Below are 72,089 nucleotides of genomic sequence, written 5' to 3'. Positions count from 1 at the left end.
ACAAGTACAATGTTTATCATTCTCTAATATTGGTATTTTTTATATATTTTCTCTGCATACATTACTGGTTGTCTGTTCGTAAAAAAATTAGCCCAGTTACAGCAAGTTCAGGGTTAATATCGAGACATATTTTTTCTCTAGTGCTTCTCAGTACTGAACAAGTTTATTTTTTTACTCAAATCACCCCCTCTATTTTTTTTCACTACAATTACACATTATTCTTTTTAGTGAGCCAACACGCAGAAAACAGAATGTGTGTTGAAGTGATATATTTTATCCGTTTTGGATTAAATCAACTAATACCTGAAATAAGAACATCCAGTACATTTTTAATCAAATTGAACTTTTCAGACACCATTTTGGATTTTTATCAAGGAAAATTTGCATACTTTATACAATACCACATTTTTAGGTCTTTGCACATCAATTCAGAACGTGTTTTATCAATCGCGCAGTACATTGACCTTATTTTCGTAAAAACAAAATAGATATGATAGTAAAATTCGAATCGAATCAAAGAACATTGATTCTTTTCTTCATAAAAATAACCAAGGAAAATTGACAATGTAATTGTACTTCAAAGATGTATGTGGATACTTCTTCATATTATGTTCATAACCTTTGTGGGTTCAGTAATTTCATGTTTAACACTTAATAAATCAATGTGAAAAACAATTTGAGTATATTGTAAAAATGATTGTAAATGGGTGTAATATCAGCTATGTGTGTCCCTCCCTCCCTCCTCCTCCCCTCCTTCGCCCCTGTGCGTGCCTCCCTCCCTCCCTCCCCTCTCTCCCCCCTCCCCCCCTCTCTCTCTCTCTCTCTCCTCTCTCTCTCTCTCTCTCTCTCTCTCTCTCTCTCTCTCTCTCTCTCTCTCTCTCTCTCTCTCTCTCTCTCTCTCCTCTCTCTCTCTCTCTCTCTCTCTCTCTCTCTCTCTCTCTCTCTCTCTCTCTCTCTCTCTCTCTCTCTCTCTCTCTCTCTCTCTCTCTCTCTCTCTCTCTCTTCTCTCTCTCTCTCTCTCTCTCTCTCTCTCTCTCTCTCTCTCTCTCTCTCTCTCTCTCTCTCTCTCTCTCTCTCTCTCTCTCTCTCTCTCTCTCTCTCTCTCTCTCTCTCTCTCTCTCTCTCTCTCTCTCTCTCTCTCTCTCTCTCTCTCTCTCTCTCTCTCTCTCTCTCTCTCTCTCTCTCTCTCTCTCTCTCTCTCTCTCTTGGCCATCGCCCCAAAATACAAGTCTAGCTATTTGGATCCTTACGTTGTAGGGTGACTGTGAAAAAAACCGACATATATTAAAGCGTCCGATGTCCCAGCAGCCCGGCGGTGGCAGTCCTGTATGGGCGAGTACCTACGCTTGTTAGCGAAATTTCAAATGTACCCCTTTTCATATTTCAATGAAAAGAAAAATATTTAGTGAATCTGGGAGAAAAGCCCAGCAAGAAAATCCCCATATTTCCGAAATCAAGAAGCTTTTCGGGACGTTCATCCCCGGGCCATCGTCAGGGAGTTTCTTCGGGGAAGAGGAAAGAGAGAGAGAGAGAGAGAGAGAGAGAGAGAGAGAGAGAGAGAGAGAGAGAGAGAGAGAGAGAGAGAGAGAGAGAGAGAGAGAGAGAGAGAGAGAGAGAGAGAGAGGGGGGGGAGGGGGGAGGGGAGAGAGATTGGAGGGATCGGAGGGATGAGAGGGTGGGTGGGAGGGAGGAAGGGACAGAGAGAGATGGGACGGAGGGAGGGAGGGCGGATTGGAGGGCGGGAGGGAGGGAGAGATGGGAGGGAGGGGAGAGAGAGAGAGAGAGAGAGGGGGGAGAGGTTGGAAAAATGGCATCCTACCCCTATTCTCGGAGGATGATTTGAAAAGGTACCCCCTTTTACGATTCCACGCGTACTGACCTTGATGGCCGGCGAAAAACACCCCATTGAAAGTTTCCGTGAAATTCCTAACAGCATGCGTACCACTTTGTCAGAGATTGCCACCACCGGGCTCAGCCGTGCCTCTTTTATATGGCCTCAGTTTGCAACCGTCCAAACTCTTTTCTCCGTCTTGCAGCCATTGTACGCGCTGCACCATTTCTACCACGCCGAGCCTTTTTAGGTCATTTAGCATTACTGTAACGCGTGCCTACAGATAATACAATAGTCCGAATTATTCCTTATCACTGTACACTCAAGGTTAAATCGAACGACTTTCGCTTTGTCAATGATGACGTATTCGTAGATTAACCAAATTTCAAATTTGCCTAACTTTGCACTACTTTTGATTCAGTTGTCTAATTATTATGCACTGACATCGATTTGAAGGTAACTTGAATGAAAACAACTCGTGATATACATGTATGCTGGTGTAACAGAAGGGCTATTTTGTGTCATTCAGGGATATACAACATGTACGGCTTTTTCTGCCGTGAATAGCTAATTGTGTATTAACAATATACTGAGACGAATCTGCCAATGAGCTGATTCCACGATCCCGAAATAGGGGTGACATCATGAGTTTGATCATGACGTGCAAGTAGTTGAATAAACTCTGAAGAGGAGTGTAAGGTCGTGACCAAGGCGACGCAGCAGTTGAGTGGACGTCTTAAGCTTGAACATAAGGTGAGTCTCTCCCTCAGTTATAATGTCAGAGTAGATCCGAAATACTCGAAGCGATACGGTAATTGAAATGCAGTGCTCACCCTTGACATGTCTCAAAAACTTGTCATAAGTCTGACATTCTTTTTGAAGAACAGTGCCTTGCGCACAGGTACAGGTATGGCCAGTGCAACGCTTCGGTCAAAGCTTTATTTTTTTTAAACGATTCACAGTTGTTAGAAGACTGAATAAAACGTTATTTGAAAATTGTCAACAGTTAGACCGTTTGAGAGTTTTGAGACTCATTTCAACTCGTTGACGTCTGAAAAAAAACAAAGCGGCTTAACCTTGCAATATCAAGAACAATGTCATTGTATCTATGCTACCGACCAGGTTTCCCTTTTTTTCCAAACTGACCCTGACCCTTGATCTACATTATATATACGTATACTATGGCAGAACCCCACGTCCGCACAATGGATGGTAGGGCATACAGAAGTTATTTTCACAAGTGATTCGGTTTATTCTACCGTCGTACAATTCAGATTCTTAGTTGTCTAGACCTAATAGTCTCATTGTCATATTTTGAACCATCTTGCGACAAAGATCGATTATGTTTACAAATGGAAAGTAGTTGAAGTGTTGTTTACTTGTTTGCAGTGAAATACCTAACTAATTTGCATAGTTATATGATCGACTAATTTGCATAGTTATGGCATTTGCGATGGTCAAGAAAAATAGTGAAATGAACCAACAATATTTTTTCAAAATGCATGTAACAACCTGAAAGACGCGTATGTGCTCAAAACAAGTGAATTTATTTGCTTATTTTCATCAGGGATTGGTTTTGTTTTATAATTAGGATCTATTTTATCTCAATTTATCTCATTTGCATAGCCAACTGTGAAAATACCGATATTATTATTTCTGACTGCAATTCAATGTACACAGTGGTACATATGTAACAATGTCATATCCAAAACAACTGACCTCAAAATACTTATATTGTTTGCAGAAATCTGTAGTCGATAGGTCGATGGTGGCACATTCTTTTAACGGTTAAGATCTGTGTAATGTTACCTATCCAGGTTACGGAGACACACGCTCAGATATAATCTAGTTCCTATACAGTATCGTTACGATTTATACCTTTACTCATAGTCTAGGTCCAATACTGTATCGTTATGATTTATACCTTCACTTGCAGTCTAGTTCCTATACAGTATCGTTACATATTGCACTCTACTTACTGAAGCACAGTCATTCGTTACTTGATACTGGTAATAACTCAATCCTGGCATTTAGATATAATATTTGATGACATCATTGTTGGTACACATCAACAAATCTGTGGAAATCCCTGTCATTACATGAACAACGTATGAGTTAGATGGTTGGCAAAAAGTGACACGTCACGGCTACATAAATCATTGTAAACACTATACTTGACTAGTTTAGCCATGGTTTTATGTAAAGTATTTTGTATTACTTAAACAATGAACTGTAGAGCAATGAACTGTAAGCAAACATTGGCTGGACATGTATGTAGGGACAAATACCAGTATTGGCCGGGCATGTATATGTACACCCATACAGCCAGAAAGAGAAATGAATTTGGTTCATTGACAATGATTCCTCAAAAGAACAAGAACAACAGCAGCAACAACAGAACATTTTGCATGCCTGAAGTGACCTTTACCGTCCCATATTCGCAACATTAACCGCCAAGTTTAACAACGTCACATTTATATGTCTCTAAGATAGTTACAACTGTAGTTAGTGAGTTAGCGGAGGCTACATATATATGTCCATCCATTAAATATTGCTGGGTGCAGCCCTCCAACAATTTCCATTCTCGTCTGTCTCTTGACCATTTTGGCCCCCAGATTCCCATAGTCATGTACACTCAGAAAACACACTAACGTTCGCCTCTGCCAAACCCATGTTGTGCAGAGGCTACGCTTGAAATAATTTCGTATTTGCATATGACCCACCCGTGTAATTCATCACGTGGGTTTTCTCTAACTAAAAATATATCGAGCAACACGATAAACTATGTCATCGATATCGTTTGTTCAAATTAAACGTTTCCAGTGATTTTACCAGATCCATGTGGTACTCACGATGCTGAAGTTATCTGCGAAAACGAATAAAAATGCATTCAAAAACGTAAACGTAAAAGTAAAGGGTTCGGGTAACTGACCGCAACTGACCTATTTCAGTTCAAATTTCGAAAACAGTTTTTAAATCGTAAATGTTAATAAACAACATTGTACTTTTGTCGTAATGACTATGACTAAATCATTTTAATAATAGACAATTCACTAAAAGACGTTTCCTTTCATGAGTTATTATGAAAGCGAGTTATTTTTTCAGTTGCGGTCAGTTACCCGAACCCGTTTACGTTTACGTTTTTCAATACGTTTACCAATTCGTTTTCGCAGATAACCAGTATCGTGTGGTACTCCATATTTGGGGCATGAACGTGTCCCTCATAAAATTGTAATTTGGGCCCCACTTAGTCGGCTAGTTGACGAATTGAAAAGGTGTATAGCGTGTAAAAGTGGTGTGAGTTTTTGCGCATTTATAAAATATGATGCGTGACCTATTCGTCGATTTTCTTTCTGTAAAAAGTAATCAATTTTTTCCAAATCTGAAGATGGTTTGTCATGAAAAGTAGGTGAAAATTAAAGTAAATGTTGACAATGTTCGACGTAATTCATACTGAACAATTAGTTCGTACGTAGTTGCAACGTATGAATATAGGGTAAGCCGGGCCTGGCTTGCACGAGATCTCGCTGTACACGAGCCAACAGACCACGAGACTTCCAAAAGTGCTTTTGTCGTCAAAACCTATCATTGTTATGACTCTTTTTGTGCACCAGCTTGGACTGCACCTGTAGCGCAACTGGTGGCCGAAAACGGTGTGCGTGTACGTGCTGTACTTCAAGTGGGAGGCAAAATCAGTTTTGGGATGTCCAAAATGTGCAGGGTCAAAAGTTTTTAACATATAGTAGCAACCAAAGTAAAAACCGCGTGTAAACTCAGCCTGGTCCCTTTAACTTAAAATGAGGTCACCAGTGGAATCATAAATTCTCGTGTACCATGGCCATGTACCCCCATTAATCTCCTCTTTGACACTTTACACTCAACTGATCACAATATGTCAATGCCTATAGTTCTCTCTTCATTCAACCGACAAGAGCTAGGGTTAAAACTGGTAGGCTCAATTGAGAAGAGAATTTAATATACTTTTAGACCACAGGATGAAATTCAACCGTAAAGGAACTCTGACAACGTTAATAACAATATAATTACGTACAGTATGTGAGCACACATTAATCAACACCGTGTTTCAACTCGCTTAAGTCATCATCTAAAACTTCAACAATATCTCTTGTAGCAAATTTTAAAATATCACCAATATTTCTGCACGTACGAGCAGCGAACGTAATAACACACAGCCCAGAAGCAATTCTGAGCCTATGAAATGAGTAAGTTATCCACCAACAAAAATTACTGTTATTACATAGTACTTAAACCGAGCAGTCAGCTCAGCACGTATGGTTAAACTCTACTATAGTCATCACAACGAATCACAAATGATTTGTAACCATGGTAACGGTCAAGTGTAAGTAATGTACCGTATTTCTGTGTACATTATAGTCTTCATTTAAACGCGAATGTTCTTCGAGAAATTCTGTTTCGTTCCTCTTTAGTTCAAAAGCGTTATTATTTCTAGTCTCTTGACCGTTCTTATGTCCTCTTTCGGTTACGAGACGATGATTTCGATCGCGTTTTTCCACACATAACAATGTCATTATCGTGGTCGTATTTCAAACGTTTTAATGTTCAGTCCGTTCTCAGTTCTGTCTTAAAGAATTATGGCATGTCTTTTACGTTCCTTCCATTCATAGGCGTATTTTCATACCACTTTGTGTTCGATACGCACGTATTGGTACAACTTCTCAGGCATGTCTTCTGCCATTGTGCAAAAATGTCTCGGGGTAGCTGTTCCATCGTACAAATATCCGTTGTCCAATTCCGGTTGTCAATCTAAAGTCAGTTATGGGGTCTCTACCAATACATGAGGATCCCAACGAAATATCTATATTACAACAATACGGGACCAGAACGGCACATCGTGAATAAAATATATAACTGCTCGACAAGATTTATTCAACCAGTGCCATGGTCTTTTGAACTTCACACTGGCCACCTCTCCGAACGAGATGGTTACCTTTCCTCATCTAAAGCCTTTCCGGCCTTTATTATTCAAAGTCTTACTTCAGAAAGTTTTCACATTTCTACTATCAAACAATGATGTCATAATATCTTGTATTGGATGTATAAGGACGCGATGCAGTCATCGGTGATAATTAACTTTAAATCGTCAGCGAAATTCTTACTTGTCGTATACTAATCTGCTCTTTTTCAGACTTTACACTCTGCTGATCACAATATGTCAATGCCTATAGTTCACTCTTCATTCAACTGATAAGAGCTAGGGATAAAACTATTTGTCTGGTAGCTCAATTTGCGAAATGAATTTAATATATTTTGTAGACAAGAAGACGAAATTGCCGAAATAGTTAATATTCAAATATTGGTTCGTGACAATAATATGTACGATTTGTATGTAAAATCCCTTTATCTGCTTTTATTTATTAGAAATAGACAGTGTGATAATAGGGAACTTGCAAACCCGCGCCATCTTGAATATCCTGACTGTTGCATCATGGGAAATGTGTTGATAAATTTCAATCAAACAATATCGTAAACAATTACAATGTTTGTAATAACCACAAATAAACTAGTCGTGGTCATTAACCATTATAGGAGGTTTATTCCATCGATAGCTCCAGATCAGGTATTATACTACAACAACAGACAATCCCATAATCCTTTGCATCTGAGCATGCTCAGTCTGGATTGCGAGGTCCCGATTGGCGCCTGTATACATACAGTTAACATCCACGTCTTGGAGCTTTGAATTATAATATTTCATAAGTATGCTTCTCATGTATCTTTGTCTTCTTCTTCCTTCAGGTTTCCAGAGCAGCAATGAAAAAAATCGTACTTTCTCTGGTGGTGTTAGCCTTTGCTTGTATGGCATTGGCTGATGACAAGTCGGCCTATCTTGATATGACCTACCGTTACAACGCGGAAACACTCCATCATCCGGTTCATCCGGATTTTAACCTGACTGTGTTAATACGTGGTAGCGAAGAGTTTGGAATCTATATAGAAAGTAACAGTATATGCTTGGCAGAGCACACCGGTACCCATATTGACGCCCCATCGCATTTTGCTGAGGTCAGTTATCTCAATGTCGCTGTGATTACGTACATAATGATATCAATAAGGCCAAATAAAAAAAATTGTGTGTTTCCGAAAACCAGACCGACCCTCGTTTAGGCCTCCGACCCTAAACACTTTTTGAAACATTTAAAACAGAAAGATAATAAATTCTTTGTCTTCTTCACCTTCATGCACGTCTGTTTTCTTTCCCCAGTGATATCTGTACATATTTTATCAAACCTATCACTAAGGGGTATTCTGACCGACATTTTGTTTATTTTTGCGTCGAGCAATATTTTTTCCAAAGATAAATTTAGTTAAAAAGATCATCTGATTTACAAACAGAGTAAACACTCGAGCTCAGTCCATTTGATAATCTAATATGCTAATTCATTGCTAACTAATTTACATAAAGTCAAACAACATGACTCGGGTCAACAGCTAGGTCATATTATATATTATATTATACCAGTATATTGATGGTGGAAATCGAGGGATCTGATTGGTCTAGACATCGAACTAGCGCGTCTAAAACGAGTGATAATGCACTGCTGGTACGATAATGCACTGCTGGCACGCGTCCAAATTTTGTTCGTCTACGAGCGTTGAGTTGTAGTCCGCCTTGATACTGATAGTGAACTCTTCGAATTGTCAGAGGAGGATTTTCTCTCAATGAGACAATATTTTATGAGAAATTATGAAGGAAATTTCGAAAGCAACCCAGTCATCGCGTATTTGTTCAAATCATCGCCTACTACATGTACTAAGGGACCGGACAGAATTTACGGCAGGGGGGGGGGCCTGGGGAGAAATTATCTCTGACTTGGTTTTTTTCCTGGCCCCCCCATCCACTGTGACCAAAATTTCACAGCCCCCCCTTTCAAAAGTATAAAAATTTCATGCCCCCCCCCCAAAAAAAAGAAAAAAAGTGCACAATATCCTGTCCCCTACAATAACTAAAAAGAGTACAAATTTTTTTGTTACTGTAGTAGACTGTCGACAGTCGCTCGCGCCTTTTTCCCCCCTACGTTTTATCTAAACTCCGATCCGGCGCAACACTAGTCTAATCGCAAACTGATATCGAGGGCCGAAGGCCCGAGTCACAGTGATCGAGGGCCGAAGGCCCGAGCGACTCGCTTGGGCCTTCGCAATTCGGCCCTCGAAATCAGTTTGCGATTATACTAGTGTTGCGCCGGACCGGAGTTTAGATAAAACGTAGGAAAAAAAGGCGCGAGCGACTGTCGACAGTCTGTTACTGTAGCACAACTGTAATATTTCTTTTGGTACTACTATTATGTTACTATTTCAGCCCAAACAACTTAGTAGTTGTAGAGGAAGTTTTTTAGAAAACAAAACAAAATAAAACATTTTGACCATACATGTAATCATACACATGTGGTATAATCTTGTTTATTTCCCAACTAGACACCATAAGTAGTCATCACTTAATACCAAGGCATTTGATGTGGTGGTTTTAACTGTCATTCGCTGATACATACACAGAAACACAGACACAGAGTAAACACACATTCACATGCGTGATTTGTGAAAAACTGTAGTGGGGAAATTTGTGGGGAGTATCTAAGGACATCACATCACCTACATAGTGTATTCAAATATCTATTTATACTCATAACACAATAACTATCTAATGTCAGACATTTGTGATGTCATGAAGTGCTAGCAAACTAAGGATTTTATGCACACTGAGGTCTGACAAATATAGCTTTCACTTTCCTACACCAAATGCATTACCAATACATATGTAAATGTAAGACATTTGTGACTTCATGAAAGTGCAAAAAAATTCAGAATGTTGTGGAATACTTAGATGTAATCAATATGCTTTCAGTTCCAAAACCATACATATTTAAACCTATAGTGTCAGGCATTTGTGACTTCATGAAACATTGGCTTGGTTTAGTGAAAGCCAAACAAAATGATGTTTCTCATATAAGTGACATTGCAAGAAGATTCCCACAGAATGAAGTTGTTGTTAGCGAACGACACAGGAAGACAAGGAGAAAGAAGGAAAATAAAAGAAAAGTAAGAAGATGGAAAGAGAAAAGAACAATTAGTCAAGCAAAAAGACTGTTGTTAACTGTTTTTAGTGAGCAACTTGTGTATAAGGTTGTAGGAAAATACAGCCAGAAGGCAACTACCAAAGTTAGTGCAAAGTCACAGATGAAAAAACACAGACATCTAAATGCTTTACAATATTTAGTACAGATAGATGCATTTGATGATGCTGAGGAGGGAAATAGTTTAATTTCACTTGTTTTAGATAGAAAGAAAGACAAGTCTTGCCTCACATCTTCAGACTGTAGTGAGTCTGAGAGTGAAACTCAAGAATAGTGTCAAGGAAAGAAATAAAACACCTATCTAAATTAATCTGGCCAGACGTTTTTGTATTGACATTTTTCACCAAAAGGTCACTTTTTAATCACATAAATTACAGGTCCTATGCTAGTATATTACCATATATATATATGTATCCTTGATGGTAATTACACACTGAACCTGTTTCCACAGTGCTAAAATGTATGTATGTATGTATGTATGTATGTATGTATGTATGTATGTATGTATGTATGTATACATATGTGTGTGTGTAAGTGTGTGTGTGTGAACAACTTGGAGTATATAAGAGTAATTCAGGGTGTATCAAATTAATCTTGAGTAGTGTTTTTATGCTTCACTAAATATGTACATACAAACGTACACACTTCCATTTTAATACATAAATGAAAGTGTAGACATTCAATATTAAAGGCGATATCAAGTGCTATCTCATGCAATGCTAACTTTTCTAACATATTCATTTTTTTCAATGACAAAATATTTCGCGGCCCCCCCTTTCAAACCATGAGAATTTTCATGGCCCCCCCTTCAAGCCTCCCATTTTTTTCATGGCCCCCCCAATTTCTCCCCAGGCCCCCCCCTCTGCCGTAAATTCTGTCCGGTCCCTAAGGTCAAGGTGCTCGGCATGCACGAGATCGGTCCCAGCCTCGGCGCGCCTGGAGTGGAAACATTGGTGAGCTGTCCTGTCCTGTCATAAAAATGAAGCAAGTGAAAGAGGTTACACTGGCCGACTTACCATTAATCTAAATAGAAATTTGTCTGGGATCCTGTCCTAGCGTATCAGTCATCAATCCGAGAGGGAAATCCTCAAACCCGACAACCTGTCTATCACTTCACCGAGTCACGAATTCGGCCGGGAGCGATCGAAGCGAGTCACGAATTCGGCCGGGAGCGATCGAATAAACCACTTCAAGTATATACCTTGAGTCAAACAGGTTGTTTATTCATCACTGTGCACTTTTAATGAGTCGATCAATGTACAGATTATCCCTAGCTAGAAACGACGAGCAGATAAAATAAATCCAGTCGCTCCACGACGTTCACATTGAGGCCAAGATCAGCTGTCTTGAAAAGCAGCGTTATTGTTATGCAAATTAGACACAGAGGCGCATACTATGAAACGAGAAAACGTTAGTTCTTATCTTGTTTCCGATATTATCAATATACTAGTATAATATAATAGCGATAAACCACCCCCTGGGGAAGGTATACCACTCGGTTTTGACCAGTGAACTCAATATATGCACTCGCTATCGCTCGTGCATATATTTCGTTCACTGGTCAAAACCTCTTGGTATACCATCCCCAGGGGGTGGTTTATTGCTTAATTTTACCAAACTTGTCGCCAATTGTGTCACCTATGTTGTCTTTAGGTAATGGTAATGGTATATTAGAAACCAATTAGAGATTTGTTTTCAGAATTAACTATTCATTTCGTTAGGACATGAAACTATATGTTAAGATTCCAAGGTGCACGCGGCATCCACTATTTCTCGTTGTGAAACATCACAATTTTCGCGATTAATTTTTTCTCGAATGCATAAAAAAAAGTTGAAGGTCAACAATGAAAAACTAGATGGGGTCGGGTAACCGGAACCAAACAATTTTTTTTAGGCCTAGTTCATTTTAAAAAGTCGGATAAAATGGAGCTGACAGTATTAGAGTTTAGAATGTTAGCGTAAAGGAGAAAGTTCTTGATTTATTAGTGGCATTAGCATGTGCAAATTTGTTACTACATTGACGGCTAGGTCAAGTCTCCAGTACCCTTCACCATGAGAATCTCACTAGGAAATGTATACTTTTTTCTTACAGGGGAAATGGCGTATCGATGACGTGCCACTAGAGTCATTGATCGGACCAGGAGTACGAATTGATATCAAATCAAAGGCTGATGCTAATGCAGATGCGCTAATGGAGGTTTCGGACATCGAGGCCTGGGAAGAGACTTATGGTAGAATCCCCGAGGGCTCTATCGTGATGGTGTACACTGGCTGGGGCAGTCGATGGGGCGACAGGGTTTGTACTAAAGCATTTTCTTCTGTAAGGCCCAGTGGTTTGTAATATCTTTCCTCCTACAAGGATGGGACACAAGTTTTGAACATCTGTCGTCCACTTTGGACCTCTTTTGTGACTTTATATACCCTGACCAGTTCTCTATATTGTTTTATAATAATTTTGTTTCTAGTAGGAAAACACACTAAATTAGTTTTTTAAATCAAAATCTAAAATAAATACTCATTTCATACAATTGGTCTCTCTAAAATATTGTTGGTGACACGATTGTGAATACCTTACCACTACCTACCTTTGGATACGATGTATTGCCGTCATGAAATATCCTGTAGGCAACTTAAGTTGACAGTAACATATTCCCCACTTGGAGGACCCCTCAACATTTCTACATATCAAATCTATGTGATACCGGTAAATCATTTCCTATACCCTAAGGATTAAATAAAAATAAGAAGTGTGTAGTCGTCTTAACTTTGTACATGTACAAATTGAGTATGAGTTTAGGGAATTGACTGGTATGGAATAGTATTAAAGCAGAACAAAGTTTAGGCTGATGTTGTCCCAGTTGTTTTATTAGTCCAGTAAGTCACGAAAAGTCATTTACATCGTGTACCTCTCTGAAAATAAGAAAATGACATTCAAATTAGATTCTTGCGCAGACCTCTGTACACTGGGGTGGGAAATTCAGTGCGGTGGCACCAGCATGGGCACCAATCCCAGAATTCCCCACCCCAGTGCCTAGCAGTTTGTTCATGGCCAATTTGAATATTCTAATTTGTCTTAATTTTAGCGAGATACCGCAGTGGTGAAAGTAATTTCTCGTGACTTACCATCATCAACTTAAGCAGTTAGACTCGCCTTTGTTCCCCTTTAATTAGCATGCATCTGTGGTATGCTACTTCAATATCAAACAAGGAGAAACCCACACTTGCTTTTCTCAAAGAATAATCAACATGTCATGTTTACTTACAGCTTCGTTACTTAGGCACAGAGACAAGAAACGCGTCGCTGCTCCATTACCCTGGAATTACTGGAGGTGCAGCCCAGGCTTTGTTAGACAGAAAGGTGAAAATTCATCTATCTGAAAGCTTATTATTCACTTTTCATTGTCGTTGTTGTATTTGGCACTTTGTAGTTTTTTGACATTCTCAAGCCACTCGTACACAGACAGACAGACAGACAGACATATGTACATGCATACGTACGTACGTACGTACGTACATACATACATACATACATACATACATACATACATACATACATACATACATACACACATACATACACATTCATCATGTATATAAAGAATGAGAGAGAGAGAGAGAGAGAGAGAGAGAGAGAGAGAGAGAGAGAGAGAGAGAGAGAGAGAGAGAGAGAGAGAGAGAGAGAGAGAGAGGAGGAGAGGGAGGAGGGAGGGAGGGAGATAGAGAGCGATGTTTGTTTATTTCCTTGGTATTCCATACTCCATCCACCTTATTCATTAAATAATTTGCACATATATTCCCATCTCTACCAATTGTATGATATATATAGCATATGTCATTTCTTCTAGATGTGTAAAATGGTGTTTCTATTTGTCTCCACTAGGTAATAACAGTAGGAATTGATACTCCTTCAATGGACAATGCGCCATCGACAACATTTTCAGCTCACATAACTTTACTATCAGCTAACATACCAAGTGAGTTTCTGCCAGGTTATTTCATAAAAACCATCATGTTGGTTTTTGTTTTTTTAATTGTGTGTGTGTGTGTGTGTGTGTGCCGTATTTTGCACAATAATAACACAAATTTAAAACAGTCTAATTTAAGGTTTATTAAGCTTTGATTTGGACGAAGTCTGTCCATTTTATTCTAGCATTGACATTCTGAATTTTGCACCACGTTTTTAGTTATTTTCAATAAAGGTTTTAGAAGAGAGGTTTACCTCTGATAAACAAGTAAGAGCTTAAGCATTTCTTTCTCAGCAGATAAACCAAGGTATATAAATTTGAAATATGGTAATGACAATGGTATGATTTACACAGCTCTCTGTATTATTGATTTCAACAATTGCATCCAGTTTTTAGCTGTACCAAAACATATGGTGCTGTGTTGCTATGATGTTACAGACACGACACAGGTCATTTACAGAACTTTACCTTGTACAATATCTCGGTTAAAGAGAACTTTATAAGTGTGTTTTGGATTTTATCTTTCTCGCGGTTTTGATTTTTGGACACATAATTTCGTAAAAAATATATTTATGAAATATTCAAATTAAAAATATCTAAGCATTTGAAAAGAAAAAAAAAGAAGTAACATTATTAATTGTGCTCTGAATTTTATTCAGAAAAAATAACGATTACTTTTCATATTTTGTGTTCGTTTATTTCTTGATTTCAGTACTTGAAAACGTTGCCAACGTCGATAAGTTGCCGAACATAGGATCTACTATTTTTGCACTTCCTATGAAGATCGATGAGGGGAGTGGAGCCCCCGTGCGTATCATTGCCACTGGGTGGCGTTCTGATGTTCCAAATCCGTGCAGTACTGGAGCGGGACACCAGCTCTTACCTTATATGGGTTTGATGGTCTTCATGCTCTGTGCCTCTCTATTTCGTACATAAGGAATAATTATTGCAATCTTATGATAATTAACAATTTCATTTTAATAGAAGAGTTTTCTAATTTTTGATTGAAGAAAATTAACAAAAGCTACATAGACTAATGGAACGTCATAATATAGATATGTAACCAAACACTTTGTTAACATTATTCAATCAATCAATCAATCAATCAATCAATCAATCAATCAATCAATCAATCAATCAATCAATCAATCGATTGTTATTAACATTATTCCTGACAGCATATACATAAAGAAGTGATATTATTAATAGTTAATCTACAGTTAAATGTACCTTTCACAAATTGCTCAAAAGATGTAGCAAAAAATGATAGCCCTTTCGCCTTAAGTGGAAAAAGGAGTTGTTATTTTACTGCGCATGCGCACCTCTGCCGTATAGGTTTATTTTAAGTGGCTATATGGATGAGGGTTGGGTATTTATTTTGGGGTTTTAATTCATCGTTAACAAAATTTCATCATGGCTTACTAATTGAAATTTCAATGTGAAACAAGTCCTTGTTTGTAACTTAGTAAATTGCAAAAGATCGATAAATGTGTAAAATCGTTGTTATTGTACGTACAGTAACAAACGTTTTGCACATGTTTTTAGCTCTTTTGCAATCTATTTGAGTTACAAACAAGGACTTGGCATGTGTTGTTACACATTGAATTCGAAAGTGGTAAAATTGTTCTATAAATTAAAAACCCAAAATAAATACCCAATCCCATTGCTCATCCACATTGCCAACTTAAAGCTCAAACTACATTTACTTTCAAGAAAGGACATGATACTTTTCAGTCATTTAGAAGTTTTTTTTTAAATTTAATTTGTCGTTGGTCGTGACTATTCCTAAGAAGTCAAGGCAGACATTTATTTTCCTTTTACAACAATCTAAATGAATGAATGAGATGATAATCAGGATATTTATATTGTAATCGTTTCCATAAACGTTAACGCTGACAGTTTCACTTCATGAAATCCAAGAACATATACTTAATAATCCATCAAATGTTTACTCTACCACTAAGATTTACATGAATACTAGTTGTATACTATGTTTTATACTGTAGTTATATCACATACTAGTGTACTGATAAAATTCCTTTAGAATATTGTAATATTTAACCTGAGTAGCTTCAGTATTTTTATGTCAAACACTTCAATACAACGTAGGAAAAAAATATTGGCGTACACATTACTTTTGCACAACAAGCATAGATAAACGCATACATACGCGCGTGCGTGTGTGCACACACACACACATACATACATACATGTACATACATGTGTACACACACACACATACATACATACATACATACATACATACATACATACATACATACATACATACATACATACATACAAAAGCGAGAGAGAGAGAGAGAGAGAGAGAGAGAGAGAGAGAGAGAGAGAGAGAGAGAGAGAGAGAGAGAGAGAGAGAGAGAGAGAGAGAGAGAGAGAGAGAGAGAGAGAGAGAGAGAGAGAGAGAGAGATTTCCAGTTGGATATTTCGACACCCAATTCGTCATTTAGGTAAGTATGGCTGTGAATGTCTGCGAGTGTGCTCATTATGTTTGTGTGCAATGTTAAAAAAAAACTACTCGCCTACATAAGGGTGACCCTAATTTGTTTCCAAATTTTCAGCTCCTAAATCAAAACTTCGCGAAAACACGGGGCGTCGCAGTCACACGTCAACGAATGGTTATCTCTATGTAGTCGATGAGGGCGCGCAGTACAAGGTACATGTACAAACAAAATAACTCGTTTAGCATTTAATTTTAGTAATGCCTTGCTCCGAAGACTGTGAGAGAGTCTAAGAACATGCCAATATAGTATAGAAGCTGGGAAAGGGTCTGTTACCAGGAATCCAAGAAAAAAAGAAGATAGAGGGGAAGAAATACAGAGGCAGAGAAACATGAAGATGTTTTTTTAGTTTTATAGGTTTTTTAAAAATCGACCGAACGTTGCCATGAAAAAGTAAGGAGAAACATAACATAATAGGATCACGTACCCTAATGTACACCCTATATCGATGTACATATTTCTTTTCACCCAAGAACGGTAAAATAAATAAAGGCATGGCGATGGAATGTGACGTATTTTAAAATCGAAAGGTACAGTATGCTGTACTTCAGCTTATTAGTTTAACTGAATACTTCTTAGTTTGTAAAACAATTGACTAAAAGGTTCGTCGTTGTTGACCTTCCACATCACTGCCCCTTGATGTATGTTTGGTGCCAGTGACAACATTAGGGTGCACAAAAGAGCAATATAAACAAATCTTAAACTAACTGTGTAATAATTAAGGGGCGCGGTGTGATCAATAGTTCAGTCAATGGAAAAAAAACAATTCTGTTAGTCAGGCTCAGACGTCCCATCACAACTTCTAAGTTATCTAACTATTGAAATTGACCAAAATTGAAACCTGTTTCGGACAGTGCAATCAATTTCAAATCAGCATGTAGTGATAAATTGTGCTATAGATAGGAAAAAATTGCACTTTCACTGAAACATTAATATATTTTAGTGCCATGCATTTACTGTATACCGAAAATTCTTCCATTTCTCAGTTTAGCATTTTAAAGAAATAATTGTATCTAGGGGTACAAAAACAGATTCCATTAAAAGGAAAATCGTTGGAACCGTAGGTCGGATGAGAATAAAAAGGAACACATGCCAATTTCGTTGTGTACACCTAACGTAATATTATTTAAAGATGTGTGTGACGTCACATAAAAAACAAAGCAGCGGTAATTGACCTTTTGAACACCCTAACCTGGTTTGAACTGATGACTACCTCACAAGTGCAAGTCAATCCTACCTGTACACAGACGAGGGCTTACATTCAGCATACGACCTAATTTGACGCTTTTCATTCTGTCGTGATAAACCTGCCAACTGTTTGAGCGATGTACATATTTCAAATGAAAATTACAACAGCATCCTTACATAATTTGCTATGAGTTAGAGGGTCTTATTTTAAAGTTTACTTAGTATACTTCCAAGTCTTCGCTAAGACAGCGTGCACGCGTGGTCGACGTCTCCACGATTCCGAAGAACGATCCGGTCTTTGTCAGAAAACGGTTTGCCAATCGTACCCTTCACAACGTTTGCTGAAGCTATTTCCACCGGTAAGTTATAATAATTTGGATGTCGGATTATCGGTGATATTTTCAATCACTACTCTTTTAAAACCACTGCACCGTCGATCAATGGACCGTGCACAGATCATCTAAAAATTTAAAGGGAGGAACACTGACAGGTAAAACTCAAGTGGTGGATGGTCGTCGCACAAAATACTTCAGTTTTACTATTTATCAACCATCACACATTAAAAAATGACATGTCCTAAAATATGCAAATATGATGTACCAGTACCATCCATGACATTGACGAGCTCTCAAGAATGAACCAAGAAAAAACGCGCGTAAATTGACATTCCAATGAAACACATGTTTTCACGAGGAAGGCGTGTTCTCGCGTGATTTAACGAGAAGGTATGCAACGTGACTACTGTTGGTCATCAACTTGCATATACCCACTCAAAAACCGCCAGACCGATTGGCTTGATATTTGGTGGGGACATTACTTGTGGTGTTCTTATGAAAAATTGTTCAAATGGAAATGATCGCATCACAGGGGTGTGATTTTGGCCAAAAAAATGTGATTTTTGGTCAAAAGACAAACTCAGAACCCAGGGGGGGGGGTGTGGGGTGGTGGGGTGGTGGTACTCCCACCTATTGGATATACGTATACCCCTTTGGGGTAGGGTTTTTCGCTCTTTGGTCTGACATGAGTACTGTCTTTTGAGAGCTAATGAGTCTAAAATGGGGTCCACATTTCACAATTTTTTATTTTGTTAGGTCTAAAATGGGGTCCTGGAAGGATCTCCTTAATAAATTCTCGACGAGTTCAGGATTTTACCCTGCTAATTCACTGGTTAAAATAGTATGCACACCCCCTGAAATGCTTGGTTCTAGATATCGCCCATATTGTTATGTTAACTGCGCATGTGCAAAAGTTGAAGTCTAAAACGGGGTATTGGATTTGGATCTAAATTGGTCTAAAATGCGGTCTGGGGTTGACAGCATTGGCCACACACCCCTACCAGATCTGGCCAGTGGTACCCCCCCCCCCCCTCTTCGTAGGCTAGGTGAGGCTTGGTCTATTTTCATATTTTGACCACACACATTTGGGTATAAATTATAGATTATTACACTTGATAAATATGTGAAAGTGTATTTATATCCTGAGATACAGAGCTAGATAAATGATTATGTACAAGCCTTGCAACAAACAGTGGTAGTTTGTTATCGAAAGAAATCGGAAAGAACACGGTAAAAAGGAGACGGTTCAAGGTCAGTATAATACTTCCTAAACTTCTAATCGAAAATCTAAAAAGACACGATTTCTCTTTATTCATCTGCGCATTAGTGTGTGAAATTTGAAAATGATAAGTCCATATTTGACGAAATTGAAATGATGATAAATATTTCACCTGTTTGTGAACAGGTAAAAACCTATTTTAAGGCCAAGAAAAAAATTGTTTTCTGGTGAGTTTGAATCACTTAAATACCCTGCCTCGGTCTTCTTTTTTCTTGTGTTTGTCCAGCCAATGCAGACTGCAGATCCAAGGGAAACACAAAATAAGGTTGGCACGAAACCCCTGAAAACAGAGTCTTTCTCAGTGTAGAGCACGAGTATAAAGTAGCGTCATATTGAGCGTCAGATAGCCTCAGATCCGAATACACCCAACGGCAGTGAAGCAGAATCCTTCCCTGTAGTCTAAACGGTATTATTTCAGGTTTGAGTCCGTCGAGTGTCTTCGGATCTGAGGCCATCTGATGCTCAATGTAACATTCATAAGATAACGTTACCTGAATCTGAATCTGGCGCCAACATTATACTCGTTCGATCAATTAATTACTCAAATTGGTCATTAATATTCATCGGATTATTATCAAAACCTAATCAGTTCTTGCCATTCCCTACGGAACATGTCTATGAAATTTCGTTTGAATTGATGCAGCCGTTTTTTCGCAAATGGCGATACAGACACACACGCACTGACACACAGACTTCATTGCTGTATTAAAATCTTCCTTACGGAAGGTAAAAATGTATGTAAATTTGCAAAGCAACAAGACCACGCCCATAGCAACAGCCAAATAATCACGTATATTGCAAAAATAACGAATAGAAAGACATGAATATACAAAAAATGTATGCAAATGTGCCTAGCAACAAGACCACACTTATAGCAACAACCAAATGATCACGTATATTGCAAAGATAACGGGGATTAATAGACAATTGAATAAACATTCTAAAATTGTATGTAAATATGCCTAGCAACAAGACCACGGCCATAACAACAGCCAAATGATCACGTATATTGCAAATATAATATGAGGAATTCATACACAAGTGAACAAAAAGATACAGAAATGTATGCAAATATATCTAACAACATGACCACGCCCATATATAGCAACAGCCAAATGATAGCATATATCGTAAAGATAGCAACATGGTTGGATAGGCAACTGGATAGTCATTCAGCAAATGAAAACCTATTGTTAGCATAGACTAGCATATGGATTAACATTTTTAAAAACTGTACAGTTGTGCTACAACGCCATTGGCAGTATTTTTATTTTATTTTATTATATATATTTTTTCATGTGTGTGTGTCTCGTTCAGGTTTTCCATTGTTTTCCTAATGGTCTGTGTGTTATTTATTTCTTCATATCAGATGTACAGCCATTACAGATTGGAAGAATAGTTTTATATTGTCTTTTTAAGTTGTTGTCAGTTTCCGCACCCACTATTTCTTGCAAAACTTCATGATTTTCACTATTTTATTGTTATTTTTTCTCGATTATGTAAAAAAAAAGTTTAGGGACAGTGTGAAAAACTAGGTGGGGTCAGGCAACCGTAACCAAACAACTTTTTTTTATTTGGCCTTACCAGTGACTTTGAAAACCAAAATAACAATTTATAACTTCCTTATCTCATTAAAGGAAGAAGATCTTAAGAGTCCTGGTACATATAGACCACAACACTGAGGCTAGACAACATGGCATTTGCATCAGGTGATGCCATATATACCTATACCTTTGATTAATGAACGTCTACTTCTCTGTACTGTCTGCCATGAAAGGTACAAATCACCCAAGATATTGAACTGTTTGCACTCTTTCTGTGAGCAATGTTTAAGTAAATGGGCTCGTACATGTACTAACCATGGGAAACCTAGTTGTCCATCTTGTAGAAAACAGTGGACTTTACCTCCTGGTGGCGTGAGTCAACTCAGAGACAACACCCATCTGAATGATTTGATAAACCTCATCACTGAATCGAGTTCGGATTCCCGACCAGGAACGTTCAAATGTGAGCACTGTGGCAAGAACGCCAGTTATTGGTGCCAAGATTGTGATCAGAGTTACTGCAACCAGTGTGACCGTATTCATGTCACTGCTACATTACTGAAAGGCCACGTCAGAATGACTATTGAAGAGTATGAAGAAAAGCAGCACACTAGGCAGAAGCAAGCAAGACTTTGTAGCATTCACCCACGTGAAAAACTTGATATGTACTGTACAACTTGCCAACATCCTGCATGTTACAGATGTTCAGTCAGTAAGCACAAATTACCAAGACATGATGTCATATCCCGAGAGGTTGCTCTTCGGATGGCGAAACCTGTGCTGGAAAGATATTCTGCAGAGCTTACAAGAGATATCATGAAGTTGAAGCATGCTAAAGATTATGTGATGGGCCTGTCTAAGTCTCTACGGAAAAACAGAGACAAAGCTGAATTGCAGATTAAAACGGCCATCAAAGATGTTCGTGATGCTGTTAATGCTGAAGAAATTAAACTGTTGCAGGATTTAGATGACCAATACCAGATGTGCGATAATCAGACCAAGACGCATACAGAACAGCTTGACCTTCGACTTGGATATGTAGACAGTATGCTTTCGTATTTGACACACACTCTACAACATGGGACAGCTGTTGATTTTATATCAGTTAAGAAAGCAGCCGAGGTCAGAAATAATCCTGTTTATCAAGAAATAGAACAGACAAAAATGCTGAGTGCTGATTTGCAGTTTAAGAGAAATGACCAACCTATACAAACCAATATTGGTCGTGTACTGCTACAAAAACAGAAATCTCAGGTGTGTACTAAGGCAGCTATATGCCACATTACAGTGACTAGAAAAACAAAAGATTGTCTAGTTTAGCAACTAGGAGTGCTGTTCCGAAGCAGTTTTTAGACCAGAAGTGTGGGCAATAAGTCTTCATTTGAATAGATATTATTTCCAAGTATTATATTTTGGTTAATGATTTTCTCAGTGAGGTTGAATAATTGAAGTTTATTCTGGATGAAACAGGATGAAAAAAATGGATATTTTGGAATATGAATTATCTTAATTCCCCATCAGAGATTGTATGTATGCACTAAATATGTACAATGAATCATTAAACAACAAATATATGTAATTGCAAAAATATTCAATGAAATGTTTTGGCAGAAGGGACATTTTTTTATTGCTATGGCCCAAGTAATTTTTTCTTGTCATAAATGATCCAATTCCATAGTTTTAATAGAAGATGTAGGCTTACAGTAAAATTCAGGTGTCAGCTGTAAGATGTAATAGATTCTAATTCATTAGGTAATACTTGTACATGTATTCTCAAAGCCAGTGTAACTAAATTAATCTAAATTAATTAATTAATTAAATTATTTAATTAAATCTGACTAATGTAGTGAATATTAATCTCTATTCTCTATGATTATATAAGTTTGTTTTTGATGCTGTAGTTCTGAGTTTGATGGCCACCTTCCTTCTTCCTACATCTGGCAATACCATATGAGTTCACATTCAAATCCTACATGTACCATAGCCAATCAAAATTCACCTCAGAGTTAACATGCCAGAATTGATGTTGAAAATATACAGACTCACCATAACAATGACATCATTGTCTGCGCTTGAGCTCTTAAATAGAGCATTCTGAGGTACTTTACATGCATGTGCATGCAAGTTTTCAATGTACACATGTGATGTATACTTATTGATAATAGTACATGGGTTACTCAATGCACAGGATTTGAAAGTTAACTCACATGATTAGATGTAGGAAGGAGTTACCCACTGAATATGATTGAAAACAAACTACAATAAACATAGGAAATAGAGGTAAATAATGAAATGAGGTGATGTGTGCTACATGTACATCAGATTTTAATCAGATTGGTCTCAAAGCTGGGTTATACAGTAGACCCTCGCTAACTCGCGGGTGTCCGGGTCCATCAAGAAACCCGCGACTTAGCGAGGGCCGCGACTTAGCGAGGTGCTCATTATATATTCATAACCACACATTAACACACGTCACACGTCAGCTTTTCTTCATTCTTCAGTAATGTGCAGATGAAACTAGTACAGTACATGTTTTATGACATCGCGGCAAGACTTTCTTTTTTGTTTTTTGCACGGTCGACAAACTAACAGTACAACTTACAAGCTCACGCCTGGCGGCCATGGTAGGTAGGGCCAAGAAATGCTGTTGAATTTCCGGGTTGCGGAAGTGCAGTTTTGACTTTTATATCATCGAATAACGGGATTTGTTTTAAATATTCTAAAACAACAACTAATTTTTTATGTTTCTCAGTACAGTAACATTCCTAAATGATGAGGTTGAGTTGAGAAATCGCAAGGTTCGGCAACACGTGGCGTGATGCATGATGTCGGTAGATATATAAACATAAAGACGCAAGTGATGAACGGATTCAGTTGATCGTAGACCGAAATTTCGTTATATAAATGACGTTTTCCTCAAAATTTTGAAGAAACAAAACGTTTTTAGGTGACTTCTAAATCAATCAAATCAAACTATACATTAATGCGAGACAAGCTTTAGTTTTTAATTTGTTTTTGTGGACAATGTTCAAATTCGATTGACGAATCCTGCAACTCGAATCTAACACGATCAATGCACCGTTCACCAGCCAGACGAAAATGGTCGACGTGTTTGTTGACTAGCCGAGAAGTGCTTGTGAATGTGGAGCAGTCCGAATAAATAGAAGGCGATTGCTAACATCAAAGTCAAACCGCGACACCTCTTCATCGAAACACCAACAAGTTTGAAATTGGCAGGCGTGCCATTTGTTTAAAAAAATACAACAATAGGAAAACTAAAGAAAAAATGGGATCCAAGGTGACACCCGCGACTTGGCCGAATCCGCGACTTACCGAGGCGCGAGTTAGCGAGGGCCCACTGTATTATAATTTGACAGTTTCTGTCTTTGCATATGTTGCAGATTAATCTCGATCTAGCAGTTAATGCAGCAGAGTTTATACCATCACAACAAAGTCCACGACATGATGAAATACCAACAGTGCGTAAGTACGAATTCGTATGCTTTTTACAGAATTGGAGGGATTAAAAAGAAACATCACTCCAGGAAATGAAGACATTTTCATAAATTTTGGGTTGTAGAAAGTCTTGTGATTTAACATAACATAAATTCTGCGTGGCTGCCGAGAAACACCAAATTGACACTTCATTGTCTAACAGTGGTCCAGTGCTTCCACATAGCAGACAAACATCTTTAAAAGTCTAGATACCCTGAAGTCAAAGGCTCTTTTCATTATTTCCAACTCTGTGTTTTTAATGAGCAAGGTATCAATGGTGCTAAACTTTCTTCTAATTTCTAAGCACCCTTGATGAAATGAAAGTCATATTCCAAACATTTTATGCAGAACTCATATTAAACTAGGTAGGAGACCTAAAGATGTTCTTTCCATGGCTGCAACCACTCTCTGAATGAACCCTCTGTGTAAATAATCTTGTGAGGTCACCACCTGCTGCCATTAATTGATATTTAAAATTAAAATTTGTTAATAAATTCATATAATTTAACTGTTAATAATGAAAAATACAATTAAATTTGGGGGAAAAATTTCATTCTAGATTATATTTGACAATTTAGATTTAATAATACAAATTCTTGATTCAGATTAAAACTTTCATATTTTTTGTTCAACTTGGTTTCTGCATAGTACAATTACCATAATAGTCTGGTTTGATATCTGATATTGAACTAAGCTTCTAATCTTTGTTCATATAAAGTGACATTTTTATTTCACTTTGAAGTAAGAAAATGCCCAAGTTACCATCAGAATGTTATTATTTATGTATGCAACAATAAGGATACTATGACAGAGCCCCATGATGCACTAGTGCAAATGTTACACATGTAGGGTATTTGTGCAAGTTTTTGGTGTTCTCTGCAACAGTACTTTCATGAGTGTAGCGAGTGAAAGTGCAGTGAGTGAAAGTGCAGAAGAAAACACTGCAAGCAATGAGCTAGTGCAAATACCCTAGAGTACCCCACACTGGCACACTCATGGCATGAGGTTCAGGTATTATTAGATATGTTTATCCGAAACAAAAAAATGATGTACAATCATGTCCTTATTTGCATATCAATTGCATGGAGGTATGTAATAATGTTTTTGGAATTGCACTGCAGTGCAAGTACCTCTAGTGTGTGGGGACATCGATACAAGCTATCTCTAGTACATATATGATAAATAACTTTTTTATTCAAGTTTCAGGGACATAACATGTCAAAATTGAAGGTGTGATATAGAGCATTTGGCATGCAAGTCTCAATTTCTTTTTTCTGCAGGTGTTGGCCTGGTTACTGTTGTTGAAGAACACAAGGATAAGAAAACTGTTCAAAAATCAGATTTTGAGGAAAGAAGACCTCTTCCTTTAAATGGAGGATGTGAACATTTTGCCTTAAGCTTTAGGTGGTTTAGGTAAGGAGAGAAACGTTATGACTTACACGTTTCCGATTTCTCTAATTGGCAAATTTCTAATATGGAAATTTACTAACTTTTTATTTCTTAGATTGTGGTAAGACATATATACCTATGCATGTGATATATCCAAATTGACAAATTTCTAATATAGAAATTGACGTGATAGATTCACATGTTGTAATGAGACGTACCGATTGATGCATGCGATATATGCAAATTGACAAATGTATAATTTTGGACATTGATAGAATTTCTCTTTTGGAAATTTACAAAATATATTATATCTTCATGATAGATTTCCATGTTGTGGTAAGACATACCCATGTGATATATGTCACAACCAAGCTGAAGATCACATGATGGCATTTGCTAAAGTAATGATTTGTGGCTTTTGTCGTAAAGAACAGGTATGTATTAAAGGCATTGTTTGGATAATAAGAGTAAGCTTTATGAGTGTACAACTTTCCCTGTAGAAATATAGAAAAATGTTAGTCGAGGATACTGTGAATAGTCCTATCTTTCACATTGGCTCAGTTCATAAGCTTGCCCTAATGCAAGAACCTGTCTCTGAATCATGGACTGTTAAGCAACATACGAATTTGTGACAAGAAATGGAAGTTAATGCTTACAGCATTAGTGATTTGTATGTTGTGTGGTAAAATGTATATCTTTTGTTGAGGAAAGCCACATGCTTAAATATGCAGTCAAAATTGTGACCTCATCAAATAGATATTGAACAGTTTGACAATATTTCTGCAAGTCTCATTGAGTATTTTATCCCCAATTTATGCTACATGTCTTTTCTCTTTTACAGACTTATACAGTTAGGGACCCCTGCATAAGTTGTGGAGCTATGTTGGCACAAAGACTACTGTATAATTGAAATGGTAGGTTATTCAATTTGCCGCTCAGAGATCGGGGGGTGTGGGGGGGGGGGGGGTCAGACACAATTAACATCACTATTTTCTGACTCCTGTTATACTATCTGATTGTTTTGCTTCTTATGTATCTATGTTTTGATGTCATTTTTCTGTTCTCTTTTTGATCAGATAATAGAAGATATCATAATTATCATATATGTATGTCAAGCACAAAAAGTTTGTTGTTTTCATTTGGGGTGGAATAGGACATTAGGAAGAACATTTTATAAAATCTTTGACTAAGTTGATGTCAACCATGAATATGCCAATAGCCTGTATATGTGTGTGTGTGTGTGTGTTTATTTCACATTTGGTGAGTGGTTTCTTCGCTGATAAGTAGCATGTGTCGTACTGTTGCTGAAAACTGTAAAAAGAGTACAACATAACAGTGATTACTAGCTATACAGGTACACATAGTACAAATAAGCATTAATGTACAATAATTATAATTTACACTATTTAATTTGACATTTTAAGCAGCAATAAAAACAATCTTAATCAAGCAAACACTACCAAAAGACATAGTATTGACAAATCACATAATTTCTGGTATTTTCATGAACCAGGAAAAAACACAGATGTTGTTTTCAAAAAAAGCACATGGACTTCAGGAAAGTGAAAAGGAGAGAGAAAACAAAAAAAAAATGCTTAAAAACCAGCCTGAGGTTTTTGTGCATGCCAAGTCTGTCATTAACACTTCAATTTCATCTGCCTTTAACATCTACAGAAGATTAACAAATGTATTGTATTATCAATATTAAGCATTACAAATTACATGACCCACAAGCAGTGATCCACCACCAACACCACCACCACCAACAACACACCGTAAACGCTAAATATATTGTACAACACAATGTAGCATCATGGTGTATGTATCGGTTCAGTATACTCCGTTTACTTGGCCCTGTACTCGTGAACACCGTTATCAACTTATAGTATTGAAATAAAAATTAAAATGAAACCTGAAATTAATTCAATTGACAATAAATAAATAAATAATTAAATCATGAATTGATTTCATAATTTATCTCATATCACTTATGAATTGTGTATATAGAAATACATTTGAAGATTTGATTTGGATTACTGTTCATCAAAATTGATATAAATAAAAGAGACAAAAATAGTTTTCAGACTTCAAACCAAGGTATACAATTACAACTTGTAATTTAGGTAGATCACAAATGAATTGTCAACAAATCCACAGATTTTATTTGGATCATCAAAATGAATAAACATACAACAAAATCAACAAAAACTTAGTTTTCCCACGTGATGAAAAAACTAAAAAAAGTTCCCCAAATATTTATGTACAAGCTTATGATAGCTCTGACATGGGATTTAATGACATTACAAGGCAGAGAACAGTTTTAATTTGGTTGACGTCAGTGATGTACTATTGCAAAATGAACAAAAAATTATACAGTGCCATAACCTAAACTCATATGACTGTCTTGACACCTTAGAAATGATAGTGTGGTTTACCAACCTGGTGGAGGTATGTGTAAACCCTTAATGTACTAGTGACTAACTTGGCGACGTGCGCCATTTTGGTCTATATCGTCAGGCAATCCCATCAACCACATATCGGTTTCTCGAGTGTTGCACTAACATTTTCGCACTAAATTCGATGAAATCTGGCAAAAAGATAAAAAAATAAACATATCTTAGAATCTGAATATATATAGTAACAGTTTGAATAAAATGTCCTCTCCCTCAAAAATTGCGATTAAATAAGCCAAAAAGTACTAATGTGACTACAGCACAACAGAACTGACGAAAAGTCGGTTACTTCAGTTAGTGGACAGATCGGGTCATATTCTATATAATGTGGTCTCTAATTGGCCAATGAGTGCCATCCCGGCAATGCAACAACCCATCAAACATCCAATAGAAATAGTTGTTATTTTGAAACCACAGCGAGTGTTGCGCTAGATGACCTCAAAAGCCATCGTTGGTGGTGTGCTTTGTTGATATGTCTGCACACGCAACTTCGATAAAGTGTGTGACAGAACGCTTTCATGCGTTTTTGATCACCTAAAAAAGAAACTTATTTGACTTTATTTTGAAATTTCACAGATATTAGTAAAAAATAAAAAATAAATTTTTTCTGCTAATTTTTTACAATAACAGCTGAAAGTTGCAAGAAATGGCATTTGGTCAACTGACCCTTTGGCCTCCCTATGTATGTGTGTGTGTGTGTGTTTAATATGTAAATACAAATCTGGAGCAGGTTTGAATATGTTAATGTACACCCTAGTAAATCATAATTATATCATGCTACTATGCGCCATTCTGATTGGATAATAACTATGGTAAAATCCCATTTTACCACGGCTGGCAGTGGTAAAATGGGCCCCTAAACTAGCATATGGATAGTACATACAAGCTGAATGTGATCGTTCTTATGCCAATAAGTTAACACTTCCCCAGAGTAAAGATGTGTCAGGTATCCTGTACAATAATTTGGGTTACACTAGTCCAAATAATTCCACTGATGACCTTGCGATCGAAAGCAACGATCGATCAGTGGCTTCAACATCACTGATAAGGTACAAGTTCTCCCATGCAACGAGCCGTCTCAGCGTCCTACTCTCGTTACGCGTTGAATCAAGCAACGCCAATTTAACTTTTAACCATCAGTCAAGTGCGTCAGGATTATTTCAAAACTGTACATTTTCAGGTTCGGTCAATGTTCAATTTGTTAACCATTAAATTAAAGTAGACTGTGTAACGTCGCGTCTCTGATTAACTGTCTCGCGCTTTCTCCGATTCAACTGATTCAACGCCGAGACATCTATTTTTAGAAGTGTACAAGATTGTATTCTTATGTAAATATCCAATCAAAATTGTTACTTTCTTTGACCTCTTGCCCCGTTTTCTTTGTTGTGTAGTTTTCAACGCATTTTCGTTATGCATTATATGATGTAAATAAAGTATGCAATGCAATGCGTATGGTTTGTGTTCATGCAGTGTTTGCAGGGGGGGGGGGGGGGGGGCTACATGAACGTATCCACTCATCAAAATATGCTCGTTCCTGACAATCTATTACCGACGATCTTTTTCTTCACGTGCGAATTCGCCTTTTCAGGCATATAAATAACCACAGAATCACATTTAGAAGAAATAGACACACATTTTGATATAATATAATAGCAATAACTCCCTTCGAAGGCGGGTATACACTCGAATTTGGTACAATTCGCTCCATATAGCACTCGCCATTCGGCTCGTGCTATATGTCGTGAATTGTACCAAAATCTCGTGTATACCCGCCTTCGGCGGGGGTTATTGCTTAAATAACCTCTCCTTACTGATTATAAAATGAAGAAACCAGATATCATCAACTTGTCAACTTTTGTATTCACAATTTTGTTGATCAGTTTAGGTACATATAGGTTGTTGACATACATAATCATGTTATATTCATGACATGCTATCATTGAATCAAAATGTTTATTTTTAGGTGACAAGACTTATTTTGTAAGTATATGTATTTAAATTTGATACATTTCTTTCTTGACAGGAATGAATGGTGAGTCGAAGTGTACTCCCAACAAATATTTTATAAATACAGTATATGACTCGTCACCATCAAGCCAGATATAGCATCCAGTCATCCAAAAGGATTGTAATTGTACAGTAGTGCAGTTGGAAGTACATGTATATATTATATGCTTGGTTCAAAACACACACACACACACACACACACAATTATATATATATTATGTATTATTCAAAATTATAATATACAAGATGAAACCAGGACCCATTATTAACTCCAGATTTTCATTCTTATTAGACAACTGATGATTTTAATAAGTCCATCAGTGGCCAAATTACAACTCCAAGGTATAGAAAAGGATGCATATGTTTCAACTGAAGAAATTCGTACATTGTTATGATGTCTTACATATTTGTTAATGACAATAACGATACTCCAAAAGTATGTAAAATGAAATGAAGAAGGCATTTAGTTGTGGAAGACTATTTTTGGCACTTGGAGGGTAGAGAAGGAAACTGACATTTAGGTAGGGGAGGGTAGAGAAGAATAGTTTGACGTGTGTTTGGGAGGGTAGTGAAGAAAATTTGACATGTACGTTTGGGAGGGTAGAGAAGAAAATTTGACATGTACGTTTGGGAGGGTACAAAAGAATAGTTCGACATGTATTTTTGGGAGGGTAGAGAAGAAAATTTGACATGTACGTTTAGGAGGTTAGAAAAGAAAATTTGACATGTACATTTGGGAGGTTAGAAAAGAATAGTTCAACATGTATGTTTGGGAGGGTAGAGAAGAAAATTTGACATGTTGATGTGGGACATTGTAATCTAATATTAGGTTTGAATATACGACAGTTATAATAGCAATATGGCAGTCATGATAGGGGAAATATGACAACAAAATATCCACAGACTATGTAGATGTAATTTGTAATACCGGAACAAGATGTGAACATTTTGAAATGTTCCCTTAGGAATAATTACAACAATGCCACATTCTATTGCCTGTATATTTGATGATTACAGAAATGAAGTGTAATGGACCTCACCCCCTAATACGGTATAATACTTATATGTCACTTTCTATGTGAATATATACCAAAGCTTTAGAATTGAAATGTGTTCTACAAACAGCATTATTTTGTGGTCACTTATTGAAATGTACTTTGAGATTAATATTTTTGAAAAGTTTTGTATTCACCATAAATAGGCAAATTTTATTTTGAAATGTCAAAGTATTATAATTAGTATATTATAAACTTTAAATAACTGCCATGTGTAAGGCTTAATTCCATTAACCTATAGTCCTACATACATACATTTTGTATTCTAAGATTATTCAGTAACTTTATATAATCTCATGTACAAGTTCTTTTGATCATATATTATGCTTTTTATATCAAATTGTGTTAGATTCCTGTCTTTCACATTGTAGTAACCATGTCATAGAATAATAACATTTGTGAACATTCATAGACACATGTCATTAGAATACTTCAGATTGTAATTGTCACACAGTAGGTGCTGTTTCAGCTGTAACCATAGCAACATAATATTGATAGCTAAAGGGACATGGGATGTCTTAAGACACTAGTGGATTATATACAACAGCAGAAAACCAAGCTTTTGAAGAGCTACAAAGATAGCGACTAACTATTATTAAAACCTTTTGTGATGCAGATTTTGTAGTGATCTTGTAGGAATAATGAGAATTTTTGGGGGGTTTAAAATTCAACTTGATCATGATTCAAAAACTTTGATTCCATAAGGAAATACATAGAGATAAGTTGTACTAATTATGTAATGTTCACACTCTATGAAACATACAATAGCTGTAACTGGGGTATTATTTTATTGATCAGACAAACCAAGAATATATATTTACTGAACATTCTTCAAATGCCAATGATTAGACATTTTGCAGCAGAGGTCTGTTTTATCTGTAAGTAGTAAGTCGAAATCATGATTTACTGAAAGTGCTGATTTTTGGGTGCAGACCCAAATATCAAATGATTGATATATTCAACTATACCATGTGTACTTCTACACAGATATGTTTACCCACAGATGATTCAATACTGTGTTGGATGTATGATTACCCACAGGTGATTCAGTACTGGGTTTGGTGTCGGATTACCGAAAGGTGATCAGTACCCTGTGTTGGGCGTATGATATTACTACATGTAGTACTAATAAATTGTTATATCTAACTAAACAGCTTTAGAAACATTTCAGTTGGAGGTAGTGGAGCTTCAAAGTTTAAGATATGTACATTTTGTTGAGTTAGCTTGTTAGTATTGATATGTTATCATGCATGTGTACACTCTAGTTTTAGCAATTTTGGAAATTACTGTATTTAATTTAGTAAATATATTTCATATAACTTTCTACCTCACCCCTGTCATTAGTTCAGATTGACACTGCCTCTTGTACCCAACATGCCTGATAGAGTGGTGTTTCTGGTTCTATGTTACATGACAGTCAGACAATGAAATTACATCAAATCTGGAATCACTGCAATTCCTTTGTGTGATCATCAATATGGAACTGGAAACGCCACTATTTCAGTGGTTTTGTTATTTTGTTGCCAAACATTGACTTTCATTATTTTCAGATAGATATATCCAATCAGAATTTATTTCCCATTGGATACCATTGCAAATAGGACATTGTTAGATTTGGAGTAAAATAAACACAGCTGGAAAGCAGAATTATCTGATTCTGGTGTATTTTGGCTTTTTTTCACTCGTTGATCTTGACAACAGCCCCTGAAGACACACACTTTGGAAAACAACGAACAGTTCCAATTCAAACTTAAAATTAGATGATACTGTTTCATATCACAATGACTCCACCCACCCACTTAAATATTGCAAGATCATATATTACTATGTGATTACATCACTGAGAAAATGTTTCCCTTTGTGATTGGCCGAGTCTACGTCTGTCAACTGATGCTGATTCATTACTATGCCGACGTCAAATCCATGAAGAGTTTTTCATGCACTCATTTCACAGTGGGTAGATTTCAATTACAGGAAGAATTTGGAGACTTTTCACATTTCCTAGCAATATGTTTTATTAGAAAGTATGGAAACAAACACAGCAATATATACAAACCTAAAGATCAATATATACAGATAATATGATAGATAAATGTCTACAAACCTATAGACCAACCTGTACAAACATATAGGCCTGTTTAAAACTAGATCGACCCCAAATAATCTTACAGACCTCTTATACATGCCTAGGCTATAGACCAACCCGTACAAACCTGTAGACCAACCCGTACAAACTATAGACCAACCTCTACAAACCTATAGACCAACCTGTTTAAAATTGAAACTAGATCTATCCAACTAATCTTATATACTAGTAGTTATAGACCTCTTATACATGTACATACCAAGGCTATAGGCTAACCCATACAAACCTATAGACCAACCTGTACAAACTTATAGACTAACCTGTACAAACCTGTAGACCAACCTGTACAAATCTATAGACCAAGCTGTACAAACCTATAGACCAACCTGTACAAATCTATAGACCAAGCTGTACAAACCTATAGACCAACCTGTACAAATCTATAGACGAACCTGTTTAAAACTAGATCGACCCAACTAATCTTATAGACCTCATACATACCTAGGCTATAGACCAACCCGTACAAACCTACAGATCAACATTTGCAAATATGTTGCCTAATCTATGTAAGCCTGCAAACGCATATTAATATACGCTACAAATCTCTAGATATATGCAAACTGTATATGGAAGGTATGCAAGTGCATATACAAAAACATTCAAAACTATAGACCGTGTACAAATATGTAGACAAATCTCTAAAAACCTATAGACCAATATACATATAGACTAGTGTATGCAAACCTGAATTTCAATTGCATAGATGATAGACCAATGTATACAAACCTGTAGACCAATGTTCACAGACTTTTAGACCGGTGTATACAAACAGACCAAATCATACAAATCCATAGACCACTATATACAAACCTATAGACCAATGTATGCAAACCCATAGAGCAATTATACAAATCTCCAGACCAATGTATACAATCGCATATACCAAAGCATACAGAACTATAGGCCAATGCATATACACCTATAGATCAATGTATACAAACCTATAGCCCAATGTACCCAAATATATAGACCAATGTATACAAACCTATAGCCCAATGTACCCAAATATATAGACCAATGTATACAAACCTATAGCCCAATGTACCCAAATATATAGACCAATGTATACAAACCTATAGATCAATGTATACAAACCTATAGTCCAATGTACCCAAATATATAGACCAATGTATACAAACCTATAGATCAATGTATACAAACCTATAGCCAATTGTACCCAAATATATAGACCAATGTATACAAACCTATAGATCAATGTATACAAACCTATAGCCCAATGTACCCAAATATATAGACCAATGTATACAAACTTATAGCCCAATGTATACAAACCTATAGATCAATGTATACAAACCTATAGCCCAATGTACCCAAATATATAGACCAATGTATACAAACCTATAGATCAATGTATACAAACCTATAGCCCAATGTACCCAAATATATAGACCAATGTATACAAACTTATAGCCCAATGTATACAAACCTATAGATCAATGTATACAAACCTATAGCCCAATGTACCCAAATATATAGACCAATGTATACAAACCTATAGACCAATGTATACAAACATATAGATCAATGTATACAAACTTATAGCCTAATGTATACAAACCTATAGATCAATGTATACAAACCTATAGCCCAATATACCCAAATATATAGACCAATGTATACAAACCTATAGATCAATGTATACAAACCTATAGCCCAATGTACCCAAATATATAGACCAATGTATACAAACCTACAGACAATATGCATAAATATATAGACCAATGTATGTAAACCTGTATTTCAATTGCATAGATCATAGAACAAAATACTCAGACCTATAAACCAATGTATACAAATTTAAACACATAGACCAACATACATAAATCTGTAGACTAATGAATGCAAACTATAGACAAATGTATATTAATCTATTGACAATGAATGCAAACATATAGACCACTGTACATATATCATACACCAATCTATACATACTATAGACCAGACTATTAAACTATTATAGAAATCTACAGAATGGTATATATAAATTAGACTGACCAATGTATGTAATGTAAGTTTTTCTTTAGGACAGTCAAAGATAAAACCTGTTGGATGAGCTAGCTCGCAATGATTATTGGTATATTTTACCTAGATAGTCACTTGCAGGCTATGAGTCAATCATTGATTCATTACAAAATTCACAAAGCATCGCCAACAGGTAGAGTAACGATATTACAGTATGAATAGAGTTGGTAACGTCTTCATAATGTTGCTATAGTGACAGGTAACATTACTTTGTCATATTTCCCGTTCATCCCCCAAACCATAGCATGTATATCGAATGTATCAGTATAATAATTACCGTATCACAACATACGAGATATTATATTTTGGTTTTAATATGAGAGGTAGGTCTCTATAGCATTTGTGTGTGGAAAATGTGGGCTGGCAACACTTATTTGGAGATCTGCATGCGCACGCAGCTTCAAAGTATGATTACCGATATGATATACATGTATGACCACAGGGGCCTCAGACTAGCTGACGAAAAACAAACAAACAAGTACCTGTAGATAGATAAACAAACAAACAAACAAACAAACAAACAAACAAAAATATACCAACCTTGACAACTATATGACAGGTGGACGATAACTTGATGTAATCACATTCGAATCCACTGTCTATATTAGTCTAGTTCATATATATACTGTAACAATATCGTTACGATTTATACCTTCACTCACAGTATAGTTAAAGCTGTTGCTCTACAAGTCATGAGACGTAATTTAAAATTCATCCACAGCCACCCACACAGTCATTCACATCATGTCTTTAAATAAAAAAGTTGTTTGGTTCCAGTTACCCAACCCCACCTAGTTTCTCACACCGTCGCCGACCCTAATTTTTTTTTTACGTATTCGAGAAAAATAATAATAAAATTGCGAAAATCGTGAAGTCTCGCTAGAAATAGTGGGTGCAGAAACTGACATCAAGACAATATAAAACTATTCTTCAAATCTGTGATAATGTACATCTGATCGGAAGAAATAAACAGCACAGAGACCATTTGGAAAACAATGGAAAACCTGAACTAGACACTCACACATGAAAAAAATATATTTAAATAAAATAAAAAATCTGTAGACCTAACCCACTTATCTTTAAATGGAATGTAATTGGAACCACACAATTTTTTAAGTTTTTATACGCCTAATCAACCACAAAATTCTAACTGATAACACAGTCCCTCATAAAGTTAGTTTTTGTTGGGGCAGTTATGTAATGTCCAAATGTGGTATATTTGTCAGGATGCTACTTACACACTGTTATGTCACTATATAGCAACTGGGGTTCATATAACTTTCTGTGCTAATCGCGGGAACTTTGACCAGACTGTGGTTTTATATTATACCACACTTGGCAACCAGACTATGTCTATATATAACGAAAACTTGTATACAGGTATACAGGTATACAGGTATATTTCTGATTTTAGGCCTTATTTAGGCCTCTGATATCAGATCATGATTAATTAAAGTCTTATCAGTGCGTATGCTTGCATAGTCTTCAATTTAAATTTCATTTGCAAGTCCTTCCCAGTGTCTATTTCAGTCGTTTATACTTCTATGTACAAAAGAAATTTTCTAATATCCAGCTTTGTATGGACTTTGAACAGTTTATATTGATGCCCTCTAGTGTCACAATGTCTGACATTGACAAAATCAGTCACTCTAGTGTCATATTTCACCGACATAATTTTTTAGAGTTCAATCATATCTCCCCGTAAACGACGGTAAGCCAAAGTTGGTAAGTTCAGACGCCTTATCTTTCCTGGTATGACAATTCTCTAGATCCTGGAATTAACTTGGTAGCTCTGCGTTGCACACTTTCATCATTTTTGAATGTGGATCCGATTAATAATTAGGATAGTAATGTTCGCCGGTGTGATTTTTATAAAATAGAGAGTATGTTTGTTTTTGTTTTTTTAAATTTGTGCGTGTTTTTTTAGTTGTTGTGTGTTCTTTCTTGGTGGGGGGGGGGGTTTCTTCGTGTTTTTGTGTGATTTTCGATGATAAGTTTAAACATAGGTAGACACGTTATGTAATCACATCATATAGTTATAATATTTGTCAAGGTGATATACTTATTTGTTGGTTTGTTAATTTATTTGCCGTTTATTTGTTTGTGTATTTGTTTTTCTTCAAAATAACCAAAGTCCCTTGTGATCTGGGTTGACTAAACATTGAACCTTATATATACTGTTAGACAGTCGCGGTGCAAGCGAACATGAGACACTGTTAATCATTAACATTGACAGCACCACTACGGGCTGTGAACTGAACTAAAGCGACCCGGCACCAGCGGATGGATAACTTTAGTTTAGTTGTAGATGTTAATTGTGCGTCCCCAAAACGAAAATAAATTAGAAAACTAAAATGCATTTAAGGGGCTGCATTTTTCACAGCATTTCAGTTATTCCATACAATAACATATAATTTAATTTTGTGTACAGTGATGTGATGTACCATCTCACATATCTATGTAGAACTATTTACTAGCGGAGGAATACAAACTAGTGAGTAAATCTCTTACAGGTCATACCAGGTCAACCGTAATACAACCTGCGTCAGAAGTTTTCGTCGTCAAAGCGATCTTCTTGTTTGACTCCCCGATTTGACTTTTACTTTGATTTCTGAAAAGCACCGTCACACGAATACTGCTAGTGTGTCCCTACTTTGACGGTAAGTGATATAATTTTTTTTCCCCAGATGGTTCTCGATTACATGTGTGTCCATTAATTAACGTAAAAATAAAATTGACTTCCTGGTCGTTGAAATGTATAAACGTACGGTTATTACCTCGAATTGCAGACTGTTTTGCAATTTATAGGTGCAGTCCTGTAAGTCACCCCGATAGAGCTTATATCATTCCAATCGCCCAGGATTCAGGTTGATAACTTATGCTAATTATTGTACACCGGTTGTCAGTATATGTTCCAATGATGGCTATTGGTATGGCACGTAGTTCTGCTTGTAAACACTGTAGCACTAGCAGACGGATTAAATGCCGAAAATGTTGGGTCATTTTCATAATTTAGTCCTGCCTGCAAGCAGGATCCGGAGTTGCCATGACCATCTGATAAATAAACAATTTCAATCTTTCAGAACTTGAGTAGAACTTGGGAAGTCATGAATTTCCGTTTTCATTTTATCAAGCCGATTATTTATACCAAGCTAGTATAAAACATTTCTTGGAACTGAGGCCCATTTCATAGTACCTTAAAATGGCGACGGCATATAAGCCGCAGGCTCAGGTGCCTAAGTGATCTGCAGACAAGTATATATTCCCTCTTAATGGATACACCATTTGATTTCTGGGGCGGGAAAAGGAAAGAAAAAGAAAGAAAAATAAAATTTGTTGACTAACTGAAGATGAAAAAATAAATTGCTTTCAATGAGCAAAAAGAAAAAAAAATGAGCTGTAAGTGCAGAACTTAATACTGTCTTTTCTCGATACAAGGCAATAAAAATTAATGGTCTCGTCTACCCACTCTCACAGCCCACCAGACTATACCCCAATACTCAGTTCTCACTGTCCAGTTCAATCCAATATGAATTATTAACTGAGTGGGGAGGTGGGTGGGAGCAGTGACAGGTTACTATCGATTGCGTTGACCCGTCCCGTTTGAGGGAACTAGACACATCGTGATAACTGTGGTCTTCACAACATTATTTTGCATAAATTTCACCAGTGGGATCTGTAAGTGGGGTTTCAAAGATATCGGCACTGCGGGAAATCAAAACACTTCTCTGTGCCATAACAAAGCGTCATTGATACTGTTTCAACCACAGGGTGCTCAGGCTCATTTAGTTCTGTTTACAAATATAAACAAAACAAAATAAACGTACAAGTAAACAAACCAACAAAAACAAACAAATAAACAAGTAAACAAACAAACAAAATAAACTGACAAATGAGTATACTACCTGTCGTCAAATGCCAAAACAAAACAAAACAAAAGAGTACCATCAAATCAAATTACTTCAGAATACTGACCTGACTTAATTAAGTACTTTGAATCCTGTAATTTTTTAATAATCATAAAATATTTTTTCAATGGTATGGCATGCAACATTTTAGTTAGAGAATTTCTCTGTGTTATGGCTAAGTTTTCTCAATTCAACTTCCAATCCTGAGCAAGAGAGGATATTAATCCTCAATTAAAATAGCATCAGATAGCACTCTTTTAGTCCTTGAATTTCAAAATTTTCCAAGGACCAAAGGAAAATTCCCCTCCCCTCTACTCTCTCAAACATTGCCTTTTTAGCAGGTATTATTATAAAATAAACATATTAAAGTAGTGCCAGAAAGCTCTCTTTAGCACAACTGAACTGAAGGTTCAGTAGTGCTATAGGCATGGCAAAGTGTCTGTCTGTCTGTCTGTCTGTCTGTCTGCCTGTCTGTCTCTGTCTGTCTGTATGTCTGTCTGTCTGTGTGTGTGTGTGTGTGTGTGTGTGTGTGTGTGTGTGTGTGTGTGTAAACAACTTAAGTCAAAAACTGCTGGACTGATTGCTTTGATATTTGGTGGTCATGTTACTTCTGGTGTCTATTTGGGAAATGAAAATGATTGCATCAGAGATGTGGGTTTTGGGTTAAAAAATGTGATTTTTGGTCCAAAAATTTAAACTCCAAAACTACTGGGCAGATTGGTATGAAAGTTGATGGGGACATTCTTAGATGTGAGTAAATTAAGATTTGTTCATGACATGATGATTCCCTTGGTAGTATGCGAATTAGGGCTAAAAATGTTTGTTTTTGGTCAAAAACCTAGAATTCCAAAACTACACAGCAGATTGGGCTGAAATTTAAGAGAAATGTATCTGTGAGTGTATAGATGAAGAAATATTAAGCATAATAATGATCTCATCAGTAATATGCAAATTAGGTGTAAAAATGTGAATTTTGGTCAAAAATTTATATCTCAAAAAGTACTTTGTCAATGAGACCGAAACTTGGTGAGATGTTTCTAGAAGTGGTTTTTCTACAGATTTTCTTCCAAATATTTTGACACAATTAATTGGCCCTAGCAACGATAACCACGCACTTAGCAATAACCGAATGGCAGTATATTTTGCTCAAAGAACAACAGGGATTAATAGACAATTGAACAAACATTCAAAAAATGTATGTAAATTTGCCTAGAAACAAGACCACGCCCATAGCAACAGCCAAATGATCACATATATTGCGAAGATAACAACAGGGGTTAATAGACAAGTGAATAAACATTCATAAAAATATATGTAAATTTGCCTCGCAACAAGACCACGCCCTAGCAACAGTCAAATAATCACGTATATTACAAATATAACAGGAATTGAAAGACAAATGAATAGACATTCAATAAATGTATGCAAATGTGCCTAGCAACAAGACCACACCCATAGCAACAGCCAAATGATCACGTATATTGCAAAGATAATATCAGGAATTCATACACAAGTGAACAAAAATATTTTAAAATGTATGCAAATATATCTAACAACATGACCACACCCATAGCAACAGCCAAATGATAGCATATATCGTAAAGATAGCAAAATGGTAGGATAGGCAACTGGATAGTCATTCGACAAATGAATACTTCTTGTTAGCATGGACTACCATATGGATAAACATTTAAAAAAACTGTACAGTTGTGCTACAATGCCATTGGCGGTATTTTTACTAGTTGTTATTGGAAAAAAAATTGCTGATGTGGTGGCTGAAGAAAAAAATTGTTGAAGCCAAATCCTCTTGCCCCCTCCCCCGAAATTAAATGGTTTTTTCCCTAAAATGAATAACACTTATGTTTTTGTACGTTCTTCATTAGAAATTAGAAAGAAGACATTTCCATGAACTGAGGACATTTCATTGAATCTCAAAATGGCGACAGCATCTGGTGACTCAATACCTTTATCGAAAGTTGACGAACGTGTACTTGAATGTGCTGTGTGCCATGAAAGGTATAAATCACCCAAAATATTGAACTGTTTTCACTCTTTCTGTGAGCAGTGTCTCATTGAATGGATCAAAGCCAATAATGGGAAATTAAGCTGTCCTACATGTCGCATTGAATGGCCCTTGCCCTCCGGTGGGGTGACCAAACTTAGAGATAACACCTTCCTGAATGACTTAATGGATCTGATTTCTGAATCAGGGCCAGCCACGCAGGCAGCAAAGTGTGAAAATTGTAAAAAGGAAGCAAGCTGTTGGTGTAAAGACTGTGCACAATATTTCTGCACAGAGTGTGATTTGATTCATGAAACCATGAGATTGCTTAAAGGTCATGAAAGAATAACAATGGAGGAGTACAATAAAAAAAAAGAAACAGAACACTTCAAATTACTGCAGCCGAGATTCTGTGATGTCCATCCTAGCAGTCAGTTAGAATTCTACTGTGACAGCTGCCAACACCCTGTGTGCTACAAATGCACAGTTGTCAAACATAAATCACCAAATCATGATGTCATATCAACTGAAGAAGCCCTTCAGAAGTATACACCATCCCTGAAAAAGTATGCTGATGAGCTTGGTAGAGATGTAGAGAAACTAAAGAAAGCAAAAGAAGATGTGGGCAAGATTTCCAAAACTTTACGCCAGAATCATGGAAAGGTTGCAACACAGATCAAAGCTGCTATCAGGGAAACCCACGATACTGCTGCTGCAGAAGAGCATCGACTACTGAATGACCTACAAAAACAGTATCAGCTTGGTGATAAGCAGATACAAATGGAGCAAGAACATCTTGACCTCTACCTTGGAAATGTTGACAGTATGTATTCCTATTTGACACATGTACTCAGATTTGGTAGTGCTGTTGACATACTATCTGCAAAGAAAGCAGCAGAAGGTAGTCATCTCAACAAGAATCCTGTAGGGCCAGTGATAGAAGAGACAAGGAAACTGAGTGCATATTTACAGTTTTTGAGAAGTGGTCATCCAGTTGGAATCAACATTGGTAATATGGTAAATGAGATGTTACTAAGTACAGCACCAACACAGTCTCTACGTGACTTTTTGAAGTCTCCTGCAGTCTCAAGTGAAATTCATAAAATCTTCAGACAAAGAAAACTCCAAGCTACATATTTGGTCGATGGAGAAGACATCAAGTGTTATGGTGTCAGTGGTAATGATGTGAAAGATGCTACTGATGTGATACAGAGAAGTGTCTCTGAAGAAACAATACCCATACTTCCACAAAGTAAAGACGCACTTCGTAAGGCAGCCTGGAATGACTTGGTGACATACCTACAAGAAGAACATCCCATAAATATCACACAGGTGCGTCAACGTGGAACACAAACTGTGTTAGTGACTGGCTTTGAGAAATCCATGCCAACTGTCATGAGAATTCTTCAAGATTACATAAAGTTGAACACTGTTATAGAACATTCGATACCATTGGAAGCAGGTAAAGTTCGGTACATCTTTGACTTCAAGAAGGGCGACATTGCAAGAATACAGCGGCAAGCTACGAGAATGCCTTTACACATTGAAGCATGTCAAAGGCCCTCCATGATTGTCATCAAAGGAACTGGAGATGACGTGATATCAGGACTGCGAGAACTGCAACAGCTAATAGATAATGTCCATGGACATCCATACTTAATTGACAATCCTTTGATAACCAATTTATTCCAAGAAGAAAAGGGTCAAAACTACTTGAGAATGATTGAGAGAAACCATAATTGTAGGATAGATGTGGGAGATCCTCTCAAAGTTACCATGCAAGGAAAATCTGTAGATAAAGGTAACCATTTTACATTAGGGACTGGTCAGTTTCTCCAGCCTGGAGGTGGGGGGTGGGGGTGGATTCTTAAATCGGGCCGACAAAAAGTCACTGAACGGTGACTTCTGAACCCCCCCCCCATCTGTAAAACCAAATACAGAAATACAGGCTGACCCCCCCCCCCCCCCCATCACTTGATTCTAAAACATGATGACACCCCCCCCCCACCACCACCACCATATATAATATTCACATGACAGGTATTTTTTGATCGTGACTCAGTGTGGACTGCTTGACTGTCTTGCAAATACTTTATAAAATCCCAGGATAGCACTATCATAATTATAATTATTGACTACACAGGGTAAATATATTCCAAAAGGAGTTTAATAGCATCTTGACAGTGAAAGGTAGGGGGAAAGCTTGAGAGCGGAGTATGTACATCTCTTATGGGGGGGTCCTAAGGGCTCTCCCCCTAGAAGCCTAGGAGGTTTTTACCTCTTGAAAAGTCAATTTTGAGACTAGACATTTTCAGAAAATAATTTCCTGACAGTAAGAGGTAGGGGGAAGAGCTTGAAAATGGGATGTATACACCTCATTTGGGAGGGGGGGGGGTCCTAAGGGGTCTCCCCCTAGAAGCCCTGGAGTTTTTTTACTCTGAAAAGTCAATTTTGAGACTATTCAGACCCTTTCAAACCATAATTTCCAAGCTTTACAAGACAGCACCAATATGTAAAAAGCAAGTAAATACATGTAGGGTTGAAATACTTGTGAATTATACTTTAAAAGCACCTTGACAGTAAGAGGTAGGGGGAAGAGCTTGAGACTGGGATATATCCACCTCATGTTGGTGGTCCTAGGGGTCTCCCTCTAGAAGCCCTGGAGGATTTTTACTCTTAAAGCCAATATTTAGGCTATTCAGACCTTTCAAGCGATAACTTAATTCATGCTTTACAAGACAGCACCATCAAGTATCTAAAACTATTCTTTATAACTAACATAGGGTTGAAATATATTCTTAAAAGTTGAATGGCATCATTATATACATGTAGTAAAAGTCAGCACATCTAATGGTAGTATCATTGGTAGGGGAGATTTAGAATTTAAGGCAATTTTAGACTATCTTGGCAAAAATTTCAAATCTTTACATGTAAAAGACAATATCATCTCAAATTAGAATAGGGTGAAAGTATTTAAGAAAAGTGTAATACCAGGTTTGTTGGTGTATCTGATTGTTGATTGAATGCTTGAGTGACCTCTGGGGGTTTGGGAGTCCTTGGAGTTTCCCCCTGGCAGATCTGCAGTTTTTTGCTTCTATTAATGCAATGTTTAGGTTATTTATAGCCTTTGAGGTAATGTTTCCAAGGTTCGAAAAGCTAACGTAAATGTAAGTTTTACATAAGTTTCCCATGTCACATAAAAATGGGCTTGTAGCGTTGGTATAGGGACATTAATATTGCACGAATAGTAAAGTCACCATTATGTTAGAGAACTTTAGGTGGTCATACCTAGTGTATAATAGAAAATGGAATCTGATGAGATGTGGTGATTTGCATACTTGTCAATAACATGTAGTTCCCAAAAAAGAAATTGTATTAATCTCTTCTGACAAGTTCATACTCGGACGAGTAGAACAATTTAGGTTAACTTTTTTTATAAACATAGAATATTACCAAATACGAAACCTTCAAGTTCACTTTTGCCCCAAAGTGCAATATAAGTGAAGCATTGATTGTGAAACAGCCAAGCATTTACATGCCATGTTCTGTAAATAGTGTGGTAGCTTGGTAATACATGTATATGTATAGTTATGTTAGAACTAATAAGTAATATTAAAGAATTCATGTAAGAATCAGGGACAAGAACAAATCTCAGATAAGGCTATATATGCCATTGTATAGAAAAGGATTTTTTTCTTCCATCACAATCCAAAACACAATGACCACCCCACCCCCATCCACAATTTCCAAAACAGCATGATTGCCAATATCAAAAACAGAGTGACCCCCTACAAATCCCCCCCCCCCCCACCCCAGGCCGAAGAAACTGACTGGTCCCTAGGGGCATTTCCATTTCACAGTATGATGTGACTTTCGCAGGAATAATTCTTTGATGTGTCTAGTTTGAAAATTGTTCAGATGAAACAATAGAACCATAGCATAGCCGTGTGATTTTAGCCGAAAATGGGGACTTTGGAAAAAAATGAACTAAAAAGTTACTGAGCAGATTGTTTAGAAAGTCCATTTGGACGTTTCAAGATATGTGTAGTAGAATGGTTCATTAGTCCCCGCCGGGCGGGGACTTATGGATTTGGTTCCGTCCGTCCGTGTGTCCTTCTGTCCGTCCAGAGCCGTTTCTTGGTGATGTTTGGACCAATTTTTTTCAAACTTGGTACAGGGGCAACATACTATGGCGTACATATGCATGTCAATTTGTTTTATGATACGATCCAATATGGCCGTCTAGCAGCCATTTTGTTTGCAAATTTTCCCTGTCCAAAGCCATAACTCAGACATGCTTGAACAGATCTCATTCAAAGTTGGTATTAGGGTAGTGTTCTATGACATACATGTGCATATTCATTGTTGTCGTGATACAATCCAATATGGCTGCCTGGCAGTCATTTTGTTTGCGAATTTTCCATGTCCAAATCCATAACTCAAACATGCTTGAACAGATCTCATTCAAAGTTGGTATTAGCACAGCGTTCTATGACATACATGTGCATATCTATTTTCGTTTTAATACAATCCGATATTGCTGCCTGGCAACCATTTTGTTGGCGCAGTTTTCATGTCCAAAGCCATAACTCAGACATGCTTGAACAGAGTAGTGATATCAAAAACAACCATATGAGGCCAAACAACATTAACCAGGTTTGAAAATGACAACATAAACTGCCAGTTCCTTAAAACCCAACCATAGCGGGGACTGTCATTTTCAATGACTTGTTTCTTGATGATGTCTGTCTGTCTGTCTGTCTGTCTGTCTGTCTGTGTGTGTGTGTATGTATGTATGTATGTATGTATGTATGTATGTATGTTCAGCATATGCGGCATGCCCCTTTAAATTAACTTAACTGTACAATCTGAGATGTAACTGTTGCTGCAATTCATTCAACAAATATAATGTTCATCTAAAACAGATATCCAAAGATAAGGTTTTATATCATAAGGCTTGATATTGATAAGATACATGTGTATTAGTCACTGGGCACTCCAATGTTTATCTGTCTTATCAATTGCTGTCGGTTTTACAGACCCTTTTACCTATAATTATAACACTAGAAGGACAGATTGTAAACAAGAATAGTAAAGCAACACTGGGCTAATCTGTGTGGGCAAGTATCTTGTAATGAGTATTAACCTTGACTATGCTACTAAATATCAAAAGACCAGCAGCGCCATTGTATTAGCCCCTGCTGTCTGTCTGTCTGTCCGTCTGACTGTTTTGTATTTATTCCTGTTTGTATTATCAATATCTCAAAAACCCATGGCTTGCTTGAAATAAAATGTGGCACTGAGATTTTAATAGCTAGTGCGGACAACTGGTTAGGTTTTAGTAAACATGTTCTACTAATATTAATGTAGCATTTGCATATTATATAACAATGTCTGATAATTAGGCAACATCTTCAGAATGCAAGCTTATAAAAAAATTAGAATTTAGTATATATGTTGATTATAACAAAGTTCATGTTAGTTGTTACCTACAAGCTTGTTGATTTTCACATAATTAGACAATACTGTCAGTGTGCAAGATTCAAATTTCATAACTTAGTATGCAATTGATTGTAACCAAATGCACATGTCCTTGTCCATTAAGTTTGTTGATGCAGCTTTTAGTTTTAGTACTTGCAATGAGTTATTTAAGGTGTCTAGTAGAAGCTGGCAGCCAGAGAAAAGTCCATTTACTGTAACTATTTCTCCTGCTACTCTGTATTTACATGTACACAGCTCATAGACATATGTCAAATATATCATAATAATAATGTTCAGTTCTTATATAGCGCTTTCCCACACCGTGCTCAAAGTGCTTTACAATTATTACCCCTGGCTCGGATCAGAACGGCACAACGGCCCTTTAGTCTTCCTCAACTCCCCGGGGAGCATACAATCCATTGCAGCCATTTAAGCGCATAGGATTAAAGTCTTCACATTGCAACCTACATCCTACCAGGTCCCCAATTATACTTCTGGGTTGACTGAAGCACAGTCGTGGTTCAAATCTTGCCCAAGGACTTTAGCCACTCAGAAACAAACAGCAAGCAGCGACAGGGCTCGAACCTGCAACCTGTAGATTCCAAGCCAGTCACGCTAACCATTCACCCATCATGACTCCATCATCTCTTAGTGAGCAAAATTAAACTGTACAAACAACATAAAATATTGACCATTGGTCCTGGAGTAATCATAATGTATATATATGTGCTTGATATGTATACACCCTTATCAAATTGCTACTTATATTTAACTTACAAAGTTTTGTTAAATCTTGCTTACCTTAGAAATGTTTGATTGTCAAAAATGTTTAAAATTAATTGGTATAATTCTGTCAAACTTAAAACCAACCTAATGATGAGAAACTAACCCAAGGTAGCACTTTCAGTTTACATCAGGTTCTTTATATTTCTGAAGGTGATACTGATAGCTCACTACTTGAAGCAGTATTTGGAAAGAAAAGGGCTGAGAAGGAAGCTGGTATCATACGAGATGCAATCACTCTGTACATATTTGCTGCATCTGAAAATGATGTGAAAGGTGCAATTTCTCAAATAGAGAAAATACTTGCTGATGAGATCGTCGACATTGTGAGTTTTCAGCTTTTTCAATACATTAGCCCTTGTGTCTCCCCCCCATTTGGATGCTGTTACATTGAGTTAATCTGTCTGTACATCTATTCATCTTTGTGTCCATCATCAGTGTGCCTGTGTGTCCATGGCATAATACATCATTTCATTAAATATATGTGTTATATCCAATTTTATTAAAACCTGGCACAAAGTTGACATATCATATTGGTTGTGTGTGTTTCATGCCAAAAGGCAGCCATATTTGCCATTAAAAATAAGTATTTACTGCAACTCATAAAAATTGTAAGTTGCATTCTCCATTCAAGTATCTAACCCTATTATATTTGTGGCAAGATTTCTTTTAATGACCAATTATTACTATAATCAAAACTATTTCTTACAAATTAAATATAACAATTTACAAAACCAGAGAAATTAAACAATTAGTGCATTAATTGTATTACTCGATTCTAGGACAACTGCCCCCGGACAATTGCCCCCAAAGGACAACTGCACCCCCCCCCCCCCCGGACTACTGCCCCCGAATGAAAAAAAAGCTAGTATTACATATGAATGGGTTTGTCATTCATTAAAAAGTCACCGTCGGCAACTTACCGCCGCAATTTGCATACATTATACTCACTACATTTACATGTTTTACTCTATTGTTATCTGTGATAATTGTTACATCATTCATAAAAGTAGGCAAGTGATCTGAAATTATTTCTTGTACAGGTAATAAAAATCAATCAATCAATCAATTTATTTATACTCACATTTGCACGTTTTACTCTATTGTCATCTGTGATAATTGTTATGACAATTATAAAAGTCGGCATGATGCTTTAACTTAACGGTGACTTTTTAATGAATGACAAACCCGTTCATCTGTAATACTAGCTTTTTTCCGTTAGGGGGCAGTAGTCCGTGGCAGTTGTCCTTTGGGGGCAGTTGTCCAGGGGCAGTTGTCGGGGGGGGGGGGGGGGGGTTGTCCTGCTCCCAAAATTACTCATACCACTTTTTAGTGAATGGTCATAGCCATATTTGATGAAAATATTAACTAGGCTTACAATAGGTCAAGAACCATAAGACATGGAGACTTATGAGGTCCACTAGTTTCGAGTTAAGTATAGGTTACAATGAAACTTTGCGGGTATATACTACATGTAAGCAATGAATGCAAATTTGAAAAGAAAAAACTGGGTCACCACATTCCTTAAAAACACACACAACCAATATGATATGTCAACTATGTGCCAGGTTTTAATAAAATTGGATATAACACATACATTTAATGAAATCGCTAAAAATGGGTACTATCACCAACATCAAATTTCCATAAACTGCATATATTCTGAAATCCTTGAATATTTTTTCAATGTGTTTACAGATTTTTCTTATTGTTTTATTCCATGTTATTTACACACAATATATTATTTTAATAATATCGATTGCAAATTATTGGGTGTGTCTATAAATAGCATTTTTAGTTCAAAATTCAGTTTCTACAGAGAATTGGACAAAATCTACAAGAATTAACCAATATTCTTATCTTAGGGGGGGGGGATGTTGTCTATGAAGAGTTGTTAATATCTATATAGTAAATACCTAATTATTTGGATTACACTACATACTTTCACTTCATATATTTATTCACAACTGTAATTTGATACATGTGTTATGTCACTCTGTATACCATACCACCTTTCCTTAATCTTTGGAAAATACTTGAATGTATGTGATTAAAGTTTATGTGATTACATCAAAGACTATCAATGAAAGAACTTGATAAAGGTGTTTATACCTAAATATGTACACAATTTCTGCTTTATACACACTGAAGATCATAGATAAGGAGGGGATCAGCAAACTATCTGCTGAAGATTGGTCACATTTACAGGAGAATGCCCTGAAATTACATGTAAGTATTGCAAATAAAGCTATACACGTACAATGTATGTACATCTTTGGACATTACACATAATATTCAATGTATACATTTAATATTCTGTATGTAGTAATGTCTAATACATACATACAACATTCAAGTGGCTATCCCTCATAGTCAATGCTGGTCAAATAGCTGAAATTGGTCTTTAAGCCATAGCTGAGTCACCATGATGTTGATAACTATATCATTAGAGGTAAGAAATGCTCCTTCATATATAAATTGTTGACGTGATGTCTATCATCAAGGTCAAATATTTAAATAGCTTTAGAAGTTTAATATCCAAGTTAGAGACACCATTAAAATATCTGAACCTATATTTACAGAAGTCAGCTTTCAATTCAGACACAGAACTTTCTATCAACCTTTACAGAAACGAGTCTGTAGAAGTCTATAGAAGTCTAATAGAAAATCCATAGCGCTGTCTATAGAATAGAATTTTTTCTATAGAATTCTATAGTCATTATATAGAAGTCTATGGGCGTTCTATAGAAGTGTATAAATGTTCTATGGATTTTCCTGGCGTTTTGGCACCCTTTTCTATAGAAATCTAGACTTGTACACACTTTCTTTTGACTTTAACATGAATGTTTAAATAATCAAAAAAATTAAAAAAAAAACCAAAAAAAACATACAAAACATTCAACATAGCCGATGTTCAGTGATGTAAAAAATGTTCTCCTGAATATCAGTACTACTCTACATAAACAGATGTTGTACATATCTAGATGGACACAATCATATATCCCTTATACCAATATAAATTGTTATTCACTTCCTATAATCTCTAGTTTTAAGTTATTTTCCTTTGGAAATAAAGACATTCTGATTTTAGCCACACTACTACAAGTGACTTCTCTCTCTATCCACCATTACCCATCCCCTACCTCACAGCAACCTGCCTTCTGATATGCCTAGCCACAACTTTACTGGACTGTCTATTCAAAGGGGTTTGAAATTGGCCATATTTGTTTGCAACTTTTTGTTTTTTGTGTAATGTTCAATCTCTCTTCTTATATTTACAAAGATTTGTTTTTGGGTTTTTTTTTTTTGTTTCCTTGTTTTTTCTTTTTCTTTTAAAAAATACCTTTTCCCTATAAGTTGCCATGTAATAAAGTAATGATTTGAAAATCTGATGTATTTTTCGGAATCAATTTTAACCTTCTTTTGTTGGTTTTAATAAACCAGCTTTATTATGACTACCTAAGTTATTGATTATTTATGAGTTACATGTAGTTCTGCTGAATGCCCTCAACTGGTGATCCTTCCAAACCACTGACCCTTCCTCTTTCCACTCCACTGACAGACAGACTGACAGACACAGACAGACAGACAGACACTGCAGACAAAGCATAACATAACCTTTCCTTGTGGGAGGTTAAATGAATTTTCTAATTGTCATTCAGCCAAATAAAGAACATAGTTATAATGAAATAGGTATATATTAGAATAGTGATTGCCACACATCTTAAAGTATAGAGTTCAGTAATTCCAAATTAAAATAAAGGAGAGTTTATCTAAATTTAAATAACATTGTTCATGACAAGATGATTTTATCCTTGTTAAACATGCGACTGGCGGCGCCTGGGACCATTTTTGCATATGACTGACTGTATGTTTAGAGGTGGAGAACTTGTGATGATCGACTCACTGGCAAGTAATAACCAAAATATAAACATTCCCTATATCTGGCTTTTTCACATGCAAATGCTGCATATTTGAATAATCCTGAATGACACACAATCTAAGCAGCTGTTTGCAGGGGAATTTGTCTCATTTGGAGAGGTTTTTTTTATTCTATGAAACAAACAGACTGATTTTCAGCTAATTTGTGTATCAAGTTACAATCCTACGACATTCACAAACAACTTGTACATGATACATGACCTGTGTGTTTCTCGAAGCACAGAAAAATGCTGAAAACAAGACCCAGAAGCTAGTGCTCTGTACAGCAGCTTGAATTTCCCGCATTTGCATAGATTATCCATAATCCTCTTTATATCCGGTCATAAGGATAAGTCCGACATTGTCATGATATTCTTAGGGCAGGTGAGATGAAACTACAATATGTGTATTATATATTGATGAGTTTGTAATAAAAACTGCACTCAGTCCAACTACAAAAGGGATGCACCAATTGGGAGACATGGACTTGATAAAAGCACAAGTCTGGTTTCTCTACAGTTGAAATATTTTATTACCAACATATCGACTCTTCTTCACGGTCTAAAAATAACATAAACGGATAATTTGTCCAGACTGCTCAGAAGGTCTTGAATTTAATATTGCACAAACGGTTTCCCTTCAAATCTGGGTGTCAGTGTTTTGTCAGAGCTGTTAGTAAATGACATTCCAAAATCATTACTGTAACAATATAATTTAGCAGTTGTTGTGTTTATGATTTCTCTCTAATGATCATGGGGTCATGGGGTCAACAACATTGATTCTTTTGTACTTACCACTTTTTGCCTACATATGTTTTTCATGATTTGTAGGTGAAACTTCAAAAGATAGACACTGGAAGTGTAATAAGACTGAGACTTCAAGGAACTCCACAGTCTGTCATGACAGTCCAAAGAGAAGTTAATGCACTTCTTGATAGAATAAGTGAGGAGGAGAGACGAATTAGTGAAGCCAAAATGCTTGCAAGGAATGTGAAGTGGTTGTATTTGAATGATGAAGAGACCTATGAAGAGTATGAAGATGAAGTGATGGGACTTATTGAAAAAGCACATTTGGATGATAAGAGGTCCGTTACAGTGGATATAGAGGGTGGGAAATACATGATTGACTTTACAACTATGACAGAGATGGATATGTCAGATAGATCCAAAGTACCAGTTAGAAGAGACCTGAGAGCAAGTAAGATCAGTACCCATTCCTATTAAAAGTGGGACATTTTCCTTCACTTAAAGATATTACCAAACAACATGCATTTTTAAAAGTATTCAAATATCAAAGAATGTGATTTCTTGCTAGATATCACCTACCCTTGTGATAAAATATAAATTTATATTCAGAAGACAGTTTGCAAAGTTCCTTAGAAATGTTAACATACTGGTCGTTGATAGCATAATAAAAAACATTATAATCAAACTTTGCTATTTTCAGATATCATTTATGCATTTATTTATTTATCATTTTTTCTTGTCTTGTTTTCTATGTTATTCAAACGCTTCCTTTTTTCTACATAATAACTCATTATTATAGATAGCATTTCCCTCCCTAACCACTGGCGAAAAATGGCAGATGCAGAACAGCTAAAAAGAGTACTATTGGATGTCCACTCAACTGAATTCCAAACTGTTGCCACAGCCTTTATGAAGTCTCTTCAACCATATATTGTTGTACAGGTGAGTATTGAAATCAAGACTGCCAGTGTGTTTTAGAGATTTAGCTATCAAATTGTTTTAGCCACAAATTTGTAATTATCCATAAATGCACATCGTAATTTGATCCCATATTTTGATATTAGAAAATATTTAATTGTATACTAGGTATTTGAAAATGTACTATGCATATATCTGAGTCATCAATACAGTATATTATCAATTACAACCCAAGGAACAGTAAACTTGGCAGTCATGTATGATGTTTTCAATTTCGACTTGGTAATATTAATGTTGTTTTCATTAATATTGTTATTGTTGTTGTTGTTGTTGTTGTTGTTCAAATGCAATTGATGTCTGTGTTCATACTGCGTACTAAAGGACATCATATCAATAGACTATATTTGTGATTCAGTTAGTTAACAAAAGTGAAATGTTTCCATTAATTAAAGAGAAAAGTAAATGGTAAATCTAGTAAAATGTTTCAGCTGTTGGGGTTACAAAAAAAAATCATTGTTCATGTACAACAAGAGTTACATGCCACTGCACAATGAATATTTATATTAAAGTTATTACTTTGTATTGCCATGGTGAGACCTTACCCCTCATCAATTATTTCTGGCTTGACTTGTTAACAAGAACACTTTCTTAGTCCATGATAAAATAACAAAGGCGATTTTCTTTTCTGTAGCAAATTGAACGGATTCAAAATCCAAAACTATATCGAAAGTATATGGTACTGAAACAAAACATGGACAGGAAAAATAAGAAAGGAATTAATAATGTAAAGTTACTGTATCATGGTACGGCTGCATACAATGTTGATAAGATAAGTTATGGTGAATTCTACAGTAGTTTTGCAGGAAAGAATGGTAAGATACAGAATTGAAAGTGTGATCTTCATTCACAAATTTAAACTATTGTGTATATGATGGACATTGCCTATCTTTAGCCCTGTCATGATATTCCTAAATTATAACACTAGCAGTACAAATAATGTCAATAATAATGAGGACTAAACATTGTTGTGATATCTGGTAAAATGCTAAAGTGTGTGTGTGTGTGGGGGGGTGTATTGATTTAAATTGTTTGTTATGGGTTGTGAAGACTGAAACAAATACAAAAACAGTGAAAACATGCAACATCTGATGTGAACTTGAATGTCACCAATGTATACATTACTCATTTACCGTCAATATAATAATTTGTGTATACATCAGAATTATTGTGTACTGTATGTAAAACAATCTTACATCACATTAACATATTTTTTTTTCAAATAAAAAAATAGATATAAAATTTTGTTTACATGCGAACATCCTGTAGTTCAACCTACCAATAAATAAAGGCTGTGATGTATAATGTATTTAAGTCTGTGGCTTTTGATTCAAGTAATTATGTACAATCATGTAATTACTCTTTACAGCTACAAGTTATGGGCACGGGAGCTACTTTGCTGTGAATTCTAGTTACTCTGCATCCACAACGTTTTCACCACCTGATCCAAGAACTGGAAATAGATATGTATACCAAGCTAAAGTACTGACAGGAGAGTTTACTAGAGGACAACAAGGAATATTGGTACCACCATCAAAGAGTGGAAGTGATCCAACAGACTTGTACGATAGTGTAACTGATAATGTGCAAAACCCATCACTGTTTGTCATATTCAATGATGCTCAGGCCTACCCTGAGTATCTTATTACATTCAGATAAATGTGTACATGGACAGTTGTTTCATAACAAACAGATAGGGTATACAGATATCAATCAACATTTAATAACTGAGTTTTGTGATTTTGGATAACTATGTTGAACTTTCTCCTTGTTATTACAAGAAATGCTTATATGAACCCACACTGTAAACAAGGGGTCTCCTTTTGACCTCGTAAGGTTCTCTGTGAATATGCGTAAGAAAAAAACTGTCTGAAAAAAGTAAACTTATGTTGGTAAGTCGCCACACAGGGGTTATCGGGTATTTCCTGCAAGGGATTAAGGTAAAACTTGAGTTGATGACATATTATTACTTTGTAATGTTGTCTGTGTTTTGTTAAAGTGCATTGAGATATAATGTAATGCACTACATATAAGAAGTATAGATTATATTATATTAGATTTCACAATCATGTGAAAGTCATCCTCCTCCAGTTTTAATGATCAAGGTATAAGATGTCCATTATTAGAGGTTAATTGGGGAGTGTTTCTGAAAAAAGCCCACCTTCTCTTCCTGTAAAGGATTAACATTATAATTTGTTACTATCTCTGTCAGATTGGAAATTGACCTCAAAATTCACAAGTAGAGGAACTTTTACACCATTACATTGGCATTGTTATTATACAAGACAATTATGCATATCTACTAATATGCACATATTGCCTGGCTGTATGAAGAAACTAGTAGACGTCGATTACCCAGAGGCCAGTTTGGCAGAAATCATGAGAGGGAAAATGACATCTGCTAGTGTCTACATAAGGCCAGACAACAAGTGTTTTCATAACACACCACTTTCTCAGGAACAGATAGTCAAAGCAAATCACTTTGATAAGACTTTTGTCCATATGAATATTGCGCTTGGGAAACTAGAATGTGACTACTTTCCCTATGTGCAAATTGAGGTCAATTTGGTCAATAGTCCATACCATGTGATACAGTTTAAGCCATTAATCACTGAAGGATACATGGAAATGTTGTGTTATGATATTGATGAGTCATGTTTTATTTTTCATATACGTTTGAGTTTAATTGATATGCTGCTTGGAGTGACTTGCATGTAGTAGCTTTCAGCAGTCATTTGATGTACTTGTGTGTCTTTTCAACTTTTCAATAGATGGTATTTAATCAGGACTTGATATAGTATTAGTATGTATCTCAGAAATATATATCAAACTTTCAGTGATGTTTCTTTATTTAATAGCAAGACATCAAACCAAATTGAGACAAAACAAAGAGCAAACATATATGTATTTAGTATCGAATTGAACTTTTATTCCAAACACACACTGGAAAATTTTACATGAAATTTTCAACTGTACACTTGTCTATGTGAACAAATTGACTGACGTGTAAGGCCGAAATTTTAAAATTTTCATGTTTGTGTTTGTATTTTTGTTCAATTTGATATTGTGGTTTACCAACACAGATGAATTTCCATTTGACGCAACCCCACTTGATTTGTAAATACAGCAGACTGTAGCAATATCCATACTATACCTGTGAAAATAGTAACAGAGCACTCTTACTCTGGGGAAAAATAATTTAACAATTTCCTTGAACACAAGACAATGTACTCAAATTTTGTAATGTATAAGGTGATTTCAGCTACTCTGATTTTCAAACAAATTCGTTCTAAGGTACATTCTTCCCTGTCAGGTTTGGTGTGTAAAATTGGCAGCTTTGGTTGTTGGTGTAGTTTTTTTATTTTCACAGTTATGTACATTGTACTGCAACCAGGTTATAAATACTTTCAATGATAAAGATGTTCATATTGAAGATGTATAAGCTCCATTGATAACAGCCTGTTGTATTATGTATACACTATTAGTGCGCCACCAATGGTTGCATCCTATAATCTTTTGTTTTAGTGAATCACACAGTAGCTGTACCTAAAATATAAGAGTATGTTTATCTAAACAAAATCCACAGATTTTAACAATGTAATGTCTATGTATAGTGTCTGAAAGGTATTGTTCAGCGTCTATTTTTAATCACCATATTATTTCTTGTAGAAATGTATGTGAACATGTTCCTGAAATTATGAAATTCAAAAAATATATTGCACGAAATTCAAAATTGAAAAAAGTTATCAAAAAAAACTAGCATGGGATAAAATCTGTAAATTACATCAGGTACAACACATGCATTTCTGTGAGATTAATTTCCCACTTGCCTGAAAGGTCAAGGGTCATTTCCATCCACCATTATAGCATATAGTTACAGCTACTTGACATTTAATTCACCAGTGGTATTATGTATAGGTATATTAATTCAAGGCATTGTAGTAATGGAACCTCCACACTGTAGTCTTTACTTGAAGTGTCAATAGAATCCATAAATATCAAACAGATTCACACATCTCGGTTGTGACACAGGAGGTGGAAAATGATATGTTTGTCATATCTATACTCCATTGTCATACAAACCACAGTCAACTGTATGGGTATCTATATAAGTTTCCATCTCAAAAGTGTTCTATGGATTCATAAGTGATGTTCTTCTTTCTCCACTACCACCTTGTTCAATTTCAGAATATTTCTGAACCAGATTTTGTATTTCTTGCATTATTTGAAGGTGAAGGTGCTAGTGCTGGCAATAAACTAATCTAGAAACAAGTCTATTGTGTTTTGGTAACTTTTTTGTTAATGTTGTTGTTGTTGTTGTTGTTGTTGTTGTTGCTGTTGTTGTTGTTGTTTGGTAACGTTGGTGTCATTGTTGTTGTTGTTGTAAGCAATACTAGTCCCTATTAGCTAAATACTCTACTACTAAAAGGTTGAGACCGAATATTTTTCTAATCTGCCCCTTGTAATTTTTCCATATGTAATTGTACGATAAAATCCCCTATGTATTGTATAGCTGTATTAAAGGCACTTGTAGGTCCAATAACTATTTCCTCTACCAAGGGGTGCCAGCCTCAATCAGCCGTAATCATTTAGACAACAGCGATTTCTTTGTTTGTGTAGACATAAAAAAATTGTCTACTTCTGCACCAAGACTGCCACGGTGAATTAACCACAGTGTACATTGTTACATCCACCATCCGAGTGAAGTTTACCGTTCCAACCAAGTGCAGTAAATGTGTAAACTGTCAGATTTATCAGATTAGATCTGATTCCTATATTTAACACGGTTAGTTATATGCTAGATTCGAAAGAAACCATACATTGGCACAGAGAATGGAACTAACAACTCTTCTATGGCATCGTTTCAAAGGGTATAATGAGTTATATGGTATTCCGTACAATGTACAATACTTGATGTAATGTCCCTCCCATTATATTATACTACATATTGAAATATTTAGTTTTCTAAGTATACTCTGTGTGTGTGATAGAACAGCATCGTTTTACTCTTTTTATTACCTTGTGCGAAAGCCAAACAGAAAATTGTGGCAACAAACGTGGGTGTTCAACATAGGCGTACAAAAATCCTGATATCTCAAAGAAGGAAAAAAAAGTTGGCAGCATAGGCGGAGAAAAAAAATCACAGGCAAGCAGATGGGAAAAAAATAATGACTCTCCACCATCTTCCAAGCCCCCCCCCCCCCCCCCAGGATATCAAATGGTCTACCCCTAACCACCAAACCTACCACTCGTACGTCGAACCAGAGGCATCGGTCACGGATCGTAAACTTAAAAAGTCTTAGACAGAAAGAGAGACAGGGAAAGGGAATTTCCTATATTTTGTTTACGTGTATTGACGTATTCTGATTAATCATAGACCACACATAAATAGTGTATCCTCTGTTTATGCTTTATTTGTATGGTGGTCTTTATGCCTTTTTTTGCGTTTACGGAAATTCAGCAACTTAGTAACTCGGCCAGGTACATTGTACACAAAAATCCGTGCTTACGTACGTACGTACATGCCTTTTTTCAGTAGTATAGCGCCATCAACATTGAAGTTAACTCTTGAGTCTTCAGACACCATACCACCGCCAGCGTCTGTAGGATAGTTAAAACACACATTCGTGTAGGGTCTATGGTTAAAAGTGGTTCGTGTATTACCGTCATGATCAGTCAGATAGTAGATGTTTACATTGGTTATGGAAATATGTTAATTTAGCAAATACCCAACCAGTTTCTTCTAGGATTATCTGTGCACTAATTAATTCAAAGTTGGTAAACTCGAATAAGACAATGATAACGGTAGGAATAGGACAGAAAATGAGAGTTTTGATGGTGATATGTAATATTTAAATCTTTATTAACTTGAGATGGAGAGTGAAACAATAATAACATTACAAAGCCGGGAAATCGCGGAAAAAACCCAAACTATTTATTCGCCCTGGTCTGCATGAGGCACGCCAAGGTTGGCATGTTCGTGTGACCCTATTTTTTTCAAAAATGTTTCTAATTTTTTTCCATGGAAACTATGAGTAGGTCGGTCAATTTGAAAAAAAAAACATCTTTGCCTCTCCCTTTCCTCCTTTCAATCATCTTGTCATTGGATGCCTGGAAACAAGCCCTTTCAAAGCTTCTCTTACACTCACCCGCCCCTCCCCCTGAATAACTTCCGTTATTAAAGAAATGCTCTGTTCGTGAACAAGTGTTGGCGCTGCCATGACTGTAGATGATGTCGACAGACACAGTGTCGATGTCCAGAAACTTGTTTATGCTTGTCAGGGAGGACGATATTTCACAACATATCAAGGGCGGGCGAAGATTATAACAAACAATTATTTTGATGACGGAGCTGAAAATTTGCATGTTTGGTAGTGTAGAGAAGAATAGTTCGACATGTATGTTTGGGAGGGTAGAGAAGAAAATTTGACATGTATGTTTGGGAGGGTAGAAAATAATAGTTCGACATGTACGTTTGGGAGGGTAGAGAAGAAAATTTGACATGTATGTTTGGGAGGGTAGAAAAGAATAGTTCGACATGTACGTTTGGGAGGGTAGAGAAGAATAGTTTGACGTATGTTTCGGAGGGTAGAAAAGAAAATTTGACATGTACGTTTGGGAGGGTAGAAAAGAAAATTTGACGTTACTGTGGGACATTGTAATCTAATATTAGGTTTGAATATACGACAGTTATAATAGCAATATGGCAGGCATGATAGGAGAAATATGACAACAAAATATCCACAGACTATGTAGATGAAATTTGTAATACCGGAACAAGATGTGAACGTTTTTAAATGTTCCCTTCGGAATAATTACATCAATGCCACATCCTATTGCCTGTATATTTGATGATTACAGAAATGAAGTGTAATGGACCTCACCCCCAATACGGTATAATACTTATATGTCACTTTCTATGTGATTATATACCAAAGCTTTAGAATTAAAATGTGTTCTAAAAACAGCATTATACTGTGGTCACTTACTGAAATGTACTTTGGAATTGAGATTAATGTTTTTGGAAAGCTTTGCATTCACTGTAACTGTAACTGGGGTATTATTTTATTGATCAGACAAACCAAGAATATATATTTACTGAAACTTCTATAGCTGATCAGTACTGTGTTGGGTGTGATTACCCCAGGTGATCAGTACTGTGTTGGGTATACGATTACCCACAGGTGATCAGTACTGTGTTGGGTGTACGATTACCCACAGGTGATTCAGTACTGTGTTGGGGTGTATGATTACCCACAGGTGATCAGTACTGTGTTGGGTGTACGATTACCCACAGGTGATCAGTACTGTGTTGTGTGTACGATTACCCACAGGTGATCAGTACTGTGTTTGGTGTACAATTACCCACAGGTGATCATCAGTACTGTGTTTGGGTATACGATTACCCACAGGTGATCAGTACTGTGTTGGGTGTACGATTACCCACAGGTGATCAGTACTGTGTTGTGTGTACGATTACCCACAGGTGATCAGTACTGTGTTTGGTGTACGATTACCCACAGGTGATTCAGTACTGTGTTGGGTGTACGATTGTGCCAACAAAGTCTCATCGAATGAATAAGTCTGGACGAGTTTCTTTATACAGTTATTACGGTTTTATTTCGAGTCATTAACGAAGAGCATTACAGCCATACATCACTGTAGGATCATACACATCATTGTTGTAACAGCAGTTACCATAGTATCGTATGTGTAGACATAATGGTCGATGCAATCGAAATGGTAATTGAAACCGCAATGGTCGTAAAAACTGCAAAATATGATACGAGAATAGAATACATAAAAAGATTGTCTTGATTACGTAATACAGTGTCGAATAGACAAAGCAAAAGACTACAAGTGTACAGCTACACAAAAGATACACTGAGGAAATACTACAACATCAATCTGAAACGATAAATCTGTGATAATTACCTCGGTGGCGACCTTGAGACCTTGAGACAATAAACTAGTTGAGATTGACGTGCATTTGAACGAAGTTTTTGAATGAAGTTAGACAAGTGTCTTCTTACTTCACTGCAGCACGCTGTCTCGTGGCGAATGTGCGGAGGTATACAGAAACACGCCGTAAATATGCGTGACCTTTGACCAAGTTTCGAAGACAAGGTTACCTCGGCCAATGTTTACATATTTTGTATAATACACCTGTCGATTCTCGCATAGTAACGTAATTGCTCCCTACCGAAACAATATAGGAATGTAAAGTGACCGAAGAAAAAGATAAACAAATGAACTACTTTTGCGAAGGGAGAAAGAACAAAGGAGGTGACAAGTTCAACCACAAGCTTGCACTGAAGGACGCCCTCTGGAGACTTTGCAAAGTTCCTAGTTTCTATTAAAGGGCAGCTGCAGTTACACTCCCACCCAAAATCAGTATGATTTTCATACCAAAAACACTACAACAAAGGGAGGAATTGCCAAAACAGGAAAATTATCAGTACAATCACTAAGTTCCAGCTCCCACCCATAAAGGGTTAAACTCACCTTATTTACTGTCTTCATCAGTATTTTCAACGAGCAAAACAAGCTTGTGAATTGGTCTTTCTAGAAAGGTTAATTTACTTATTCTCTTACCTTGTTTTGAGAGGTTTGGGTCACCCATAAGGATTTTCACTCGGCGTACAAGGCCATCTTCATCATGAATGGTCTCTGTTACCTTAGCTAGTCTCCACTGACTTCTGATGGTGTCTTCTTCTTTAAGAAGTACTATGTCACCTACCTGGATGTTTCTCTTAGTCTCTCGCCATTTTTGTCTGGATTGAAGATTCAGCAGGTACTCTTTCCGCCATCTTGTCCAGAATGTGTTGGCAAGGTACTGAACTGCACGCCATCTTTTTCTAGCATAAAGATCCTCCCGAACGAAGTTACCTGGTGGCGGCAGGACAATATCCGACTTCATGGTCAAGAGTTGATTTGGGGTAAGTGGTGAAGGTCCAGTGGGATCATTCAAGTTTTGAACTGTCAAAGGCCTGCTGTTAACAATGGCCATGGCTTCGTATAAGAATGTTCGGATGGATGATGTGTTCAGTCTGGTTCCGGCTAGATCCAGTATTCCTTGAAGAACATTCCTTACTGATCTGATTTGACGTTCCCAGATGCCACCCATGTGGCTGGATGCTGGTGAATTGAAGACAAAATCGCACTGATGCTTTGACAGTGCATCCTTAATCTTTCCTTCATCAAGATTTTGTAGACCATGTTGAAGCTCATTTTTAGCCCCAACAAAGTTGGAACCTCTGTCACATCGTATGTGCCTCACGGGTCCTCTGATAGCGATAAAGGAACGTAGACAATTCAAAAATGCATCTGTTGACATCTCTTCCACAACTTCTGTATGGATGGCACGAAGTGCTAAGCAGGTGAAGATAACGCCATACCGTTTCACCTCACTCCGACGTTCTTTGATCAAGAAAGGACCAAAACAGTCCATTCCACAGTATGTGAATGGTGGGGAGGGCTCTAAACGATCTTTGGGGAGATCTGCCATCCTCTGGGTGTTTGCTTTCCCTCTAAGCTTTCTGCATTCAATACATCTGAATATGCAAGTTGTAACAGCTGCGCTGCAGTTTACTACCCAGAATCCACTTGACCTTAGTTTGTTTATGGTTATTCCACGTCCTTGGTGGGCCACTCTTTCATGACACCATCTAATAATCAGCGTAGTTACATGACTCTTTCTAGGAAGGATCATGGGATGCTTAACTTGCTCAGTCATAGTTGATCTGTCCAATCTTCCTCCAACTCTCAGCACTTGCTGATCATCTAAATATGGATTCAGTGGGGATAGGCTACTTTTCATTTGAACTGACTTAGTGGGATGTTTCAAGGAGTCTATTTCTTCAGCAAAGACCTCTTGCTGTGCCCACTTTACGATTGTCAGGGTTGCTTTCTGTCTAGCCTCTCCAGGAGTGATTGTTGTTTGGTTCCTTTTCCTGGATATGTATTGTTGTAATGCAGTGATTGCAGTTACGGCTCTTGTCCAGTCTGAGAAGTGTTTCAACCGGCTAAGCACTGGCAAGGTTGCTGATGAGGTAGTGACCAGGCATCTTGTGCTCTTCAGTTCTGGGTCATCTGTTAGTACATTTAAGTCTAAGTTGTTGGAGAATGGAACTTCTGTTTCCCATAGGAAGGAGGGTCCACTGAACCAGTTGGACTTTTCCAAACCTTTCACTCCAAGCCCACGAGATGCATGATCTGCTGGATTATCTTCAGAACGCACATAATGCCATTGCTCAGGTAGAGACGACTGTTTGATTCTTTGTATGCGATTGGCTACATATATGTGGAAGCGACGAGCATCATTTCTAATATAGCCGATTACTACCTTCGAATCAGTCCAATAGTAGTTTTCAATATTTTGGTAGTCCAATTCTTTGTTTAGGAAGTTGCTGACTTGAATGGATACAACTGCAGCCTGAAGTTCCAACCTGGGTATGGTTATGGGTCTGAGAGGAACTACTCTCGCCTTTCCCAATACGAGAGAACAATGAACATTATCCTGAGTGTCGATTAGCCTGAGATATGAACTTTGCCCATAGCCTGTCTGGCTGGCGTCAGAAAAATGGTGAAGTTCGACTTTCTTCAAGTCTTTAAAACCTTCTGGCTTGTAACATCTTCTGATTTTCAGGTCACCTAACTTAGGAATCTCAGAAAGCCATGACTCCCACTTTGGTCGTAGCTCATTAGGCAGAGTCTCATCCCAGTTTGTTCCCTTTTTGCACATCTCTTGCAAGATGCGTTTGCCTTGAAGTACAAAGGGAGCGAGAAATCCAAGTGGATCGAATACGGATGCTACGGTGGAGAGTATTCCACGACGTGTAGGGGGGTGGTCCTTTAACACGGGACGAAATTGGAAGGAGTCCGACTCCACACACCAATTAATTCCGAGGGGCTCTTTCCACAGGTAGTTCACTGAAAGAAAGGTCCAAATCCTTGACGTCCTTAGCACGTTCTGTAGCAGGTACAGATTCCATAGTGGTCCTATCATTCGAGATGAACTTGTGTAAACGAAGATTTCCCTTTGAACAAAGGTTGCGAACATCCTGTATGAGCTTAATGGCCTCTGAATCTGTTTGGACACTTTCCAGCCCGTCATCCACGTAGAAATTTCTAGAAACGAAATACACTGCCTTCTCTCCATACTGAGGATTATCTTTAGCCACTTGTTTCAAGCCGTAGTTAGCACAACCTGGTGAGGATACTGCACCGAAAAGGTGAACATTCATTCGGTAAACAACTGGGTCAGTATCTATATTGCCTCCCTTCCACCAGAGGAATTGGAGGTAGTTTCTATCTTCTTCTTTGACTCGAAACCTGTGGAACATCCGTTCGATATCACACATGATAGCAATCCTTTCCTTCCGGAATCGACAGAGAACACCAACAAGAGGATTTATCTGGTCTGGACCTTGCAGTAAATGATCATTGAGACTGGTCCCCTTGTATCTAGCACTGCAGTCAAATACAACACGGATTTTGTCCGGCTTTTTGGGGTGGTATACCCCATGATGAGGTATGTACCATACACATCCATCTTTCTGCTCCTGATCGTCAACTAATTCTGCATCTCCTACTGCAATTATATCTTGCATAAACTTTCTGTAGTCATTTAGGTACTTGGGGTCAGACTTGAAGCGACGCTTCAGGTACCGCAGACGTTGTTCTGCCATTGACTTGTTATTAGGAAGCATTGGTTTATCCTGTTTGAATGGTAGGGGCATAGTGTAAAAACCATCACCTCCCTTATCAATGCTATTTTGGATGATGTTCAAGAAACGGATGTCTTCCTGAGACATAGTAATTTCTTCTTCTTGACTTTCCTTGAAGTCCGACTCAAGTATCTTCACTACATCTGAGGGATTGAAAACTTGCTCCCTAGCAGAGGTCTTAAAAGCATAGCAAACTTCTGATGGAGGGTGCTGTCCTTCACGATATTTCTGTTCATCTCCAATGATACTCACACTTGCCTGCACACAATCCGGAATTACCTTGGTAAGTAGTCGATGAGTTAAACCAAAGACATCTTCACTGTCATTTGGTCGTACCAACTGTCCCACGATGCTCCATCCAAGGTCTGTCTTTACTGCGAAAGGCTGATTGCCCGTGCCTGCGATGCAGTTACGAGGTGCCAGGGCTTGTGGACAATCATAACCAATTAACAAACCTACCTCACACTTCTGTAGAGGGTGTATTAGATGGGCAATTTCTTTAAGATGTGGCCACTTACTTGCGATCTCCGGAGTGGGTATGTGTGATTCCTCTACCGGTATATACTCTCGAGAATATGCCGTAGGCAATGTGACTAATACATTTGAGTCAAATCCACGAACTCTAAGATTTGGATACTTTTGACAAGTGACAGCTCGTTCACATGAAGTCATGGTGGTTAGTCGAAGGCTGACTGGCTCAGACTTTGTCCTTAGCTGTTCACCAGTGTGGTCTAGCACAAACGTAGTATCTGACTGTGTGTCAAGTAACGCATACACCAATATTTCTCTGCCTGGATCCTCGTGACTGGAGATCCATACTGGAACAATCATTGACGAGATCAGGTTTTCTTGTGGGCGAGCAACAGTGTGGCAACCAGCTGCCTTTACTTCAGTCTCCTTTTCTAATTCTTGGTCTGATACATTAGTGGATCCATGAGTTTCCCGCTCAGATGACTTCGAATATTTGGATATGTTAATCCTTTCTTCACTATGCAAGCATGTGGGATGTCTCTTACTGCATTTCTTGCACGTACTACGATTTGGACATTTCTTGGACATATGGCCAGAATTCAAGCAACCGAAACAGTAACCGCCCTTTTTTACGAAGTCCTGTTTCTCCATCATAGGTTTTGCCGTGAATGTGCGACATTCTTGAATTACGTGTCCACCCTTCTTGCAGAAAAGGCAGTTCTGGCCACCTGCTACTGGTTTTGCTTTGGTCGATAAAGTATGTCCTCCTTGCTTGCGCTTCCTGGGTGTCGCATCTGAAGTCTGTTTGTGATCCTTCTCACTTTTCAAAGATCCAATTGAAGTTGCTGGGTCACAGGCAATCTCTGCTTCCTCTTGTATGAAATACACGAATGTTTCAAATGGAGGGTAAGCACATGTAGATTTCTTTATCTTGGCAACCACACGACTCCATCTATTTACAAGCCAATCCGGCAATTTCTGAAGTAACTTTCTGTTCTCTCGAACATCATTCAACACTTCCATGCCTGCTAGGTCTCTCATAGCTGCAAGACATTGTACAAGAAAGTCAGCAAACCGTTGTAATGCTTGGCTATCTTTGCCAGAAATCTTCGGCCATGAATCGAGCTTATCTCTGAAGGCTTCTGTCACTACAAAAGGACTTCCATATCTCTTCTCAAGAACAGATTTAGCTTCTTCATAGGCCCTTTCACTTCTAAGGAGAAAACAACCTGTTACAGCCTCTCTGGCTTGGCCACCTAAATACCTTTTCAGATAATGAATTCTTTCAGGTGGTGGTATACTCCGAGACTCTATCAGAGTTGAAAATGATGATATCCAATCTGGGTAAGTCAGTGGGTCTCCCATGAATACCGACGGCTCAGGTGCAGGTAGTCGACTCATTGTCACAGATGCTGTCAAAGCCTCTGTTAACGCTCTCAAATCATCACTTACAGCTGGACGAAATTCCTTGGCTGAGGGATGCAGTACATAGTCTTGTGGTTTTCGTACCTGTTTTTGTTCCTCAAACTTCAATGGGTCGACCACAGGTGGGTTGCTCAGTTCTGTTTTCACGACAGGTCTCTTTGTCATTGTTTCAGGCAAAGGAACATTAGATACAGTAGGTAGACCGCTTTGTTCTGTTTTTACAACAGGTCTCCTTGTCATTGTTTCAGACACAGGAAACCTAGAAGCAGCATGTGGACTGCTTGGTTCTGTCTTCACAACAGGTGGTGGTGCCAATAACGACATAGGATGAGGGGATGTCACAGTGACTGGGAGGCCATCAAACATCTCCTCTCTCTCATAGACTGCAAGCTTGGCCTTTTCAATATGAAGTTCTCTCTTTATTTTCTGCCTATCCAGTTCTCTCATCTTGCTTTCCATCTCTGCTTCTGCCTCAGCACGACGTTTTTTTTCGGCAAGTTCGAGTTGATTCAGCTCCTCCTCATGCGCTGCTTCTTCTTCCCTGGCTTCAAGTTCTGCCTGAAGAGCAGCTGCTCTAACAGCAGCATCCCTGCGCATAGATGAAGTGTTGGACCCTTTAGATCGTGCGGTTGACGCTGAACAAACAGAGCTTATAGGCTTAGCATACGAAAATAAGGAACCAATCGATACCATGCTTTGCATGTCAGCTTGCTTTATGAGACGCTGTGCACGAATGATAGTCCGATCTACATAGCTGTTCATGCGATCCACAGCCTGGACTGTCAAAGGGGTGACTGATATAGCTCGCATCTTATCATGAATCTTGAGTATTTCGACACGCTCGGTCTCCACCTCTCTTATCAAAATATTAAGTAAGTCGATGGACATCTGAGCCATAAGTTCAGGTTCTGTCACACGCGGTAACAAATGATCGAGTGCATGGTGCAATTGAATTTCAAGATCATCCAACTTACCTTCTCTTGCCTTCTCAGTAAGCTTGGACACTCTTTTCGATCTGCGTAAGCCTACTGTGGGCTCACAATCATCATTACCTTGGTCATCTCTAGTTGTAAGTTCTACTGTGGACTCATTAATGACCTCACCTTGATCATCCGCAATTGGTGTTTCAATATTTTGTCCCAACATCCTTGACCCTAGCTAGTGTATACAAGAAAAACAAGAGAGCTGGAACAAGATCAATGACTGAAATTCCCTGAAATAATTTACCCCACAACAAAGTCAAGGCAGGCGTGACAACACAAGCAAATTACTGACAGGGCCTTACTAACAAACAGTTTAAAAGTATGCAATAAAACCCATATGAGTTTCAATAGTGAGACTAACCGTTATATGCAAAGAACGACAAAGGTGACAAGCTGATGTGTTGTATAACAGTAACACATTGGCCAAAACAAACCTGAAATCGAAGTATATTATACATAAATATACGTGTACACAAGGAAGCATAAAACTGACAGTTTGACAGTTAATTGTGTCCACAGATTGAGTCTCTCGTTCTCAGATTCCAAGGAGATAGAATTTTCTGTTCTTGTCACTTGTTGAAAATATGTCCACTACACACACAACTGTCTCTCGTAGATGAAGTCTCTTGCAAGGTATGTCTTCTGACGAATGGAATTTATCTCTGACCAGGATCAGCCTTCAAAAGGTGAAGCAGGACGTTACTGATGACAATATACAGCACAGTATGAGATTCCAGTATCTTGCACCAGGAACATTCAATTGTCATCGAGTTGCGAAGATAGGTTACGTAGGTCTCGAGTTTTTACTGTGCCAACAAAGTCTCATCGAATGAATAAGTCTGGACGAGTTTCTTTATACAGTTATTACGGTTTTATTTCGAGTCATTAACGAAGAGCATTACAGCCATACATCACTGTAGGATCATACACATCATTGTTGTAACAGCAGTTACCATAGTATCGTATGTGTAGACATAATGGTCGATGCAATCGAAATGGTAATTGAAACCGCAATGGTCGTAAAAGCTGCAAAATATGATACGAGAATAGAATACATAAAAAGATTGTCTTGATTACGTAATACAGTGTCGAATAGACAAAGCAAAAGACTACAAGTGTACAGCTACACAAAAGATACACTGAGGAAATACTACAACATCAATCTGAAACGATAAATCTGTGATAATTACCTCGGTGGCGACCTTGAGACCTTGAGACAATAAACTAGTTGAGATTGACGTGCATTTGAACGAAGTTTTTGAATGAAGTTAGACAAGTGTCTTCTTACTTCACTGCAGCACGCTGTCTCGTGGCGAATGTGCGGAGGTATACAGAAACACGCCGTAAATATGCGTGACCTTTGACCAAGTTTCGAAGACAAGGTTACCTCGGCCAATGTTTACATATTTTGTATAATACACCTGTCGATTCTCGCATAGTAACGTAATTGCTCCCTACCGAAACAATATAGGAATGTAAAGTGACCGAAGAAAAAGATAAACAAATGAACTACTTTTGCGAAGGGAGAAAGAACAAAGGAGGTGACAAGTTCAACCACAAGCTTGCACTGAAGGACGCCCTCTGGAGACTTTGCAAAGTTCCTAGTTTCTATTAAAGGGCAGCTGCAGTTACAACGATTACCCACAGGTGATCATGAATACTGTGTTTGGTGTACAATTACCCACAGGTGATTCAGTACTGTGTGTACGATTACCCACAGGTGATCAGTACTGTGTTGGGTGTACGATTACCCACATCAGTACTGTGTTGGGTGTACGATTACCCACAGGTGATCAGTACTGTGTTGGGTGTACGATTACCCACAGGTGATTCAGTACTGTGTTGGGTGTACGATTACCCACAGGTGATTCAGTACTGTGTTGGGTGTACGATTACCCACAGGTAATTAATACTGTGTTGGGTGTACGATTACCCACAGGTGGTCAGTACTGTGTTGGGTGTACGATTACCCACAGGTGATTCAGTACTGTGTTGGGTGTATGATTACCCACAGGTGATCAGTACTGTGTTGGTTGTACAATTACCCACAGGTATACTGTGTTAGGCGTACGATTACCCACAGTTGATCATCAGTACTGTGTTGGGTGTACGATTACCCACAGGTTATCAGTACTGTGTTGGGTGTATGATTACCCACAGGTGATTCAGTACTGTGTTGGGTGTACGATTACCCACAGGTGGTCAGTACTGTGTTGGGTGTACGATTACCCACAGATGATTCAGTACTGTCTTCAGTGTACGATTACCCACAGGTGATTCAGTACTGTGTATTGTGTACGATTACCCACAGGTGATTCAGTACTGTGTTGGGTGTACGATTACCCACAGGTGATTCAGTACTGTGTTGGGTGTACGATTACCCACAGGTGATTCAGTACTGTGTTGGGTGTACGATTACCCACAGGTAATTAATACTGTGTTGGGTGTACGATTACCCACAGGTGGTCAGTACTGTGTTGGGTGTACAATTACCCACAGGTGATTCAGTACTGTGTTGGGTGTATGATTACCCACAGGTGATCAGTACTGTGTTGGTTGTACAATTACCCACAGGTGGTCAGTACTGTGTTAGGCGTACGATTACCCACAGTTGATCATCAGTTGGGTGTACGATTACCCACAGGTTATCAGTACTGTGTTGGGTGTACGATTACCCACAGATGGTCAGTACTGTGTTTGGTGTACGATTACCCACAGGTGATTCAGTACAGTGTTGGGGTGTACGATTACCCACAGATGGTCAGTACTGTGTTGGGTGTACGATTACCCACAGGTGATTCAGTACTGTGTTGGGGTGTACGATTACCCACAGATGTTCAGTACTATGTTGGGTGTACGATTACCCACAGGTGATTCAGTACTGTGTTGGGGTGTACGATTACCCACAGATGGTCAGTACTGTGTTTGGTGTACAATTACCCACAGGTGATTCAGTACTGTGTTGGGGTGTACGATTACCCACAGGTGATCAGTACTGTGTTGGGATGTATGATTACCCACAGGTGGTCGTCAGTACTGTGTTTGGTGTACGATTACCCACAGATGATTCAGTACTGTGTTGGGGTGTACGATTACCCACAGATGGTCAGTACTGTGTTTGGTGTACAATTACCCACAGGTGATTCAGTACTGTGTTGGGGTGTACGATTACACACAGGTGATCAGTACTGTGTTGGGGTGTACGATTACCCACAGGTGATTCAGTACTGTGTTGGGTGTACGATTACCCACAGGTGATTCAATACTGTGTTGGGTGTACGATTACCCACAGGTGATTCAGTACTGTGTTGGGTGTGCGATTACCCACAGGTGGTCAGTACTGTGTTGGGTGTATTCAAAGTTTAAGATATGTACATTTTGTTGAGTTAGCTCGTTAGTATTGATTATGTTATCATGCATGTATACAATTTTGGAAATTACTGTACTTAATTTAGTATAAAATGTGTTTCATATAACTGTCTACCTCACCTCTGTAATTAGTTCAGATTGACACTGCCTCTTGTACCCAACATGCCTGATAGGGTGGTGTTTCCGGTTCTATGTTACATGACGGTCGGACAATGAAATTACAGCAAATCCGGAATCACTACAATTCCTTTGTGTGATCGTCATGTATATGGAACCGGAGACGCCACCATTTCATGCAATGTAATTAAGTAAGTGGTTTTGTTATTTTGTTGCCAAACATTGACTTTCATTATTTACAGATAGATATATCCACACAGAATTTATTTCCCATTGTTTTAATTAATTTATTGTCCATTTCAAATAGGACATTGTTAGATTTGGAGTAAAATAAACACAGCTGGAAAGAACAATTCCGATTCTGGTGTATTTTGGCTTTTTTCACTCGTTGATCCTGACAACAGCCCCTGAAGACACACACTTATTACTAAATTCATCAACAGGTAGAGTAACGATATTACTGTATGAATAGAGTTGGTAACGTCTTCATAATGTTGCTATAGTGACAGGTAACATTACTTTGTCATATTTCCCGTTCATCCCCAAACCATAGCATGTATATCGAATATATCAGTATAATAATGACCGTATCATAAGATACCAGATATTACGTTTTGGTTTGAATATGAGAGGGCCTATAGTATTTTTTAAAATACTGCTAATAGCGTTGTAGCACATATACTAGTCCATCTTAACATTTGCTGAATGACTATCCAGTTGCCTATCCAACCATGTTGCTATCTTTGCGATATATGCGATCATTTAGATGTTGCTATGAGCATGGTCATGTTGCTAGATATATTTTCATACGTTTTT

General features: G+C 37.3%; 4 protein-coding genes across 6 annotated transcripts in view; 3 read left to right on the top strand and 1 right to left on the bottom strand.

The window, feature by feature from the left end:
- Positions 1–636, top strand: part of LOC144445621 (uncharacterized) — a 14,730-nt gene extending 14,094 nt beyond the window's left edge. For all 3 annotated transcript variants that reach the window (XM_078135236.1, XM_078135238.1, XM_078135237.1), the window contains one exon: positions 1–636. This exon is cut by the window's left edge and continues 756 nt beyond it. The gene's annotated coding sequence lies outside the window, so the exon portion shown is untranslated.
- Positions 637–2,671: 2,035 nt separating this feature from the next.
- On the top strand, positions 2,672–14,843 carry LOC144445379 (isatin hydrolase-like). The gene is made up of 7 exons (XM_078134918.1): positions 2,672–2,738; positions 5,446–5,510; positions 7,610–7,876; positions 12,035–12,238; positions 13,208–13,300; positions 13,823–13,916; positions 14,620–14,843. Exons 1-7 carry the CDS (start codon positions 2,672–2,674, stop codon positions 14,841–14,843), a joined length of 1,014 nt encoding a protein of 337 aa, XP_077991044.1.
- A 23,048-nt stretch (positions 14,844–37,891) lies between these two features.
- Positions 37,892–57,438, top strand: LOC144445727 (uncharacterized). The gene is made up of 8 exons (XM_078135370.1): positions 37,892–38,023; positions 41,155–43,074; positions 47,691–47,863; positions 49,689–49,766; positions 52,289–52,655; positions 53,004–53,146; positions 53,814–53,994; positions 54,549–57,438. The coding sequence occupies exons 2-8, from the start codon at positions 41,208–41,210 to the stop codon at positions 54,836–54,838; spliced, it is 3,099 nt and encodes a 1,032-aa protein (XP_077991496.1). The 5' UTR covers positions 37,892–38,023; positions 41,155–41,207; the 3' UTR covers positions 54,839–57,438.
- Positions 57,439–61,685: 4,247 nt separating this feature from the next.
- LOC144445377 (uncharacterized) lies at positions 61,686–63,923 on the bottom strand. Its single transcript, XM_078134915.1, has one exon. It carries the CDS (start codon positions 63,921–63,923, stop codon positions 61,686–61,688), a length of 2,238 nt encoding a protein of 745 aa, XP_077991041.1.
- Between the last annotated feature and the right edge of the window lie 8,166 nt (positions 63,924–72,089).

This window comes from Glandiceps talaboti, chromosome 14 (assembly GCF_964340395.1).
Source record: "Glandiceps talaboti chromosome 14, keGlaTala1.1, whole genome shotgun sequence".
Lineage (NCBI taxonomy): Eukaryota > Metazoa > Hemichordata > Enteropneusta > Spengelidae > Glandiceps > Glandiceps talaboti.
This window is presented reverse-complemented; position numbering and strand designations above follow the sequence as displayed.

Bases quoted from the DNA above. Each gene is read 5' to 3' on its own strand.
- LOC144445377 (XM_078134915.1), bottom strand. From the start codon at position 63,923: ATGTGCAAAAAGGGAACAAACTGGGATGAGACTCTGCCTAATGAGCTA.
- LOC144445727 (XM_078135370.1), top strand. From the start codon at position 41,208: ATGGCGACAGCATCTGGTGACTCAATACCTTTATCGAAAGTTGACGAA. The intron at 49,767-52,288 runs GTAAGTATTGCA...CATGATTTGTAG, and splicing joins AGAATGCCCTGAAATTACAT to GTGAAACTTCAAAAGATAGA. The intron at 53,147-53,813 runs GTGAGTATTGAA...TCTTTTCTGTAG, and splicing joins AACCATATATTGTTGTACAG to CAAATTGAACGGATTCAAAA.
- LOC144445379 (XM_078134918.1), top strand. From the start codon at position 2,672: ATGTCTCAAAAACTTGTCATAAGTCTGACATTCTTTTTGAAGAACAGT. The intron at 5,511-7,609 runs GTGGGAGGCAAA...TTCTTCCTTCAG, and splicing joins GTGTACGTGCTGTACTTCAA to GTTTCCAGAGCAGCAATGAA. The intron at 12,239-13,207 runs GTTTGTACTAAA...GTTTACTTACAG, and splicing joins GCAGTCGATGGGGCGACAGG to CTTCGTTACTTAGGCACAGA.